The sequence below is a fragment of the Leptonychotes weddellii genome, chromosome 15 (genome assembly GCF_054177405.1).
Source record: "Leptonychotes weddellii isolate Sample4059 chromosome 15, ASM5417740v2, whole genome shotgun sequence".
NCBI classification, from domain to species: Eukaryota; Metazoa; Chordata; class Mammalia; order Carnivora; family Phocidae; genus Leptonychotes; species Leptonychotes weddellii.
Genome location: NC_138383.1, coordinates 32,848,148 through 32,918,001, shown reverse-complemented (window position 1 = coordinate 32,918,001; position 69,854 = coordinate 32,848,148). Strand labels below are relative to the sequence as shown.

General features: G+C 57.1%; 1 protein-coding gene across 1 annotated transcript; it reads left to right on the top strand.

Annotated features, from left to right (window-relative positions):
• The first annotated feature begins 24,409 nt into the window (after positions 1–24,409).
• TMEM132E (transmembrane protein 132E) lies at positions 24,410–63,532 on the top strand. Its single transcript, XM_081805983.1, has 9 exons — positions 24,410–24,512; positions 50,776–51,754; positions 53,158–53,304; positions 53,561–53,753; positions 54,623–54,766; positions 57,066–57,271; positions 59,121–59,409; positions 60,347–60,538; positions 61,399–63,532. The coding sequence occupies exons 1-9, from the start codon at positions 24,410–24,412 to the stop codon at positions 62,452–62,454; spliced, it is 3,309 nt and encodes a 1,102-aa protein (XP_081662109.1). The 3' UTR covers positions 62,455–63,532.
• The last annotated feature ends 6,322 nt before the right edge of the window (positions 63,533–69,854 follow it).

The window sequence follows — 69,854 nt, the reverse complement described above, 5'->3', positions numbered from 1 at the left end:
GGGAAAAGGTCTGAGGGACTTGGTTTAAGGGGGGTGGGGCCCCTGGTGGGGGAGCCCTTGCCTGATGGGGCAACTCCAGCCCTTCCCTGAGGCAGCCCTCAATCTGGGAGACCCCTGCCCCGAGGCCTCTTCCAGGCTGACAGGAGATAGTCTTGTTTGGGGGAAGTGCCAGGCTGAGTGGGGAGCCCTGCCCTTGGGAACCCTCTTCCTGGTAAGGGAGACATCGCCTTACCTTGTGGAAAGCCCTGTGTGAGAGACACAGGCCCTGCCAAGGGGATGCCCCAGGCCTAAAGGGGAACATAGCTCCTTCATGGTGGCAGAGACAAAGCACCTGCCTTGGGAAACTCCATCTGAATGGCAGACATGGTCTCTGCCACATCCTGAGTGCCCCCCTGTACCCCACCCCATGTGGGCCCTGGAGAGGAAGAGCTCCTCAATTCAGGGCTTCCTAAAGGAACGCTTCTCATCTTTGGCCTTAGGAAGACTTGCCTGTGTTCGAATTCCAACTCTGTGCTTTCCTTCTTGTGTGTCCTTGAACCAGTGACTCAGCCTCTCTGAGCCTCTTTTCTTTACCTGGAAAATGGGACCTGCTTTGAGGAGCAAGCGGTGAGGCTGTCTGGCACAGGGAGACCCTCAGTGGTGGGGAGGAGCCTCTGGGTCAGGCCAACTCACAGGATGGGGCAGAGAGGCAGCCCAGCCAGCTCAGGGATCCTGGCTCTCGAGGGAAAAGGGAGGCCAGGTCCCACAAGGCAGTAACCAAGTCAGCAGTGGGACCAGAAGCAGAGCCCCAACATGCCACAGCCTTCCTTAGGTCACTCAAAGATGGCAGGAGGCCAGAGGCCCAGGGGCCATCCCGAAGATGACCTAGGGGCCCGGACTATGTGGGGGCAGGGAGACAGGCCAACCTCCCAAAGCGATTCCAGATTTAAGAATTCTACTCTATTACCCCAGAAGCAATAGAAGAGTTCTTTGGACACCCCCCCCCACCTCCAAAGAACTGCTTCTGATCTCACACTGCTTCCTTTGGGGTTATTTCTAGCTTGTTTTCCCAGTAATGATTCTTTTGGGTGGATTTCAGGGTTGTAGCTGCGTGTTCTCTGGGAGACGGGAGCGGTATCCATACAAGAAAAAAAAAGAGCGTTGTTATTCATAGTAATTCGACTGGATTTGTAAAGTTATTATTAAGCATTTGTCACCACAAAAGTCACTTTGATTTGGCTTTTCCTTGGAGCTGTTCTCCCTGCCCAATTTTGCTTCCTTATCTCACATAGGAGGCCTAGAGAGTTTAGAGGGCCCATCAAGAACACGCAGGGAAAAATGGAGACCACTCTTCTCAGAAAGAGAAGAGAGAAGGCAAGCCCTTTGGGGCTTACATCCCAGAGGAGAAACATGGTGTGGAGAGTAATGATAGTAAATACACGATTTACCATGAGCCAGTCACTACTCCAAAGTGCTTTGTAACACTGCAAGGTAGGTACTATCAATAGCCTCATTTTAGATATGGGGAACTGGGCACAGAGAGGTTCAGTAAGTTGCCCAAGGTCACAGAGCTAGTAGACAGCAGAGCTAGGATTTGATCTCAAGCAGTCTGGCTCCAGGGATGAGGTTCCGAACCACCCACTAGACGGCCCCTGGTAGCTGCCCGTGAGGATCTGAAAGACCAGTGGTGAGCTGGAAACAAGGATGCCCTCACTTAGCCCAAGGGGGTGGTCTCCAAGGGAAGAAGACACTGCAGTCACCCTAGACTCTCTTCGAGTGTCCCCTGCTGATGGATTTTTTTTTTAAAGATTTTATTTATTTATTTGAGACAGACAGAATGAGAGAGATAGAGCACATGAGAGGGGGGAGGGTCAGAGGGAGAAGCAGGCTCCCTGTCGAGCAGGGAGCCCGATGCGGGACTCGATCCAGGGACTCCAGGATCATGACCTGAGCTGAAAGCAGTCGCTTAACCAACTGAGCCACCCAGGCGCCCTGCTGATGGATTTTGATGGTAAGCACGAGAAGTCCTGGGGAGATCAGCCTCAGAGGACATTTATCATCCATGTGCTCTGAGCAGGTGAAAAGAACACAAGTGTTAGAGGGAGACAGACTTTAATCGAATCCCAGCTCCTGCACTTTCTAAGCTGTGCAACTGTGAGCAAGTTACTTTGCCTCTCTGGGCTTCAGCTTCCTCATCACCCAACGGGGAGGATATTTATGCACCACTCAGCATCACAGTGAAGTTTCAAAGAGGTGATGGATATGAAGTACCTGAGCCATTGCCCCTCTGCCCTTCATGTATTCATTCATTCGTTTGTTCACGAAACATTTACCGAACATTTAATGCGTATATGGAACTGTGCTCGGTGTTGTGGGAGACTTAACAATGACTAAGATATCATCTTTGTCCTTAAGGATTTTATAAGTGAATAGGGGAAGCTAAGAGATCAGGGGAATCCTAACTACAAGGCAGACAGTGACTGAGTCCATCTGGAGTGAGGAATAAGGCTTTGCAGAAAAGGCTCCATGAGGCAACGGGGAAGGAGGAACAATCCAAGCAGAGAGAAGAGCAGGCCAAGGGCCCCAAGGCAGAGAAGTATACAGCTCACATTAGAGGGAGAGTGGCTAAAAGGTGAGGAGCAGGTGTGTGCCGAGCACTAAACGCAAACCTGGGAAATTCGGAATTAATCCTGCAGGCAGTGGGGCACGGGGAGCTGGCCTCCTGGCAAGAATGAGACCTAAGGAAGCTGAGAATCAGATTTGGGGGTGGGGTGGGAAACTAAACCAAGGGTTCCCCTCCCACGGGCACAGGAAGGAGAACCTCAGTTTGGATCCCAACTCTGAATGAGCTCCCTGTGCGAAGTCAGGCGCTTTGCCCACGGCGCTGGGTCTCCTGTCCCCACTTGTAACATGCACGGACCTCCCAGGTGACCCGGAATGGCCACACAGGCCTAAGGGGTCAGGGCTTCCTTGCCAGTCCTCAGCACACTTGGCTCCCCCTCTCAGCTTCCCCAGCAGCCCAGCCTGGCATTCTCCACCCAAAGCAGGAGTCCCGGGCATGGCCAAGCCTAGGAGCCTGGCAGAGCTGGCTCCATACTTCTCTGGCATCACGGCGGTCTGCGGAGGAGCTGGGCCCCTGGCTCTTCCTCTTCTACCTACACCTGGTAGCCAAGTTGGCTAACAAAAGAGAAGTTGAGTGAGTTATAGGAAAACCAAGAGTTTACTGCCATTTAGCTGCTGGGCCATGGCAAAGAGAGTGTGCTTGCTCACTCTGTGTTTCTCTCTCTCTCTCTCTCTCTCTGGTTCTGGCTCTCTGTTTCTCTGCTTCACATTTGATCAGAGCTTTGCCCTGGAATTAAGTGAAGCCGTGTAGGGGGTGGGGAGGAAAAGATGGTAGAGCAGAGCCCAGCCCACATGGCCGGAGTCCAAATCCTCCCTTGGCCAGGAGCCCAGGGGTGGTCCCAGCTTACTGTCAGTGTGTGCCCAGGGGAGGAAGGGAAGGGGGACAGCTAGAGGTAAGGCCGGCAGAGGGTGGGGGTTGCAAGAGTGTGCTGCCTGACGAGGAACCAATGGTGGAGTGCTCTCGGGAAATGAAACTAGAAAGACTGTAAACAGATGGTTCGGGGGGCAAACTCATTTTGAAGAGAATTGGGGGGGTGTGCATGCATGTGGGGCTGTGCACAGGCATGCACCGTTAAGATGCTTTATAAGCATCTCAGTGTCTTTGTTCGTGTATGTGTGAAGTTGTGTGTAACTGAATATAACGTGAGAGTGTGTGTCATCACAGGCGTATAGCTTTGTGTGCTGGCTTGCCCCTCCAGCCTTCCTCTCCTGCGCCACTCCAGCTCTCCATGCCCCAGCCCTGTTGTTTCCCGATCACACCCTATCCGCCCCCCCCTACTCCTCCAACTCCAGGCCCTTAGGAAAGCTGCACCCTCCTCCTGCAGCAGCCTCTTCTCCTGTTTCTCACCCCCCCACACACACTTTCTTGGCATAGCCTAGCTTGTCTTTCTTCAAAGCAGCTCAAAGCTCACCTCCTCCAGGAAGCCCTCCCTTTTCCTGCAATACTCAAGACCTAGGCTGAGCTAGATGCCCTTCGTTCCAGCCCCCACAGCACCTGTGCCTCCCTCTCTGGAAGCACCCCAGCTACCCTGCCTCATAATCCCTATGTCTGCCCACTTACCTCTTCCAACAATGGTGAGCTCTCTGAGGGCAGAGACCATTTTATTCAACTAGCTTAGCTCCAGACACATAGTAGGTGGTCAATAATTCCTTTATTCAATAGCCACTAACGGAACACCCAACAGATGCCACTCCAGGGGCATACAACAGGGACAACGGATATGTGGTGCCTGCCCTCCTGGGTCTCCCCCTTAGAGAGAACAGAAGACACATTGACACAATGCCATGCATGCTTAGATTTGGGAAACAAGGCCCTCTAAGGGGCACAGAATAAGGATGGGTATGGGCAGCGTCGGGGAAGGCTTCGGAGGGGAACAGGTGTCTCTGGTGAGATGGAATGAGTGAATGAGTATGTAAATGCAGTTACAAAACGAATCCAAGGTCTGAGCTGAACCGAATCAGGGCTGAACCCCCAAAATAGTGACCTGGGGAGCTTCATTCCCTCCATCAAAGAGAAGCTTGGTTCCCAAGGCCACAGCAGGACTGAGACAGGTGATTAAACTTTGGGGATGGCCACACTGGGGCAGGGAGCCGGGCCTATCCTTACACGAGGTTATCTTCCTATCTGTCAATAACTGGCTGTGTGACTTTGGGCCAGTCACTAGCCCTCTCTGGACCTTGGGTTTCTTATCTATAGAATAGGAAGGGAGTGGATTCTGATCATAATCCTCATGATGACAACATGACCCCATCGCTGGGGGGGATTAACTGTATAGTAAAGACTCGTTGCTCAGGACACAGAGAGAAACTGAGCAGAGGGTAATGCAGTCAGGATTTGGACCCTGGCTGATTCCTTACCTTTTTCTCATGAGGCCATGTATCCATATCACATTGAATCTGGGAAGACTTCATATTGGAGGCCCCTGAGCGGACACATTAAGATGGGCAGGATTTTGGGGCGCCTGGGTGGCTCAGTTGGTTGGGCGACTGCCTTCGGCTCAGGTCATGATCCTGGAGTCCCGGGATCGAGTCCCACATCGGGCTCCCTGCTCAGCGGGGGGTCTGCTTCTCCCTCTGACCCTCCTCCCTCTCATGCTCTCTGTCTCTCGTTCTCTCTCTCTCAAATAAATAAATAAAATCTTAAAAAAAAAAAAAAAAGATGGGCAGGATTTTAACTGGTGAAGAAGAGTGGTAAGGAGGTAGGGGGTTAGCCGGAGCCAGGGTGTGGGGAGAGGAATGAGCCTGCATGCGGAGGGACACGTCTGGGGAGGGTGCTGGCTGGCCTGGCCTGACTGGGGCAGAGGATTCACGCTGGGGAATTAGTCATAGCATGGTGCTGTGGAGAGAACACCACCAGGGTATCAGAGACTCCTGGGCCCCCAGAGTCCCTGAGCTGCCCTCCCAGCACTGAATGGCCTGTTTGTGTCTGGTGCCCCCATTGACCATGAGCTTCTCCAGCCAGAGGCAAAAGCTTTGACATATGGAAGCGTGAGAACTTAACATCTCACAGTAAAAGTGGTTACACGGGTTACTGAGTTGGGGCTCAGCTACTCTCTAGCTGTGTGAGCCTAGGCAAGACATTTACCTTCTCTGAGCCTCAGGTTCCTCCTCTGGAAAATAGCAATAAGAACAGTATCTACTGAACAGGGTTGTGGTGAGCATCCAGATAATGCGTGCAAAATGCCCAGCACGATGCCTGGCATATCAAAAACATTCAGTAAATGTTAGCTATTAATGTGACCAGGCACTCAATATGGGTTTGTAGAACTAAGCTCTTGAACTTCCCCATCTGGCTCTCATCTGTCTTATCCAACCTCTGTGTTCCCGGACCTAGCACAATGCTTCACACAGAATTAGAGCTCAACAAAAAAGGTCAAAGTATTTAATAAAATGACTGAATTAATGAATTAATTTAAGAAAATGAATGAATTGAATGACCTCTAGTTTTGCAGCTGGAAAACGAGAGGCCTAGCTTAGGACATCACCGAGCCCCTTGCCAGCAGGGCCAGACTAGGATTCTAGGGAATCCTGGTAACTCCCCACAAATGGTGAGCTCCCCTTGGTGAAGTCCCACACTGGCCTGTCCTATCCTCCCCTGTTGGCAGGCATCCTGAAACACAGGTCCATCATGGTGGCAGGTCCAGCAGTGGGGGAAGTGGGTGCCAGTTTCAGCCTGGGTCCTTCAGAGACACCCATGCAGGGCACAGGGACCTGACACAGAGCCCCCCCCCCCCCCGCTTGCTGTTTGGCTGCCTGGCCAGAGAGTGGGGTTGTTCCACGCACCACCCAGGAGCTGGGGATCTAGGAAACCCCCCATCATTGTCAGTCCTCTGGCTGGAAAGATACTTGGCCCCAAACAAAATGGGAATAGCAGAAAGGAGATGCCGCCACCAGGATGAGTAAGGTTTGGGGCAGAAGAGTTCACATACGCCAGGCCCTTCCTCCAGGCTGGGCTCCCCCTGGGTTTGCTCCTCTGACCTCCTACCCGGGTTCCAGTTGGGCTCCACGAGTAGACCTCACAGGGGAGGTCAGGGCAGTCTGTGGGGCTGGTAGAAAAGGACTGCAGGTAGGTACGAGCCCCCTTTCCAGGTAAATGACACATGGGATTGGAATAGTTGGCTGTGTCTACCTCATTGTCAACCGCTTTCTCCCTGAGTCCTAGAACTGGCATTACCAAGAGTAACAGGCCCATGGGGCATGGGGGTTGCAGTAATTTGGGCATTTTATGCCCCAGGTGGGCTGTCAGCAGCCCTCTGCTTCCCTAGGGCAAGGAGGATATATTGCCATTTGGAGCAACAGAGGGTAATCCGACCGGCTGCCCGGGCAGGAGGCTCCTGGTCCGTGAAGGGTAGATCCACCGAGGGGGTACCAGAAAAACCTGGGACTGAAATGACATAGCAGTCCACCCCCCCTTCCTGACCCTGGGCCTCAGTCTCCACCATAAGAGCAAAAATGCATGCTACCCTATAACTTATAACAGTGGTGAGCAATCGTAAGCTTAATGTCTGTCTTCCCCTCTAGAATATAAGTTCCATGAGGACCAGCTAGGTCTACCTTGCTCTCTGTCGTGAGCAGGGCCTGTGGTCCTGTGATGTTGGAGATACTCACCAAAGTGTGGTGAAAGGGTGTGTAGGGGGGCGGCAAACGGAGTGGGTGAAGGGAGGCTTATCTTCCCTTCACCTAAGAGCTGGAGGGGAGGGGGTAGAGAGAAGAACCAGAACACAGGGTTCAGTTTCCAGAGAAGTCCAGGAGAATGGGCTGAAACTGCTGACCCACGTCAGCCGCAAACACCTGTGGAAGACAGCTTGGACCACCTCACTGGGGGCAGTGTGTCCTCAGCTCAGAAAAGCAACTGTGTCCCTCCCCTAGACTTACTCTTTACAGGCCCTGTGCCCCTTCCAGCTGGGGAGGTGGGAAGGCGTGGAAGACCTTCCTGCTCCCTTCCTCCTCTTCCTGGAGCCCCCGCCCCCATCTCTGAAGGTGGCTTCTTTCCCCCTTTCTCCCGCACACGGAGCCTGATTGCTGGCTTGCCTCTCAGTGGGATGGTTAATAAGCCCTTGGGTGACATTAATTGCCATCAGGTATTAGGGGCCTAATGAGAATCATCTTCCTTGATGACTCCAGCACCTTCCATCCCAAGGGCCTCCCAGAGCCAGACCAGCCCTCCCTAGCGGCACCTCAGAGCTCCAGACAGATGTGGGCGTGGGGGAGGGGCACCAGCGGCTCTCCGCAGGCCCCAGTTCTAAGCTGAGGCACAACAGCCAGCAGCCAGGGAGCGGGGAGGCTTCCAGGATCGCTCCAAGCCTATTTTCCAAAAAGAAGATGTCACTTCCCTGGATGAAAAGGAAACTCACAGGGTCAAGAAGTCTGGGGCAGAGTCAGGTACATGGGGGGCAGAGACTGAGCACCCCAGCTGGCCTTGCTCCGACCTACCTCACCCCACACTCTCAGACTGGTTGAGAGCAGAAGTATGAGGGAGTGACTCTCAAGATCCATAGCCACCGCGCCGCCCCCCCCACCCCCGCCCATAAGAGCTATGTCCATAGGATTGAAGACCCTGTCCATCCCGAGTTGAGTGGGATTGTGATGCGGCCCCTGGGGGTTGGGGCACGATACCCAAGGATGCTATAAAATCATTGCCATTGATCGAACGCCAGGCTGACTGTTGACGGTTGACTTGTCGGGTCTGATCTGGGTTGCGCTCTAATGGAACGGGCCTGACGGTGGGAAAGACGCCACCCCAGCCTCCCCTCCCCCTCGTCAGCAGGTGCCTGGGTGAGTGTGCAGGAGGGGCAGTTCCCTACCCCCACCCCAGGTCCCTTTAAAGGCTTGCAAAACAACCTGTAGGAAAGCACGTCCCCTCCTCTCCGCCCCCCACCCCCAGCAGCGGACGGGTTTTTCCCCAGCTGCGCCCCGGATCCATCCCAAACGGAGCTGAGCCGGCGAGCTCCCGCGCGGCGGAGGGGCTGGGCGCGAGAGCTCGGTCGGTTCCCACCCAGTGGCCCCGAGAGCCCCGCACAGACTCTGGGGGTGGGGATAGGGTGCTCCCTCCCCGCGCCTCCGGCAGAACCGCTGTAAAGCACGGCGGGCACCTGACGAGGAGGGTGCTTCCTTTCAAAAGGGACATCGGTGGCTGCGGTGGCGTCTACCCCGGGGGAAATGCAGCCACCGCAGCCGGCGGGCCCCACTCGGGCCCCAGCGCCAGCCTACAGTGGGGAGGAAAAATAAAACATAAAAGAGAGGCGAACGGAATCGCGAGGTCTGCCGCGGCCAGAGTCTCATTAAGGAGCCGCGCGCGCCCCCAGGCTGGGAATGCGGAATGGACACGTGGACCCGGGTAGGGGGGGAGCGGTGTTGGGGGGGTCTCCGAGGCGCGCGAGTCGTGGGCCGCGCGCTCCGGGCCCACGTGACCACGGGGAATCTGGGAGGGGAGGGGAAGGGAGCGAACGCGCCAGGCTCGGCGCCCGCTCCTGCCGGGGTGGGCGCTGAATGCCGGACGGGGGAGGAGGGCGGGCGGGCGCGAGTGTGTGTGTCTCTCTCGAGTCATTTACGGCGGAGCAGCCGGCGCGAGCGCCGAGGAGGCAGCGGCGGCGGCGGCGGCGCCGGCTTCGTGCAACTGTGGCTCCCCCCCGCCACCTCCTCTCGCTTTTTGCTCCTTGATTCTTCTCCCCCAACACACGTCCATGGGGAGCCGGCCCCCCTGCCGGCACCTCCTCTCCGCTCGGCCCCCTAGGCACCAGCTGCCGTCTCCCTGACCGCGGGCTGCGCGGGCGCCCGGTGCCCCGGCCCCTGGCGTGGCGCCCGGGTCTCGCCGCCCGCAGCCCCCGCTGGCGCGGCGCTCCGCTCGCCCAAACTGACTCCGACAGAGAGGGAGCCGATGCCCAGCTGCACCAAGACAGCGGGCGAGCGGGCGTCCGGGGGCAGGCCGGGGGCGGCGGGGAGACGGAGACGTCGTAGACTCTGAACCCCGGAAAAGTTCAAGGTTTGTGCAGGTCCCCCCGGGGAAGGCGACGAGCGAGGCGGAGCTGCGCGCCCGTCTGCTGAGACAGCGAGACCTGGGAGGAGAGGGGGACGGCCCGGAGCCGCCGCGGGTTGGCCGAGCCCCTCTCCATCGTATTACGGCTGACGGCCGGGAGGCTGGAGTCGGCGCCCCGGGCAGGGAGGGCGCGGGTCCGGCGCCTTAGCCGGCTGTCCCGCTCCCCCGCTTCTCCAAGCCGGGTCTCCATGGGGCAGCCCGTTCCGGCCGCACCACCCTCGCCCCAGCCGCGGAGCCGCTGCCCGGGCAGGCGGCGCTGAGCCAGCCTGCGTGGAGCTGGGCCCTGGTCGAGACTGGAGAGCGCGCGCTGGAGCCGAGCAGCGAGCTCTGCGAGGGGACGAGCCGCTGGCCGCCAGCCTCGGGCATTTTGTCCCGGCGTCGCCTAGGGTGGTGGCGACCCACGTTGCCGGTCTCAGCACTGCACGGAAACTTTTCCTGCTCCAGATGGATTAAAGTTGCCTGGATTTTCTCTTTCTTTGCGAAAGAAATCATTCATTTGCACCTAACCTGGGATTTTTATGCTGGGGCTGCTGCAGGGCGCTTGGAGGAAGGAAGCCGCGCTATCTATGTGGGGTTACTACCGAAACCGAAGAAACTGGGGCTTGCGTCGGAAATCTGCACCCTCGAGCGAGTTCGGATTCGAGCTGGGCCTCGGGCCTGGGGGATCCAGCACTTGGCTCTAGGCAGTCCGCGAGACGCCGGTGGCCACTGGGCTCCGGGACCGCACGTGCGGCTCCCCTCGCCGCACAGATCCTGCAGGGGGCACCAGCCCGGGGAGGTGGAGGCTCCTCCCGCCCGGAGCTGCGCCCCTACCAGCTCCGACGGTGTAGCCGGACGGGGCGCCCCCTCCCCTCAAAGTGTCCCCGAATTGCATTCCCTGGCCCCCAGAGCTTCAGCAGAGACATTCGGGCGCCGCGGCCACCCTGAGTTGGATGTGACCGAGCCCATCCTGGGGCCAAGTCGTCGACGACTGTTGCCCCCTCGGCCCCTTCCCGCGCCAGCCTCGGCCATGGCCCCAAGGATGTCGGGCCGCGGCGGCGCCGCCCTGCTCTGCCTCTCGGCGCTGCTCGCCCACGGTAAGTGTCGCGGCGCGGACTCGGGAGTGAAGATGCGGCAGGCGCCGCTGGAGGGGGCACAGAGGAGACTGGAGAAAGGCGAGCCCCCACCCCCCGGACTCGCAGCCGCCGCTCCCAGCCGGGCATCTCGGGCTGCAGCTCGAGTTACCTCCAGCTCCCCCAGCCCTTTAGCGGGAGCGGAGGCTGCGAGCCCCGCCCTAGGGACCGAACCCGGCCCCAGAAAAGGGCGGGGGGGGCACTCCACAAGAAGGGTCCAAACCCGAGAGTCTGGGGGCGTGTCCGCCCACGGAAATCTGTGGGGATCCAAGGGATCCGCTAGATCGTGTCCGGGCCGCCCCTCCTTCCACTCGCACCCCCGCAGCCGGCGGGGCTGGCGGCCGGCTGGGTTCGCGGGGATCGTGTCTTCTCCGCCCCTGGTGCGCAGGCCGGTGCGGGGCCGCGCCGCCCGCCGCCTAGCTTCCTGCGGCGGTCCTCGGGAAGGGAAGTGGACTGACGGGGACCCGGGGAGCCGCGGCTGCTCGCCGCTCGCCGCCCACGGTCCTGTGAGCTGCATCTAAATGGCCGGCTTAGCCGAGCCCGGAGGGCGGGGGTCTGGGCCACGGGCACAGGCCGGGGCGGCGGGCGGCGCGCGGAGGGAGCGGGCTCCGCGCTCTCGCGTTCTGCAATCTGTTGCGTCTGCTCCCTAGGCTCGCCCGGGGCTCCGCGGTAAAGGGGGTGGGAGAGGGAGGGGCCGGGGCTGGCGCGCTCTGGCAGTGGGACAGCAGGGGTACGGGTAGGGGACAGAGGGTCTCTGAACAGCCCCCCAGAGTGGAAACTCCGATCCGACGGGAGGAGGCTGCAGCGGGCCTTCTGCAAGCTGGAGGCACTCCAGGAGGCGAGGGGCGCTGACCGAGTGGGGAGGGAGAGAGCTGGGGCGGAGGAGGAGAATGGAAAAGAGAGGCCCTCTGCCCCCTCCCAACGTGAAGCCGGAAGACCTGGGACACATTTCCCCAACGGGGGTGGGGGGGCTTTGTTGCCCCCTGCTGAGGGGTGCACCCAGCCTGGACAGGCTGGAGAGGGACTTAGATGGAGAGACCAGTAGGCTCTCCGGTTGATGCAAGACCCTCGGTATGTCGTGCTCAGCTTTTGCCCACATCTGCCCAGTCCTGAGGAGCCTGCCCAAGCTCCCCTTGAGCGCGCCCACAGCCTCTAACCAGCTGCCTCTCATCCTGACCAAGGCGCGTTCTCAAGGTTGGAAGAATAAGGAAAGGAATCGGCTCCGGGAATCTAGGGTCCTGGGGTTAGGAGGGGGTGGGGAACAGGCTGACCTCCCTCGAGGGTGGATTGGTTCTTCCCGGCTGGGGGTGACCCTGGGATGGGAGCTGTTTGGAGTTCAGTTCACCAGACACAGCCAAGCTCAGTTCTTTATCAGAAGAATGGGCAGGGCAGCGGGAGGGGGTGGGGGCAGGGGGAATGCAGCTGGGAACCAGAAATCTTGGCTCCGTGTGCAAGAGTGAGGGAGGGGAGGGGGTGGGGCGGTGGGCTCTGCGGGTCTGCGCACTGGAGCTGTAGGGGCTGCTGGGGACTTGGCCCTGGTGAGCAGGGGACCTGGGCGCCTAGCAGGAGGAAACTGAGCTCAGGCCTGGGTCTAGGCGTGGTTCTGCCCCACTCTGCGCCTTGTGTCTTGTCGCCTGAGTTCCCTTTCTAAAACCCAGCCGTGGCCCCACCTGGGGGAAGCTCAGACGCTCTTATTAGGTTCCCACTGCCCAGCTTCTCGAGCCCTCAAGCCTGGCGTTAAAGACCCTTTCTCTTTCCTCACGTGCCAGAATCCTGCCTGCTTCCTAAGATCCAGCCCCAGTAGGGCCTTGTCCTCCTGGCGCTGCTTCTCTGGAGCGTTAGCAATCTACTTCATTTTCTCCTTAGATGTCCCTGTCTTCCCTGTGCCCTGTTAGTCCTGGAGTGGTGGAGGCAGACCCGTGGGCTTATTCTCCACTGTCCCTCCGCACAACCAGTGCTTAGCCCGGTGCGGGTACACACAGGACCCAGGGCTGGCTGGTGAGCTGAAAGAAGCTGTTGACAGAGGTGGGGTGGGAGTCCCCCCCACTGAGCAGGCATTTTTCCCTTCCTGATTATCCCGCTCCCTTTCCGAGCTCCTTCCCTGAGTCCCCATCCTTTGCCTCAATCTCCCCTTCCTTGAGGAAGGGTGCCAGCAGATGCTCAAAGCTTAGGGAAACACCCCCCAAAAATGGATAAGGCCAGAATCACAGAAGATCCACCCCCCAAAAAAAACCCATCTTCCCTGGACCTTCTTCCTTTAAGGCTGCCTGACACCTACCCACCCAAACAGTTCCTCTATCAAGAAAAGGGTACATGGACTTCATCTCACTTCAAGCTTGCTCTTGGTTGGGATCTCTGGGCTCTTCAAAGATGCCGGGGTTCGGGAGGGGGAAGTTGCAGGTTTTGGTGCCTGGCAGGCTACTGAGCCCACAGACTTCTGACCACACAGCCAGACTGGGAGCCAAATAGCCTGGGTTGCTGTCTGACTCTGGCGCCATGGGGCAGGGTGACCTTGGGCTGTCTCCCTCATGTTCCCCATCTTCCACAAGCAGTGTGGCCTCCCGTCCCTCTCCTTTCTCACTTTCTGCCAGGACCGCTGGGCAGATACCATGTGTGAATGGAGCCCCACTATCTTTCAGGGCCCAGCTCAGCCTGTGGGGTGACAGCCCAGACTCCGCTCTTGGTCTCCAGGCTTCTGCCAGAGAACATCTGAGAAGGCCACTTTCCTGCATCTGACCTTTGGGGAGGCTTTCTGCTCCATTTTTAGTTTGAATGGGAGTTTAGGGGGGTAGGGTGCTGGTGAAGTCTGTGGTAGAGCTGATAATGTCAGCCTCCTACTCAGTAACCTTCACTGCTGCCTATAGGATCAAGGATCCCCTCTTTGGCCCCCGGAATCAAAGGCCTTATATGATCTTGTCTCGAGCCACATCCTCACCTCAGGGGCAGGCACTGCCTGCCCGGCATCCTCCATGCATCTTAGGAGGTATCACCCTACTCACCTCCCTGTCTCTCTGCTTTTGTGCCCAGCAGCTCCTCCCTCTGGAATACCAGCCTCCAGAAGTCCTTACCCAGACATCAAAACCCAATTCCAACCTCATCTCCTCCAGGGAGGCTGCGTCTCTTCCCCTTTGGCTTCCCACCAGTGGCCCCCACCCTGTAACAGAGGCGAGTGCTCTTTCCAGTGCAGCCTCAGCTCTTCGTGCCGCCTTCCCAGCACTCCTCCGGGGCCACAGTGTATGTGCGTGCATGCGTGCGCACACGTGTGTGTGTGTGAAGGGGGGGCGTGGGCATATCTATGTGTGCACCCGTCTTGGTCTCCACATCCTTGCATTTAGAGCAGGTGCTGCTCTAAAATTCTTCATTTTTGCCCCATTTTCCAGCGCTTGACACATAGTAGGTCCTCAGAAGAAATGAATGGGCTGGGAAGACAACTCTGTATGGAGAGTTGTTTCAATTGCCCAGTGACAATTGGAAAGGGAGCTCTGGAGCATGGGGCAGAAGCCGGGACAGGGAGGGGCTAGGCAGAGACACCAGGAAGAGAGCAAAGGAATGGGGCAGAGCCACACCACACCCTCTAGTGGGGGACATACAGGGTACACGTATCTGGAGTGACATGTTATAACATTGCTCCAGAGGTTATGAGTGTAGTGTCCCATGGCATTCTGACTACATGACCTCAAATACATGTGTCCTTATGTGCAACCGGCAATCGCGAGTTTCCCCGGTGGGTTCGGTCCACGCTCTCTCCACCCCACTGATGACCCAAGCTCTGGGCTCCTTTGGAGAGGCAGGAGGGACCACAGAACAGGGTCAGCACTGACCTTTGGGGTGCTCCGTCACTGCTGGGAGTGAGAAGAGATGCTCCCCCCTCCCCCTGCAAGCACACACACCCATCTTCATCCTGGCCACATGGAGCCCTACACCACAACGCAGCCTTGTTATGTTTAAGACCAGTAGGTGGGGATGTGTTATAAACTTGGTGGCAGAAAATGAGCTTTATTAGAATCCTGAGGATAACTCAGTGCTTGGCTGGAGGAGGTAAGGCCACGTTGGAACACGCGGGGAGGACGTGGGCATCTCCTAGACCCTTGCTGGGGGCCTGTCTGGAACTGATGGCCCCCAGACCTGAGATTGGCAGTGAGTGCTCGTGAGGCTGCAGAAATCAGAAATTGAGACCCTTAGAGGCACCAACTCCAACCACAAGGGTCTGCCTGCCCACCTGGGGCAGGGGGCGGCAGGGGGGCTTGCATGGTGGGGGTAGGGGAAGGGTTGGCTTTGCTGCCCTACCCATGGTGATGTCCATCCACAACCTGAAACTGAAAGAACCACACAGAGCCACCACCCCAACCTTCATGCAGATGAGGACTTGGGAGCTCAGAGAGGGAAGGGGCCTGGCCAAGGTCACCCTGCCAGTGTGTTCTGGAATCAGAACAAACACCAGAGCCTAAAGGGGGTTCCTGGATTGGTGGGCCACTCCGCAGAGATCCTGCCACCTCTGCTATCCCATCTCCCAAGGGCTTTTTGTCCAAAGATACACTTCTGGCCTCAAGCCCACCTGGAGTCCCAACCAGTCAGGATAGCCAATCACAATGGTGGTAATAGGCCTCGGGGAGCACTACAGGGGAGCATGGAGGAGTTCCGGACTTGATCTTCAGCTCTCTTTCATGAGCTTGAAGTCCAGTTGAGGAGACTAGAAAAAGGGCCAGATTCTGAAATTCAAGGCAGTTTGAAATCAGAGTCCCCAGGAGACAGGAAACAGGGGTTCAAAACCTGACTTTGTCATTCACTTGCCATGCAACCACAGTAAAGCCATCTCCCTCTCTGAGTTTTTTCCTCCTGTGCCAAGGAGGGGACAGTGCCCGGCACGCCCACTTCCACGTCTCTTCTTGTGATGGACAAGCCTGCTGTTTCGTCCCTTATGTTTCTCCGCCCCATGAGGGGCCTCCCTCCACTGATGGCCCCAGCAGATGCTAACTTCTTTCTCCCCATTCCCTCCTCAGGGTCCTCCTTACTTCTTCCTTGCCAGTACTCAGCACAGAATTTTAATAAGAGATTAATGAACCAGTTGTGGTGCGTTGTTTGTTTTTTTAAGAAACTGAATTTCTTTTTCTATTTTCCTTTTCTGTCTTTTGACATGAAAAGTGGGCCTCCTGACCATCAATTCGGCCAGCTCTGCCATACTCCAGCTGTGCCCAAGGATGGGGCAGTGTATCAGGGAGCACCAGCGCTGGGCTGGCTACTGCTGGACAAACAGCCCGCCCCGGGGAGGGAAACACCGAGCCAGGTGAGGCCAGTGCAGTAACAGAGAGGGGCTAGCCCCTCTGGGGACACAGGCGGGAGAGGCCAGAAGTCATTTTCTCCTTTCTTCTGTCGTGTTTGCCCCTTTCGGCCCCTCCTTCCCCAGCCCCCCCTGCCCACACATCCACCCCTGTGGGCTGGCACACACAGGATGAAGTGGATGATGGAAGCGATTGCCTGGTACTCAAGGCTTGTTGCAGGAGGGAATGAATGCGAGAACGAATAATTCAGTGCAGAAAAAGGTAAAAAAGGTAATTGAATAAAATCCCTTTTGCCTAAATTATCTAGAGGATTATCTGCCTTTGGAAAGTTCTGCTTTTTATCAACCTTGAATCCCTCCTGCATTCCCTTCCTGCATTCTTGCCCACACCTTTTTGGCCTGAAGGATGGACAACTGGTTGCTCTTTTCTCTTGAGGGACTCTTCCTTTTCTGTCCACACTGGATGCAGGCCAGGATACACGCGTGCTGGTGGATTCTGCAGCTTGTCTCCACGTCCTAGGCCTGTACCTCGGGGCCCTCAGAACTGGGAGAGTGATATGCCCAGGGTCACCTAGATAATCGGGATGACACTCATGATAGTCGAGGTTTTCAGAGGCATCTCCCCCCAAGAATCCAGGTCTGAACGGCGTCGGACCTTACAGGGCAGGCCCTCTGGCAGCCAGGACACCCTGAACCCTGAAGCCCTGCCCAGGGACACGGCCCCGGAGGTGGCCAACCCTCACACAGAATGAGCCACAGCTACACTGAGTGACAGCCTCTCTGTTTTTCTGAGGGAAAGACGGAGAGAAGGGAAAATGGTTTCTGCCCCCCAGGAGTGCCCAGTACGACAAGGGGGACACAGTCTCATGCCAAAGAGGCCCCAGTCTGATGGAGGAAGCACAGCCCCAGCCCTCAGAGGTAGCCTCTGTCCTCTTGCTTGGTGACAGCCTGATGGTGAGAGACAAGAGGGTCACCTCTGCCCAGAAGTGTAGGGCCCCACCTTGCAGGCCTCCTCCTCCACTCCCCACTGCCCCCGGGGGCTGTTGGAGAGCATGGCTCTGGGCCAGGAGCAAGTATATTTTTGGTGGCTTGGTACAGATGACACAGCAGACTTGTCACGGCAGGAGAACGGTGTCGCTGGGAGCTTGAGGCACAGGCGCCCGCTCGCATGCACGCCCACTCGGTCATGGGCACACCCAGATGCGCTTGAGAGCTCAGACGGCTCCTTGAAGTTCAGATGCACCCTCTCATTGGATCTCCACAGTAGATCCCAATTTTACAGAGAGCAAAACTGAGGCTCCACAGAGTCCCCGCCACACCAGCTCTTGAGGTCACACGTTCTGACCCTGAATACAGAAGTCTTCTTGCCGTACCTCCCCATCTCACACATACAGGGAAGAAGCACAGACATGGACAGACAGACATGTGGACCCATACACCCGAGTGGGTCCCCCTCATCTCGAGCCCCTCTTCCCCCTTGCTCTCTAGGCTTCTTTCAGTCCCTTGAATGAATGGTGCTCCTTTCCGTGTCAGAGCCTCTGTACGTGCTGTGGCCTCTGACCAAAACACCTTCCCATACCTGTCTCCTACTCGGCCTTCAGGTCAGAATGTAACCACACCTCCTCTTGGAAGCCCACCCTGATTCTCAGATGGACAAAGACCCACTGCCTTCTGCAACTCATTGCTGATTTGCCCTGTGTATAACCGTACTGCATGGCCTCCCTGCTGGCCATTGCCTGAGTGGACCTGGACGGTGTGTGGCTTCTTCCCTGCCGCTGTATTCCTGGGGTCTATTGGGATGTCTGGAATAAAATAGGCATTTAATGATTTGTCAGATGAGTCAATGAATGTACCCTTGTGCACATACTTGCACACATAGACATCTTCCCTGTCACTCAGTGAGTATTCAGTTGGTGCTTCCTGTGGGCCAGGCACTGTTCTAGGTACTTGCCGCGATCAGGGAGTATAGCACAAATCTCTGTATTCATGGAACTGTATTCTTGTGGAAGGCGGGGAGAAAGGCAGACAGCAAGTAATACATATGTTAAATAAGTGGACTGTATCATCTGTTAGAAGGCAAAAGGGGCTAAGGAAAGTAAAAAAGGTAGGGTAAGGGCATTGGGGATGCGTGTATGTGTTGGGAGAGGTTGTGCAGTACAGAATGAATGCTCGTCTCATAGAGTGGCATTAAGCACACCTGTGGGAGGTGAGGAAGCACACTGAGTATGCGAATATTGCAGATGGCAGCCATCGGGCAGGAGTGGGCTTGACCATTCAGATACAGCGAGGAGGCCCGAGGGGTGGAAGCCAGAGGGTCTGGACACTGCGAGATGAGGAGGATCGGGGGAAATGGGTGGGGGCGAGGGAGGCTCTTGTAAGAACATTGACTTATAGGCTCCGTGACAGGGGGAGCCATAGCAGAGTTTAGAGCAGGGGCGACCTGAGCTGACCCTCAGCTGCAGGCTTGCAGAGCTCCAGAAACTGCAGGGTCAGGGACTGCCCCCCGACACACACACACTCAGTGCCACAGGGAGGGGACCTCTGCTACTCCCTTTAGCCCCTTGATCCTCACAATCCTGGCTGTGGCCGCCTTCCCTGCTGCCCCCCCACCACCCCATGCTAGGGGAGCAGGAGCAGGGTATGCCGGGGGCCGGCTGCAGCAGAGACCATCCAAGGAGTGGCCAAGCTGATGTCCAGCCCTGCCCGGCCAAAGGAACCGTGTGGCTGTCCTGGCCTCTTCTGGCGGGCTTGGACCGCTTGTCTGTAAAATGGGGCTGCAGCACTGGGTGCTTCCTCAGCCTCTTCTTGCTCAAACCCCCACCGTCGCCTCCATGGCGGAAGCCAGACCCCAGCGCCTTCATCTCAGCTGAGACATTTGGGATGCTGAGCTAGCCTCGGTTTGTTTCACAGATTCTGATTTTTTAACTAATTGTCTCCTTTTGCAAAAAATTCACTCCAGAGGCAAGGGGGATTATAGGCACTTGTTTGGATGGCGATCTTACACCACTCTGATTTGGGAAGGATGACAGCCAGGATGTGTGCAGGCTCTGTGGGCAGGGAAAGCAAAACCCCATTTCCCTGGATCCCTGGGCGCCCTACAGGGACTCCGGATTACCTGTTGCTTTGACCTCTCTGCCTGTCCCTGCTTTATGTCTGCAAGTGCTCAGTTGGGGGCCCCTCCTTCCACCACCAGCCCCTGCCCCTGCAGGACCATGGCAGCCCACGCCTCTTAGGCTGGGAGGTGACCTGCCCTGGGGGTGGCGGTGGAGGAGGGGGTGAACCACACCCTCCCCGGCCCTATCCCTCCTGGGGAGAGCGAGGTGGTATGGGGCCTTTGTCCAATAGGAAGGAACTCTTGGATTGAAAATAGGAAAAAATTACCATTTTCTCAGCTGCCAACACAGCAGAGAAATGATCTCAATTTTCTGTGGCTGTTCTCGGCAGGAAAAAAACTGCCAGCCGCCTGCCCCATGCATGAGAGGTCTGAAATGCTGGAGAAGGGAGGCTGGAGCTGGGGGAGGTGGTGGGGTGAGCAGTGGGGGGGACTTGCATCGTGCAGGGGGCTGGGCTCCCCACTCAGGCCTTGCAGTCCTCCTCCAGCCCAGCCCCAATGACCACAAGCCTGTGTCAGAACACCTATTGAATTATCTGATTACCTCAGTCGTCACTTCTGTTAACTGAGCACTTACTATGTGCCCCACCCTGTGCTGGGCACCAGGCATCTTTCCCATGGGGCCAGGAGTAGACTTGGTTCCATTTTGTTTTAGTCCTGATGCTCATAGCTCTCCTCCTCTGCCCTCACTTTTTCCCTGCCCTGGACTCTAAAACCAACCTGCCTGGCTTTGTCACTTCCTATGTGACTCTGTGCCTCGGTTTACTCATCTGCAAATGATTATGAAAATACCCAGCTTCCGGGGTTGTTACGATTACATACATGTGTCTTTGTTTCATGTCAGACACTGAGGATAGTGCCCGGCACATACTAAGTGCCCCAAAATGATGGCTGTCAATGTTGTTGTTATTAACATGGCTAGTGCATGCTAGGCACTGTGTTAAATGTAAAAATGAAGAAAATATGGTGCCTGTCCCAGGAGGGGCTTCTAAGGGGGTGCTCCGGGCAGATGAGCTGTGTCTGCATAGACTGTGATACAAGGCAGTCATAGGTGTGTCGGGAGGGATAAAGAGGGTCATGGAGGGGGAAATCTCATAACTAGTCCAGAGATCAGGGGAGGCTTCCCAGAGGAGGTACCACTTCAGGAGGCCTTAACAAGGTTTGAGAGTTCTGCCTCTGAAGACTAATCAGTCAGCATCTACTGTGTGTCTGATACCCTGGGGAGGACAGAAACACAGGACAAAAAATGGCTCTTGGCCTACAAATTCAGTCCAATGAGGGAGAACTACGGCTGCCTAGGAAGGAGTAGCAGGACAGGGGGCTAAATGCAGGGTATATGGTTGGTAATTCTTTACCTGGATGCTCTTTTGAGACCCCTCATAACTTTGACCCTATGTTCTGTGGAGTGCTGGGGAGCTACTGAGTGTTCTGGAGTGAGGGAGTGACGTGATCAAAGCAGGGTTCTCTGTAATGACTTGGTTGGGGACAATTTGCAGATTGGAGCGATGCTGAAGGACACTGTTGAGTGAGGACTCTGGGGATGGGAAGTGACCACTAGCTGTCATAAGAGGTACCACCATATGGCAAAGAGCCCACCCTTAGAACCAGAGAGACAGATCTGAGTGCTGACTCAGCCACTTGCCCATGGCCTGACTTCTTTCTACTTCTTGGTTCCTGCCTCTGTTGAGATCTGATGGCAGATGTGAGGTCCAGAGCCTGCAGCCTAAGGCTCATTGTTTGGAGCTGTCTTGATTATCCCAGCAGCTAAGGCCCAGAGAGCCAAAGGGACTCACCTAAGGCCCACAGCCATTTCTGACCCCCTGGGGGTCCACGAGTGTCAGGAGTCCTGGGGAACGTGGCCTGGTAGGAGAAGTGAGAGAGACGAGAGCACCCTCAGTATTTTCAACAAATGCCCAGCCTCTCTCCCCGTTCCCCAGCCCAACTGGCAGCCAGAGGTCAAGGGGTCAGCTCCCCAGGGGTCACAGCCAGCGCTTGGACCCCAGGAAAGCCTCAGAAGAAGCCATGTCAGCTCAGAGAATGGTGTAGGTTTTTCGAGTCACACAAATGTAGGTTTGAATCTCAGCCCCGCTGCAGTGCAGCTGGGTGACCCAGAAGCATTTGCCTGCCTGTCTCCCTGAGCCTTGGCTTCCCCATCAGCAGAATGGGAGTAATGGCGTCACCTCTCTGGGGCGAGGCTGCTGCAAGGGTACAAGGATGGAAGTGCCCAGAACAAAAGCCGTGGGCCTGCTGGAGGGCTCAGTAAACATGGTAGGCTTGGTTTGTGTCTTTCTTTTCTTGCCTGGAGCCAGGCCTCGCTGCTGGGAAGCACAGTTAAGACGGTGCCAAAGACTTCCCGGAGATCGCTTTTCTGGTGGTTGGGTTTTTCTGTTTTGTTTTGTTTGGGGTCTTATTTTTCTTACCCTTGATGCCTCCTAGCAACATGCTGCCTGCTTTAAACACAGCAGCGGCCAGCAGCCAGACCCTCTCCCTCCCTCCATTTCTCTTCCTGTCCCCGGGCGGGAGAGGCATTCCTGGGTCCCACATCTGGCCCCACCGCAATGCCTGGGTCATACTGGGCTGGTGAGGCCATGGCTTGTGGATATTTGCATTGCTTGCACGGTAGTTCTGCGCCGTTGCCAAAAATAGGTCTGGGGTTATAGATGCAGAGTCCGGGGCGCTCCTGAAACACTTGGTCTGATGCATCCTGCAGCCCAAAGCACATGCAGATCCTGGTCTCAGGGCTGCCTCTTCTTCCTCTTGGGTCTCAGATTCTTCATCTGCAGACAGGAGGGAAAAAAGCAAACCCGTCCTGTAGGGCAGTTGGGGGCAGGGTAACTGAGGTCATTCACCCTGCTGGCGAGTCAGAATTTGGTACAGGTCACTGTAACCATTTCTTATTCATCATGAGCCCCTAGGAGTCACCTCAAATGATCCGACCCACCCACAGGGCCCCTGTCTCCCCAGCCTCCCACTGTGTCCTTTCTCTGCCTCTGGGCTCTCTCCGCCAGCCACCTGCCTCAGATAGAGCCTTCCTTCCGCTGGAGGTGGGTCTCTGGGTCTCTGAAATCCAATGGAGATAGACCCGGAGCCACCTCTGTAAGTTACATTTTCCTAGTTATCACAGAGAAGAAGTAAAAAGAAACAGGTGAAATGAATTTTAATATATTTTAACCAATATATACAAAAGGTTATCATTTCAACATGTAATCAGCATAAAAATTAGTAAGGAGGTATTTTACATTGTTTCTTTTTAATTCTGTATTAAATCTTCAGAGTCTCTTGTGGTTAACGCCTACAGAAGCACATGGCAATTCCAGCTAGCCCCATTTCAGTTGCTCAGTAGCAAAGCCAAGAGAGTAGCTGCTGTCCTGGACAGGACAGGGCCAGGTGCTCCCCAAGGACGCTACCAAATTCTCCCCTGGGAGCTTCCTTCAGGGGCCCTGGGATTGGTGGGCTGGGCCACTGGCCTTTCAAATGCAGTCCTTGGTGATTCCCTGCCCACGAGAGCCTACTCAGCTCCTTCCCAGCCCTGGCGTGACTCATGCTGGCCACGGTGACCTATCCATGCAGGGGCTCCCAGTCGCCTCCCGGAGGCCACCTTTCTTCTGTCTCTGCCCTGAGATCCTGTAAACCATGCGTCAGATCAAGTCACTCTCCTGCTCAGAACCCTCTACCTCACTAAGAGGGAAAGCCAGAGTCCTCACGGTGGGTGACAAGGCTGGCATGATCTGTCCCTTTTCCTGGCCGGATCTTCCTTCTCGGCTGCTTGGCGCCCCCAGCCCTGTCCTCCGCTGTCCTCACACACGCCAGGCACCGAGCCTTAGCGACTTGTCTCTTGTTGCCCCTCACCTGGCCTCTTCCCCCCAGTAAGCGTGACTCATGCCCCTACCCTCTTCAGGCCTCCCCTCAAATGCATGTCCCAGAGTAGCCCTCCCTGGCCAACCCCTATCCATGCTAGCCCTGCCCACACCTCACTCTGCCTCCCACTGTCTCCCTTCACCTGACATGGTGTGTAGTTATGTGTTTCCTGGATCAGGGACTGACACCCCCCTTGGGATGGAAGCTCCTGAGAGCTGAGACCCCGGCTGTCTTGTTCACTGCTATATTCATTCCCAGCGCCTGGATCCATGCCTGGCACACACGAGATGCTCAGTACACACGTGTGGAATGAAAGAATAAAAACGTTGCTCCTTCCCCTCCTCTCACCTTTCTCCCCAGAGAGCCACTGGGACAAGAGATCTGGACGTTAAATGGGTGACAGAGACCAGAGAGAACTAATTTCTTCCTTCCTTCCTTCCTTCCTTCCCACACTCATCTGCCATATCCTAACTTTGTGGTCTTGGGAAAATTACGTCACTGCTCTGTGGCTCAGTTTCCACATCTATAAAATGGGAGAACAAGAGTACCTGTTTCATAGGGTTGTTGTAATGAATCAATAAATGCGCATAATGTGCTTGGAGCAGCGCCTGGCTGGTAGTTAAATGCTCAGAAAATGGTAACGATACTTTTGTTCAGCACATGGTTTTGAAAACCTACTCCGCGCCAAGTGCTGTGACAAACAGTGGTCATGCAGCAGTGACAACGCGGTCACCAGCGGATGTGGGACAAGGATGCAAACACTTGTCGTGCAGTAGGATCCGTGCCAGGGTGGCAGAGGGGCAGGCGACCGGCCTCCCCTGGACTCTGGAAAGGGGCGGCTGCGGTGCCCTGTCATTTTGCAACAATCAGTGCCCAAGTCTCTGTGAACTGGTGAGCTGAGCCCCAGTGGCAGCAGGGGTGGCCATTCTGTCCCCAGCCGCGCCCAACCGGCTCCTGCCGAGTGCTGGAGAGAGTCCAGCTAGCGGCGAAGGAACCTCCTTGCAAACAGCACCTATACCTGAGGTCACGGGGCTTCCAGGAGCTGGTGCATGTGACAGCCCCGGCTCTGTCTGGATGCTGGGCAGATAGATTATTAGATAGATAGATTATTACCCTCGCTACTGAAGTTCTGGCCGGAGGGAAGGCGGACAGCGGGGATCCCCGTGCATAGCGCCCTCCCTGCGGCTGGCGCGCCATCCATGCTTGATGAGCGTACTGAAAGCTGGTGCCCTCTAAAATCCTTTCTGCACCGTGGCACACAGGGGCCGCTCAGTGCAGCAAGATACTTAAAGTCAGAGCGCCTTGGGTCAGGGGAGCTAGATGGGAGCTTCAGGCCCCCCTCTCATTCTTGAGCCATCCCTATTTTGAAAGATAAGAACACGAAGGTCCAGAAAGGGACAGATTACGCAGCGATGGGGCACGGCAAAGCCACACCTAAGACCCGGGGTCCTGATGCCCGGCCCAGTGGGCTTGTCATGTGTCTTCAGAGGTCTTGCATGAGGGTGTTGGAGGTGGGTGAGGGGGCAGCAAGGCCAACCATCGCTGGAGGAAGCCAGTTGGTCACAGATCTGGGTACCCCTGCCACATCCAGCTTCCACAGCGGCTGTATCTGGGGGATCTGTCTCAGCAGGCACGAGGTTTACACGGAGTAACCAGATTCCATCTCCAATAATCACATCACAAACAGCGTGAAATGTGAACTGTGGGGAAGGCTTTGCTAAATGTGTGACCCATTTTCTTATTTTCCCTCCACCCACCCTCCCTGCTTCTCTTGCTGCCGCATCACACACCCACACATGGATACACACGCAAGTGACCTGCATTCCCCAGGCATCGGGTTCAGGCCTTTGGTCCCAGCCCAGCGTAGGTCACTTAGGTCCCTGTTCAGCCCTCGAAGAGCAATTTCTCCTGTCTGGAGGGTGGGCAGGAGGAGGGGGTATTCAAAGGACAGGCTCTCACCCCTGATGTTTGCCACCATTCCCCGCCAAGACCAAGGAGCATGGTGCCCTGGGCAGCTCAAAAATGGCTAGCACACACTCTATCACCTTATCACAGGTAAGCCCAACCTGTGAAATGGGCGATCCTGATCCCCATTACACGGATGAGGAGGGGATCAGAAGGGAGAAGTGACGGGCCCAGGTCACAGATGGGGAAGTCTGCCTCTTCTCTGGACACTGTGCCTTCCACTCCCGCTGGGCCCTAGCTCCTGAGTCTGCAGCTCCAGGTCCAAGGGCCCCCTGTGATATCGCCCCAATATCATAGAGGAAGTGTCATCCCTGTTCAGCTTGGTCCCAGGGCCGTCAACTCACCCATGCAGATGCCCCAGTTACCAAAGGGGAAACCAAGGCACAAAGTGACTGGTTCATCCACTGGTGCTGGCTTCCATCCTCATGTGTCTCAGCCCTCTGCCCAACATATGCTCCACACCCATCCCTTTCCTCGGTCCCGGGCTGCTGCCTTGGGACCCCAGCGGGAGATTTGTCAGAGCAGAAACCCTGCAGGCCCCCTCCCCTTCTCCACACCCCTCAGAATCCAGATTCTCCTTGGCAGCCCTGCAAAGCTGATCTGCATAAAACCATCCCCGGGCCCTGCCTTTAAAAGTCTTCATCTTTTCTCTTCTCCCTAAATGGCCCCTAAATGATTTCTTTAAATTGCTCTAAGTAGCTCAAAAAAAAAAAAAAAAAAAAGAAATAATAATAACTCAGCGAGTGGCTGCCTGACCAGAATGTGGATGGCTCTCCTCCTGCCTGGTCCCCGCTCCCAGCTCCTTCCTGCCCGGCACCCAGACACAGAGCCCTCTCTCTGCCCCTTAACCCAGGAAGAGGTACCACAGCCTCATAGACCAGGCTTTGCCTCCTCCCTCAGGCAGGAGGCCGCCCAAGTCAGGTGCATCCCCCATCAGACAGGGAGCTCCCCAGGACAGGGACATTCTTCCTTCCCCCACCAGGCTGGGGACTCTCCCAGGGTGAAGTTGTGCCTCCCTCATCAGTCTGGGACTCCTCCAGAGAAGACAGTGCCTCTCTCATCAGATGAGAGGCTTTCCCAGGAGAGATTGTGCCTGCCCCATCAAGCAGGGGCTTCTCTCTGGGCAGGGCTAACTTCCTTTGTTCTGCAACCACTTCTTTGTAGAGCCTCATTTCCTTCACCCCACATTAGGAGCTTAGGCCCTGATTCCTAGACTGGGCTCCATTTCCATGACTCAATCAAGCATTCATTCATTCATTCATTGTATAAAGCTTTCCTAAATATCTCCTGTGCACCAGACACTGGCGAGGTAGGTGTCTTTCCGCATATTTGGCCCCTTTGAGGTCCTCCTGTGACCAGGGCCCCCAGGCACAAGCCTGGTTCTCCTGGGGGTAGGGTATCCAGCCAGAGGGGATGAGCTAGCACCCCCTGGGGACATGAGCCCAGCCTCAGCCCCTGGTCACCATCATGACCTCCTGGCCTCTTTGCAGTGTGGACCACAGAGGGGGCCCTCTTGGGGAGCAGAGGTCAGAGGCAGGAGGGAGGTGCTTCCACGAGACCCTGGCCTGGCCATCCTTCACTCCACAACCTCTCCACAAGTCCCCCCTCCCCCCTCCCCCCGCTGCCCTGACCATCTCTTGGCCACGGGGAACTGAGATCAGGACCAGAAGACCTTGATCCTAACAAACTAGGCCCTAAAATGGTGGCACGGACTTGAACAAGTCTCTTCCCCCTTCTGGGCCTCAGTTTCCCTTTCTAAGATGTGACAGAATTGGACTCAATCAGTAATTTTCTTTTCTGGCCAGGGAAATACATAATATATAATATATATTACATAAATTACATATAATACAGTTAATAGATGATGTAGGTCAAAGAGCTATGGGTTAAATGGAGAGTAGAGGTGTCTCCCTGAGGGCTCATCTGCCCCACCTTCCCCTGTCACCCTGGGATGGCCCTGGAGACACCCTAGTGAGCCCAGCTGGCAAGCCCAGGGTCTCCTTAATCCATCTCTGAGGCCCCATCCACTCTGCCTGGATAGTGCTGCTCAACTGGGGGCAGTCGCTCCACCTCCCTGCCCCTGATCCCCTGGGTCCACATTCAGCCCCCCTGGTGGGGGTGAAGCCCATGAGAAGACTTGGCTCCTGCCTGGGCACCCAGCCCCCCCAGGACCCTTGAATGAGTCCAGCTTCTGATGAGAAATGCAGGCATGAGAGCTGCTCAGAAGGCGGCAGGTGGGGCCCCAGGACAGCCCTGCCTGCCCCTGACAGGATGCGGATTGTTCCAGATGGAATAAAGCCCGTTTGTCACCCTCCCTGCCCTTTCTTTGATGTACAGAAGGAGAAAGGAGGAGAATAAACACAGACACAGCCCTGCGCTTCCTCTCCAATTTAATTGGAACCCAATTAAGTGAGTAATTGTTGCAAATGTGAAATCACCTTCCACCAATTTGGGTTTGTGAGCCTGCACTCGTCATGAGCTTGTGGGACCCAGGCTGGGGACCCCGGCCCTGGCCCAGCAGTGCAGGGTTTCCGGGGCTGAGGAAGTGGTAACCCACAGGACCCTGGACCCCCCAGCTGGGAGAGATGCAGGGCAATCCTGTCCAGGCCTAAACACAGCCTTTGGCCTCCAGCCTCCGGGATCCCATTCAGCCAAACTTGATTGCCGCAAGATGTGGACTCCTCATCCCAGGTCCCGCAGACACTTGCTTGGTCTGACTCCGGGTGTATGGAATTAAGTGTCACCATCGAGGCAGGGACGTGGGTCCCCAGAAGACACGGGAGTGAGAAGGGGGAGGGGGCAGGTGTGAGTTATGGTGTCTGGGGGTTCAGGTGTAGGGAAAGGGGAGACAGAGAAATAGAACAACTCCGACAGCACTTCTGAATCTTGGCCACACATTCAGGAGTTTTTTAAAAATCTGCTTGTGCCTTGGGTCCCAGCCCTAGTGATTCTGAAGCCACTGGTCTGGGGTACGGCATGGGCTCCCAGGTGATCCTTGAGACGCAGTACTAGAACAAGACAGGAGGGCTGGTAGTAGGCAGGTGTCCCCTTCTAGGACCCGCCCAGACCTGCTGACCTGTGTGGCTGGGGAGGGGCCTGGGAACCTGCATCTTATAAAGCTTCTAGAACCGGGATGAGCCCAGGGGGGCTGCCGCCATGCTGGGGTCCTATGCAGAGGGGACTTGGAGGCCCTGGGGTCCAGAGGCTGGAGGCCCTCGGAAGGAGGAAGGGGATAGAGAAGGTGATAGGAAGGACAGGCCTGTCCTATTTTTAAGTGATTTTTAAGAGAGACTTGGTTTTGTTTTTTTTGTCTTCTCATTCTCTCACATAGTCCTCTGTTTCAGGGTGCAGAACTCAAGGGGACACTGTTAGAACCGCTGTTCAGTTTCATGAGACACCTAGTAGGTGCCCAATAAATATCTTTTGGACACATTATAGGCAACCTCCGTTTGGTGGGCTAGCCTGGGGGAACAGAACTGCTGTTGGTAACACTTGCTCTGTGGAGGAAGGCGTTGGAATGTACTTCCAGGTCCTAATACCGAATTTCCGGGGCACTTTGATAAGCAGCCCGTCTATCAGTTGGAGTGTGTGTGTGTGTGTGTGTGTGTGAGAGAGAGAGAGAGAGAGGGAGGGAGGGAGAGGGAGAGAATGTTCCACTCCCAGTGAGCCAAACATGGTCCCAACCCTTGGGGCCTGTGCTGAGTTGGGACCTGAATACCCGGATTGAACTCTGTGGGGCATCTGTGGAGATGGCAGAGAGGAATCAGAGGGGGGGGGCTGAGTGGCAGTTGAGGAGAGAAGCCAGAGAAGGGCTGAGGTGTCCGGGGCAGGCAGAGGGCCAGGGGTTAGAGTGGCCAGGGCAGAGCTGGGGCCTGGGACGCAGCTGTGAAGGACACAGACGTCAGGGTCCTTTGCACACACGGCCTCCACAGGGCATGCAAGGACAGCTCTGGCAGATCAGAGATTCCAAGCAGAAAAAAAGGTGCAGCTGGAGATGGGGAGCTGGGAGAGGGAGGCCATGAGGTCACGGGACCCCCCCTGACCTGGAGGTCCAGCCCAGGCCCAGCTCACAGTGGGTGTCTAACAGTATTTGCTGTGGGAAGAGAGAGTGGACGGTCCCCACCAGGGAGCAGGCAGAAACCTGAAGGGGGCTGGGGTGGGGAGGAGTGTCCTTACTGCCTTCTCAGGACACAGGATTTGGGCAGTAACAGCTGACCAGAGTCCTGGGAAGGGTGTCACCAGACACCAAGGAGGGCTCTGGCTCAACCTTCTGGAGGTTTGCAGGAGACCCCGACTTGACCATCATCCCAGGGTCATTAAGGAATGCGGGGGACAACTGACAGAGAAGAGGCTGGTCCAGAGGTCTGGCCAGCGCCCTCCCTCCGCTGAGGCTCTAGAGTGCAGGAGTGGGGCAGCATCTCAGGGGAGGGATGATGGTCCGTCTGTGGGCCAGTCAGCCGCAAAGGGCAGCCACAGAACTCAGACTGAGGGCCTTGAGACGGCCCCCCAGCTCCTGAGGCGGCCCCATCCCAGACCAGGGTGTCTCTCCTGAGTGCCGGGCTCAGCTCTGCAGGGTGTTCCGACCTCTGGCCGAAAGCTGTCTTTGTCCCCAAAGTCCCAGCCCTACTTCCTGCTGCCAGAGGACTCCAGAGAGGCGGCCATTCAGAGGGGAGGTGACCCTGATGGCCTTGGGGGAGGGGGCCCATCCCTGACCACACAGGGTGACAGTGATTAAATGTACCAGCAGCTGGGCCATCAAGGCCCTCCCTGCTGCTAATTTGGGTCAATTAAGCCAATTTGTCTTTGTCGACTTGAAGTCCCTTCTCTGTAATGGCTGTGGTCCCTCTGGGGCTTCCAAGGGAGGAAGCAGTGCGGAGGGAAGGAGGACGCAGTGCCCTGGCCTCTTTCTCCCACCCCCATCCCAAAGCCCCAGGCTCAGGGACAGTCCTGAACCTTGTGACCCCTCCCAGTGCGCTTCCTGAGGGCCTCCACAGCTGTCACCCCTGCAATTGCCCCATAAGGTAGGTCAGGCAGGGTTAATCCCTGCTCCAGAGATGAGCAATTAGGGGTCCTCCAGGGAGGAGATGGCTCCAAGTTAGCGGAATAGAAGGATCTGCGCCTGGCATTCGGAGCCTGGTCCCGCGCCCCTCTCCCCACACCATTTGGACCTTACAGTTTCCCAAAGGCGCTCGGTCGTGCCCCCAAGAGGTGCCAAGGAACACGGTTTGGAAACCACTTCCCCACTCTATCAGGCTCCACCGTCCACCAGAAAAGGGAGGTGGGGACAAAAATCCATGTCTCCAGAGAAAAGCCAGCTGCCTCTGCTTGGCCGCCCAGCCACGGAGAGAACAGCCATCTTCTGGAAGGGACAACAGTGCTGCTCGGAAGCTGGGCCCTGTGAGTACGTGGGCCTGGCCTCACCCACAAGAGGAGTGGGGGTAGCAGCACTTGAGGCGAGGGTCCCCAGACCAACACGTAGCTCCATCTATCCTGAGTTGTGGGAGCTGAGACAGGCCCCTTCACTCCTCTGGGCCTCAGTTTACCCAACTCCGGACCTGGAGAGGAAGTTGGGCTAGGGCCCTACAGCTCTCACATTTGACAAGTCATCCGAGAAGGGGTGGGGGGTGGAGGGGAAGGAGCCCTTCTCTCTTCCATGCCTTCACACGTCTCCTGAAAGCCACTATGGCTCAGATTTCCTCCCCATGGACTCAATCTGGGCTTAACACTCAGGGCAGGGAGGGCATCGCCCAGGGCACTGGTTTCTGGGGGAGGTGGGCAGGAGAAGAGAATCTCGAAGCAGGCCACACACAGGGTCAGCGTCCACCATGGAATGAGTTGAGCTTCCCTTGGAGACCCTACCACATGGCTTTCTTCATCCGCCTCGTGACCAGACTCGCTTACGCCAAGGGCAGAAGATGGGGAAGCAGGTCCAAGTGGGCCGAAGTAAGTGAACCGTCTGCAGAGAGAAGAGAGTCACCTCTCGGGAGACGCCCCAGAAGTGCTGGTGCAGAACACCAGAGGCAGCTGTGCAGGGCCACGTGGGGACATGGCCTCCCGAGGAGCTCTTCCTGTGAGACCTGTCCCCTAGCCTAGGCCTGGCTTACCAGGGATGGAGGTAGACCAGCTGGCCTGTGTGGGGCCCAGAGGTAGTTTCTTGGTGCTAAGCTCTTCTGGGAAGTGCTCTTTGGGGCTGCATCTTGGCTGACAGGAAGTAGGGTGGGTGAGGGTCAGGGTGCAGGACAGTGACGAATGCAGGAGACCCTCACCTCCCAGGTGTCCTCTCCTGGGACACTCCCTCTGAGGATAAGCCAGGGTGGCCTCTCGGATGTGAGGGACCTCAGATTGCCCAGTCTGTGGGTGTCGGGGGCCCCCAGGGCAGGAGGCTGGAGTGACAGACCCACAGACCACCTGTGGCCTTGGGGCAGAGGTTGTCAGGGCTGGAAGGGGCCCAGGGAGGGGCCACTTAGCTCCTTGCTATCATTCCTGGGAGAGAGACCGAGGCCCAGAGAGGTCACAAGGGAAGATACAGCTCAGCGGCCAGCACGCATGCAGATGTGCTCCATGGAAGCCAGCTGAGGACTCCCAGGCTTAGCCAAGTGGTGCCTTCCTGGTCATATTAACTAAACCGCCACACTGTGGGAGGTGCCGTGGACAGGGAGGGTGTGTGCCGTGCCTGCTCCTACATAGGCATCCGTTGGACAGGGGACACAGGGCGACGTGGGTGGTGATGCTGAGTGGACTTTGGCCCCGACCTTGGAGGGAGCCCGCAGGGGCCATTCCTTCCCTGGGTGTGATCTGTGGCGCTGTCCTCTTCTGGCCAGCTCTCTCCCCTGGGCGTCCCCATGCACCGCCCCCCTCCCAACCCCTCCTTCTCAGCCTCCTTGCAGCTCCTCTCCTTCCCCCCACCCCCGGCCCTCTCAGCCATGTGCCCTGGGGGCAGTCCTCCCCCTCAGCCGTCTCAGCCACGCTCAGAGCCCTGGGCGCCAGACCCAGCCACCCAGCCACGTCTGCTCGGGATATGGCACGGCTTCCTCACTTCTGTCACCCACCGGGCCCGGTCACCCCGCTGAGCCTTGCCTCCCTCAGTGGAGCTGCCCTCCTTCCACCCGGAGGCCAAAGTGGGCAAAGTGCCCATCTAGACCTCTCCCTCTCCCACCTCCTTCCTCCCTCACCTGGCCTGGGTCTGGTTGGCAATGCTGCTATAAAGTGACAGAGAGAGACAGAGCACCTGCTGGTGCTTACTCATGACCTGGCATTTTTTCTAAGGGGTTTGCACATATTAACTCATTGAATCCTCCCAACAACCCTGGTGGGTACCAGTACTGTCTCCACTTTGCAGACAAGGAAGCAGGTCCAGAGAGGGTGGTAATTTGCCCAAGGCCACACAGCAGCTGGGCTGTGGAGCTGGGACCAGGCTCAGACAGATGGGCCCTTGAGTCTGGGCTTCACAGTGGCTTCTCAGGAAGGGTCCTCTGCTTCCTCACCGTCACCACCCCACTTGGGCCCCGTGTCTCTCCCCCGGACCACCGCAACTGCATCCTGTGTCCAGGGGGTCTGTTTTCAACATGAAAATCTGACCATGTCACCACCGCGCTCCTGCCTTTACCAGCCTCCCTCTCCCACTGCCCAGGTATAGGATGGAATCCTCCAAGCTCCTCACGGTGGCATCCAGAGCCCTGATCTGGCCTCGCCCATTCTCCTGTGCCTTCACCCACCTCTCTGCCCTCTCCCGCTAAACACATGCTCTCGGGGTACTCCCCCCACCCAGATGGCCATTGGTGCCTGAACTCACCACATCCCAAGTGTCCCATGTCACCGTGCTCACCCACCCAGCCCTGGCTCTTCCTGGCAAAATCCTACTCACGTGCCCCAGTGGAGGGGCCTGCTGAGCCTCCCAGGCGGACCCCATGATTCCCTGCCCTATACACCCTTAGCAGCCAAGTTAGCTACCTGTGGGTCTGTCCCCCTCAGAGTCCAATGGTGACCTCTCTCTCCCCTACCTGGCACGCAGAAAGCCTTTGAAGGACTGAATAAAGGAACAAATGCATTTTCAGGAAGATAAAGTCCTAAGTCTAATGAGAGTGATTTATTATTAATAGCAATTGCTAGCATTTATTACTGAGCACATATCTGCTGGGCGCCATGCACAGAGCCTGCATCATACCCTCCTATCTTCACAGCAGGCCCGTGAAGCATCCATTACTGCTGTCAGCCCTTTAACGGACAGGTGGCTGAGGCTCAGCAAGGTTGAGCAGCTTGCTCAAGGTCACACAGCTGGAGAAAAGCGGGGCTGGGATTCAAAGCCAGGTTTCTTCCAAACTTGAGCTGCAGACCCCCACTGCTGGCAACCCCGTTGCCCAGAACTACCCAGAAAAGTGGGGCAAGCCTGGAGGGGTCATGCGTGCGTGGGCAGCACTGAGAGGGATGTGCCTGTCCTCGCTGCCTGACGAGCTGCTTGCACTTCCGTATGTAATCGGCCACGAAGTCCTAAGTGAGCAGACTCAGGTCCCTTGTTCCTGACTGTCACACGGGCAATTGGGGCCCTCTGAGCATGAACCATATGATGAGTGAGGTTCAGCCCAGTGCCGGAACTATGTGGCTCTTCACCGCTGGGCCCTGCGAAGGTATTTCTTTTTAGAATAAGGGGGTCAGGTGAGCTCGGCACCCCCATCTCAATGGCTACCTGGGACAGGAAGGGTTGCCCCTTCCAGGCAAGCTCCTATGGAGGCCCTTCCCTTGTCATCCAGAGCCAGCCTGGATGAGGCGCCAGCCTCCCCCAAATACACCCCTAGCCTCAGGGCAGCCTGACCGTGTCCTGCTGTCCCACCTAGGCTGCAGACAGATGGGAGACTGCCCTGTGCCTCCAGTAAGCTGTGGGCTTGTCAACTGGCAGAAGAAGGGCTGAGACAACCTTTCAAAGCCCCTTGTCAGCATCAGGATTCCATGCAGCTAGGAACAATTAGCAGTCAGCTCCTGCCACGATCAGGCCGCATAACAGACTACTCCCCTCTATATCGAGGGGTGCCTCTTTCTCGTGAGTTTGGTATCTGGGGTTTGGCTATTCTGCACTGGGCTTGGCCGGCTGGACTCCCAAGCTGCTGTTCGGGCGCTGGTCCCTCCATGTTTCTCGCATCCTCTTTGGACCAGGTGCTACTTAAGGCATATTCTTCTCATGGTGAAAAGACCCAACGGTGCAAGCATGTTTCAAGTCTCTGTGTGTGTTTCATTTGCTGGAATCTCATTAGCTAAAGCAAGTGCCATGGCCAAACTCCAAATCAGGAGGTGGGGAAGTCGACCCCACCTACACAAGGCTATGGCTGGGTACAGGGCAGTGAAGAACCGAGACCAACCATTCCGTCTGCCACCCAGGGAGAAAGTGAGCCGGGCTCAGAGCTGGAAAGGGTCCCAGAGATCACAGGCATAGAAACTGAGGCCCAGGGACGAGAGAGGATGTGCCCAGGGAGACATGGGACCCAGGCTCATACCCTGCATTTGTGCTTGTGTTCCCTGGAGAGAGGGAGGGACTGGACTACCTGGGGTTGGGGGCAGTGTGCCATCCCAATCCCATGACCTCCCCTAAAGAGCAGAGACATGACTGCTTGAATTTCTCCAGCTGCCCTCCCTGGCTACACCTGCCCTGCCCGAAGGACCCCTCCCCACTCTGCCTCTCCCATTCAGCCCTTCCCTCTCTCCTCCTTTCCCTTACTCCTTCCTCTCTTCCTCCAGCTTTACACAGTAGACGCAGTTCCTAAGAACGGTAGCCTCACAAAATCTCATGGTTGGGAGGTCCTCCAGGCCAACCCTCTGCCTGCGCAGAAGCCCCTGTGGGAGATCGTCAGCCTCAGGTGGCTGGGTTCCTTCCAGGGATGGGGAGTTCACTACCCCCACAAGGCCGTCCCTTCTGTTGCTAGGCAGCTCGGACCCCAAGAAATTACCAACTCATTTTTAGTTCCAAGTCTGCCTGCCCCAAAATTCCACTCATTAATCTTAGTCCAATATTTAGGAAAACGTACATGTCTGCTGGGGCCTGGGGATACAGAGATGAGATGAGAGTCTGTCCTCATGCCCAAGGGACCGCAGACCACAGGGGAGGCAGACAAGGGTACGAGGTGACAGGTTTTCGGGTCAGGGAATCATGGTTGTCCTTGGGAGGTGTCCTAACCTTCCCGCCTCCTGGGGCAACAGACAGATCTCTTCCCCAGGACATCTTGAGATGCTCTGGTGCTAGTCAGACCTGGGTTTGAATTCCGGACTCATCATCTATTAGCCATGACCTTGGGCATGGTTAGGCCTAGTGTCCTCCTGTATAACCCTGGGATAATGGACACGTGCCCCCGTGGGAGGATGGAAGGAAGGGTGCCTAAAGCTCTTGGCACACAGAAGGGCTCCGTGAATGGCACTGTTGCCATCATCGTTGTTTATCCCGCGCCCTGAGATGGAGTCAGCGGTTAGCACATCTGCACTCAGCAAGTTCAAACTTTGACCTTCAGAGCGGGACTTCACAGTCGCCCCCAAGTTGGAGTGAGCAAAGGACTTTTGAGAATGGGAGTCTGTTGTCTGCCTTCTTGTCGCTTCCTCTCAGAAAGGAGGACCAGAGTCACTGCGCCCGGAGAACCACTGGCGGCATTAGGACCCCAGACGCCTTAGGGCGCATCTCTTCCACAGACATCGGGGAGCAGGTGGCCTTCGCATGGAAAAGATGTCATCTGCTCTTGTGTGGCCTCTTCTGGAATCTGAGGGCTGTAAGGAAGCTCAAAATGTCTCGTTGAATACCCCATCTCAGGGCTTGGAGTCAGGAGGGTCAGGACACTAAAGACGGATGCAGGGGCCACTGTATCCCCATCCAGCCCTCACAGCAGACATAGTTCAGCATTTACGGCTCTCTTCTTCCACCGAGTGTGGACTCAGTCTCTCAGTCACCCTCAACTCAGGCTCCTCCACATGAGCAATAGGAGTTCCTCAACCAGTCTTGCTTTACAGCAGCCCACGCAGGCTTCCTGAAGGAGTCGAGGGGAGAGCACATTCCAGGTGTGGATGGGAAAGGCCCTGTGCTCAGTCCTCCTGCCCTCCCATCAGGGGCACAAGAGACAGAGCAGGCGGGGCTGGTGTCGAGTAGACTGGGGACAGGGACCGGGCGGGAAAGGAGGAAGAAAAAGGCCGTTAGGAGCAGAGGGGGCTGTTGGGTGAGCTGGGGGCCAGGGCAGGTGCCTGCCGGGGGTCTGGCCCCTTCGCCTGAGGATGCCTGGAGCTCAGGCTCACTTGACATGTTGTTGCAGTAACATAAGCTCGGGAAATTCTTTACATTGTAGCGCTTGCTTCTTATGCCATGTATCAGCCCCTCAGAGCGGCAGCTTCATCCAGGTCCCCTGCTTTTGCCCTGCTGTCCTGAGCCTATGTTGGGGGCAGGGTGTATGGGAGGGGGCTGGGAAATAAGGCCAGGCACCACCTCATGGCATCACTGCCCTGCTCCAGAACCCTAGTGGCTCCCCATCACCCTCGGCATGATGGATGAACTTTTAAAAGCTATTACGCATGTGAAAGCCTCTGTGAAAATCCCTGACTACAAAAGCTGCTGAGGACCCCTATAGCACCCCCCTCCTTGGGCCACCCTGGGCCTTGTAGGGCCTCAGACCATCTGCAGTGCCCCAGGGCTCCAGGGAATACAGCTAGAAAACCCCTGGGATAAAATCCCCAGATTCCTCCATCTGGCGCCCAAGGCCTTTCCCCACCACTGTCACCGTGCCATCCTCCCCAGCTCCCTGTTTCATGCCACCCAGCCCAGAGCTACCTTGATCCCTGGCCCCATTTGCCACCCTGCTCGCTCTGCCTGGAAGCCCCCCGACCCCGCTGGATCCCATCACACTCCTTAGTTGATCCATTTCTCCCATTCTTCTAGGAAGCCCTGCCACTCTGTCCCTCCTCCTCCCCCCAGGGCATCTGGCTCCCCCTGAGCCTCGCAGCACTTCCTACCTTTTAGCATGGTTATTTATATACCTGTCTGGCCTCCCTGTTAGCTGGTAAATTCCTTACAGGCAGAAACTATCTTCTTTATCTCTGTCTCCCTGGCAGTTCCCAGCAGGGTCTTGAGCAGAATAGGGGCTGAGTAAATACTTGTTGAATATCTTTATTGAGTGCTTTATTGAGTATTGGGCAGTCAGGCTTCAAGGTGAAAGGCACTGCCCTCAGCAAGGCTTCAGTCTGAGAGAAAGCAAAACCTGGAAAATGACAGTCGCCATACAGAGAAAAACGCAGAATGTGGGAGGCAAGCAGCTCAGAAGTGCCTAACCCAGCCTTGGGGGTGGTCAAGGAGGGCATCATAGAGGAGGTGACACTCGGGAGAAGTCAAAGGACAAGCGACACCTACCAAGCAGAGTGCGTGGGGAACAGCATCGCAGGCAGGGGGAACAGAATTGCAAAGGCACAGAGGCAGAGAGCATGGCTCTCATGCCCAGACTGGCTTGGAATGTGCTCTGCCGCTCGGTGGCCCAGACCCAAGTGTATGAAGTGGGGAGTGGGAGATGACTCAAGAGCAGGTAGGGACGCACAACGCAGGGCACTGTAGGAATGAAACACTCCTGAGAATGTTGGTCCGGGGAGCAGGATAGAAAGCATCCCACAAGGAGGAGGAATGGGCTGCAATGAGGCTGCGTGGTCCATGGGGGAGGCGGGAGCTCTGAGACCTGGGCAGGGTTTTTGTCTTCTCTGAACCTCAGTCTCCTCACCTGTAAAGTGAGTGGTTCCAATCAGAGAATCTTGAAGACCCCTGACCTGCTCTGGATTAGAAATGCCCATGGAGCCTCAACTAGACGACTGCCCATCAGTCAGTCAGTGTGGCACCAAGAGAAACCAGGTACAAGAGGGCCTAGGCTTTGAGGGGCAGTTAGGGTGGGGCAGAGCAGATCAGGAGGGTTCCACGGGGGCGATGGGGGGCACCCCAGAGCTGGGGTCCGTGAGAACATTCAGTATGGATTCCCATATCTATTCTTCACCACACCCATATATAGGTGGGTTTTGTTGGCCCCATTTTGTGGGTGAGGGATTTGAGGCCCAAAGATTAAGTGGCTTGATCTCCCCCCAACTGGTAGGCAGATACCATCACCCAAGGCTCCCACCCTCCACCCCACCCACCCGTGGGAAACTGGCCCAGGCCCTGCAGTCGCCCTGCACACTTTGTCGTTCTTCTGTCTCGGCCCTGTCACTACCCTATGGGGCAGAGCAGGAAGGGATGGTTAGATGTTTAGAAGGTTAGAGGGTTAGAAGGAGTTCTTAAGGTGACCGGCTCTGTCAGTTTGCCCAGGACTGAGGGGCTGTTGGTATGAAACCCATGACACCAAACAAACCAAGACAGATGGGTCAGACTACTCATCTGCAAGTGGTAAACTGAGGCCCAAGTCACTCCTTGCAGGGAGTGCAAGGTGTGCAGGTGGCAAATGCCCTGGTCCCCAAATTTGCCCCACATCCAGTACACACATATATTCCAGCCCAGGGGCTAGCTCAAGAAGGGGCCTCCCTCCCCAACCTCCCAGTTCCCAAGGCCCCAAGCTGGGGGCCACCAAAGACTCCCTAGGGAAGGCCCTAGATAGTTTGTAACTGAGTCAGGGAAACCCAGCCAAGGCTCAGCCTTAGGACCATCTTGGGCTCCTCCTCCAGGTCCGGATGCCCAGACTGGCTTGGAATGTGCTCTGCCCCTCGGTGGGTGGCTCTCTCCTCCCCAACTAGAAACTCTGGACTTTGGCTCCCTGGGCCCAGCCATGCTGCCCCAGCAGATGCCCCACCCCGGAGTCTGACTTCCGAACCCTGTTCTGCCATGAAATCTCTGGGACTGTGAACAGATTACCTTCCTGTCACTAGGCCTCCCTGAAAACGGGATCGGAGGAAAATCCACCTCTCGGGACTGTTGTCAGAACATCAGAGATGGTTCGCGTACACATGCACTGCGGATGAGCCTCAAGTCCTGCGTTCATAATAGTACCCTCCACCAGAGCGGCTCTGGAAACACAGCTCAGTCAGTCCATACACCGGGTCCTCAACTTCCAGGTCCCAGTACTCCCAGGAAGTGAGGCCGGGGCCAGGGAAATCAGGAGGCCTGATTGGGGCCTGGGGCAAGCCTCTTAGCCTCTCTGAGCTGTGTTTCCTTCATTGGCAGAAAGAGAGATGTTATTTCCTGGATTTATTGTGGGGACAGGAGTGACACACTTAGCCCAGTGCTTGCACTCCATAAGCAGCCTCTAAGGATGAGCCGGGCCCCCCAGGAGCTTGCCCTGCCCTTCGTGGCCCTTCTGTGCTCTGCAGCCCTGACCCCCAGACTGGGATGGAGTGGGCTGCAGGGGTGATGGAGTTCTCTGCTGTCCCCAAGCCTGCCCCCTCCCAAGGCCCAGCTCCAAACCCACCCCCACCCAGGGCAGGGAGACACATCCTGGAGACACACACACGCACACGCACATGTACACATGCACATGCGCATACACTCTTTCTTTTTCTGTTGTTTGCGGCTAATTGTTTATTAGGAGATGCAGGCGGCTGCGCCAGTGGGAAGGCTCAGCTTGCTCCGCTATAATTAGGATAATGCACATTAGTCATTTAGTGTAACTCGGAGAGCAGCCCCTCCCCCGCAGCTCCTGCTGCAGCTCCCAGGCTGGGTGGCCCGTGTACCCCACTGCTGCCCTCTGCCCACCTCCCTGCCCCATCCTTCCATTCTCCCCCACCCGGCACCTGCCAGGCTGAGGTGTTCCTCCCTCCCCCCCTTCTCCTTCTCCTGGTTTCTTTCTCTACCTCCCCTCTTCTCTCCTGACTCTAGCTCTCTCTCTCCTTTTCCCAACCACCGCCTCCCGCCCCACCCACCCCGGGCTTCCTCACCCTTGCCTCATTTCCACTGTGCCCCCTCCGCAGCCCTCCTGGGAGCCAGAAGCAGAGGTCTGGGCAGGTCGGCCAGCCGAGGAGGTCAAGCCTGGGTTTCCAGGCCCTGGGCAGGGGCAGTTCTAGTGTAGGGTGTGACCTTGTGGGGGCCCGCCTCCCTCAGGCCTGCTTCCCTGGAGGGCGCCCTGCTTCTAGCTGCCCTCCCCTCCCTCCTCCCTGCTCGAGGCCTGAGGACCCGACTGGCAGAGCAGGGGTCTGTCTGCAAAAGCCCCCTCCCATGAGCACAGCAGTGGGACTCCTTTGCCCTATTCCCCCATGCACCTGTGGTCTTCCTGAAATCCCAGAAACAGTGGTGTTTGGAGCGAGTTGGGGTTCTGGGGGGTGTAGGTGGGGAGTTCCTCCATCTCACACGGCCCGAGGTGGACAGGGCAGCCGAGTACCAGGGGCTACTCCAGTAGTTTCCTTTTGTTCTGAGCCTCACGGCCACTAGGAGTCTCCAGACCTGACCACATATGATCCCCCCACCCCTCTTCCTCCACCCCGGAGCCCCCCTCCCAGCCCTTTCTACCACAAAGGGGACCTCTCATCAGGCCCATTACAGCTGGTCAGACTGAGGTTTGCCCTCGCCCTGAGAGTTGTGGCAGGGGGCAGAGGTGAGGATGGGGTCCCCTCTGGATTTTCAGAAATCAGTAAAAGAGCTGTTCCCCAGGGGTGAGGGATGCTTGCCTGGAAACACAAAGCCTCCTTGTCTTCACCAGCCTGTTTGAGCCTCTGGTCCCCATCCTGAGTTCACAGATGCAGACAGACTGACAGACACACACTCACAGCTCCGAAGGGCAGGCCCCCAGAGCAGGCACTTGGACGGGGGCCAGGGCCACTGCGCATTCTGGAAGGGACAGAGCTTCTGTCCCTGAAGCTGATAACCCCTCCTCTCCTGGACTTGCCCAGCCCAGGAACCCTGCCTCTGTGCTCAGGTTCCTCCAGCCCAGGGTCACCATCCTGACTCCCCCAGGAGGTCTGTCTCACCCCCTCCTGGGCTTTCCTTTCTCCCCCTCCCTCTCTTCATGGGCCCACAGACTCTGTACCCTCTGGCCTCACTGGTGTAGCTTACAGCATCCCACAGAGAGAGAGCAGAGGCTGAAGGGGGAGGGAGGGAGTGGGCCCAGCCAGGCTCTCAGGACCAGGAAACCATTCCTGGAGTCGCTTCCCTCTGGCTCCGAGGCTCCGGGGCTGGCAGGAAGGTGGCCCTGGGGCCAGCAGGGAGCCAGGACACAAGAGCCCTGGCTCCAGTAGGTCTCCGATCTGCTGTGCTGCGTACTGAGCAGCTCTTTCCTTCCTGGTTTCAGGTGCCCTGGAGAAGGACCAGGTGGTCAGGGCCAGCAAGCAGGGCCCTCCCAGTGGCAGCACCTTGGGGGTTGTGGCTGCCTGAACCCCTGGGGCCCTGGCCCTCCTTTGGGCCCTTGGGAAGCCCCCGACTTAGCTCCTAGCCCCTGACTTAGCTGAGCTTGGTTCTTTCTCTCCTTCACCAGTGGGTCCTCCTCCCCTCCATTCTTCCACCTGCGTCTCTCTGATTTCCTTCCTGATTCTTGAAGATGATGGGTCACATCTGGTGGAGGGAAGGATTTGAGGCTGAGGGAGCAAAAGGAGTGGCCCAGTTGGGTTAGCTGTCCCAGGACAGGGGTAGGGCAGGTGCCTGCAAGGGGAAGATGCGTACAGATCCTGTGTACGTGTGCGTGTGTGTGTGTGTGCGCGCGCACACGTGCATCAGCAGACACGACCTCCCAGGGCCCCCGGTACAGACCCAGTGTGTGTGCATGTGTGCATGCGTGTGCAGCAGCAGGCACGACCTGCCCAGGACCCCCTGGTACAGACCCAGTGTGTTTGCATGTGTGCATGCGTGTGCAGCAGCAGGCACGACCTCTCAGCACCCCTGGTCATTAATTTGTTCATGGCTCTGTGCTGGGGGCCAGGGATAAAGGAAGCAACCTCGCAGCAGGCTGGTCACCCCCAGTCAAAGCAGCAGAAGGCTCAGACACAGCAAGGAGGGGAGCCGGTCGCTGGGTTTCGGGGGATCCCTGGGCCATGACTCAGGAGGCTGTATGGGTTCCGTTCCGTGACGAGGACAGTAACTCCCAAACAAAAGCTGACATTTAAAAAGGCTGACTGTGTGCCAGGCCTGGCTGAAGGGCTTATGGGTCATCTTACAACACGTGCATTTCCTTTTCACCCCCTGGGACAGTTTAGGAAACTGAGGAAGAGGCATGCTCAGCTGCTGCTCGCCCAAGCTCACACAGCTGATGAGTGGCAGAGCCCATCTGAGGGGAGCCTTCCTGACCCTCCGTTTTGGGGTAGGGACCCTGCCGTCCCTGCAGCTAAGAGGGAGTTCCCCGGTAGATGCAGGAGGTGACCTGGTGGCCCATCACTGGTGCTCCTGCGGTGAGCAGGCCTTGGGGAATTGAGGCAGAGAGGGGGACAGGTGCCCCTCCCACTGGCCCCTCCCCAAGCTTGTTCCAGCCAGGTGTCGCAGGGGGTGTGACAGTACAGGGAAGCCACCTCCCCAGGATTTACAGCCTCCAAGGAGGAGAGCAAGAGCCACCTGGGGGCTATGGGCTTCTGGAAGCTTCGATTGCTTCCAGCCCACCCTCCATGACCCACGACGGGAGTGGTTAGTTCTCATCCACACTGGCTGCTCCCAGACCAGCCAAGGCTCCAGGCACACGGAGCCTCAGTGTGAGGGTTGAGAGGGGGACAGCCCCACCCTGACAAAGCTGCCTTGGGAAGGGGTATAGCAAAGTGGGGGAGGGAGGAACAGTGGGGCTCAGGGGGAGGGTGGACAGCCCAGGCCCCAGACCTCAGGGAGGCCCCCATTCCTATGCTGGGCTCCTCCTCAAAGAGGTGGTTTAGGGCAGCCCCAGCCTTGGGTGGGGACATACCTCTATGGACCAGCCTATATGGCATCTTTGTCAACTCGGAGAAAGACAAGCATTTCTGCACTAGGCGCTGGGCTTGATGAACAGAGCCTGGGGCTGGGTTTAATCCCCTGCTGGCTCCCTGGGCCCAGCATCTTTGTGCAAGACCCAAACTATTTCCCAGGATGTGGAAGCCCTGTCCTAGCAGATAGGGGAGGGCAGTGTTCGGGGCCCACTGGGCCCAGCTGTCACCTCCCCTTTATCCCGCTGACCCCGGCTTGGTCCAGAACCCACCAGACTCCTGCACACATGGCACCTGTCCACGCCTAGGTCACCCATGCAGCAGGCAGGGCAGGGACTATCCGCTTCTCCTTGATGAGGCCCAGAGAAGGGAGGACACCGCCTGAGGTCACACAGCAGATTTGCCGGAGGTGTATTTCAGGGCCCCCCCAAAACTAGTACTCCTTCCAGCCTTGTGCCACTTTTGAGCTCCCTGGGACGCTCTGCTCCACACACCTATCATCTCTGTACTTGACCTTTTTAACTTAAGAGACACTGACAGACGACCTGCTGTGAGCTAAACAATGCATCAAGTGCTAGAGAAAAGCAGGTCAGCACTTCTCTCCTCAGAATGAAATAACCAATAAGTGTTGAATGAATAAACAAATGAACACTGAGCACTGACTCTGTACCAGCAATTTGCTTATTTAATACTGACAACGTTATGAAATACGTTCTAGGATCCTCATTTTACAGGTGTGGAAATTGAGGCCCAGAGAGGTTAAGTAACTTACCTAAGTTCACACAGCGAGGAAGTGTCAAAGCTGGGATCTGAGAGGGGGTTTGTGTGGCCCCCCAACCACACAGGTTCTTTCTTTCTTTTCTTTCTTTTTTTCCCCAATTTCCTTTACAAAAAATCTTGGAATAGCTTCAAACACTTTCCTTCATTTTTAATGACATTTATTGTTTCCTTTCTAATTTTACAAGCAATACATGTTCATTGCAGACAACTGGAAAATACATCAAAGTCTAAAGTAAAAAATAACAATCACCCATAATCCCCACCCCCCAGATATAACCACCATTAGCATTTTGATGTCTTTCCTCCCAATGTCTACATCTTTTTATGTAAAATTGGTATCACACCGTATAGCCAGTTTTACACCCTTCTTTGTTTAGTTCAAACTATTTTGTGAGTATGTTCCCATTGGAGTCAATATTTTTTTTGAAAACTAGATCTGTAATGGCTGCGCACATCCATTCTTAAGCATTTGCTTTTATTTAACCATACCCTGCTTTTGGCCATTTAGGTGTTTCTAATTTTTTACTAATAAATGTAACATCACAGTGAATATCTTTTTACATAAATCTTTGAGCTGATGTCTACGTACGGGATTCCCAAAGGGGAGTCCCTGGGACAAGGAGCATGAACAGTGTCAAGGCCTTTAAAGCATATTTTGAAAGTGCTGTCTAGAAAATTGTCTAGTGTACCCTCTGACAGTAAGTAGGGTGTGCGGATGTCCCATTCCTTAAAACCCTTGCTAATACTGATATCACTAATTTAAAACACAAAAACAAAAAACTTCACTCAGCCTCACTTTGGCACCCGGCTCCATGGTACCTGGTATATTGGTTGATGATTCCCCGTTTTGCTGATGGGGAAATGGGGCCTCAGAAATGGCATGCTTGCCCTGGTGAGATCTAACCCATTAGCCAAGGAAGAGCAGGACTGGAACCCAGGCACCCCTCCTCCTGGCCAGAGCCCTCTTCCAGGCACCCTCAGAGGGAAGCTTCCTTCCCTGAAGCTCTCCTGGGCCAGAGATATTTTCCCCGAAGTCCCACCCCTGCTGTGGGCCTAGAGGTTTGAGCTGGGGGTGGGGGGGCTGTCACTGCACAAAGGCCATCCCTGACCTCTTGACAGTGGACACATGGACCCTAGGATCCTTGCCACCTGCAGCAACCGTATCTCTTGCGGCCTCTCATTCATTCCTTCATCCATTCATAGATTTGGCGCTTGTATATGCCAGACACTGTTCTAGACTCTGGGTCCTTCATCATCCACTGTCAGCAACACCAAATTATGTCATACAAGTCACAACCTTCAGTGTCTCCCAACCCTTCCTGCTTAGCACTGTTGTTTTCCAAAGCCTGTGATAACAAGGCCTGGGATGCTTGATAAAGATGCAGATGGTCAGGTCTCTCCCCTGGCGATTCGGATTGTGTTAAGCCTGGGTCCAGCCCTAGAGTCGGTTTGCTCTTGTTTTGTTTGCTCCTACTGAATCTTACATTCAGGCAAGTTCAGCCGAAGGATCCCCCGACACTGACATCTGGTGTGGCCCTTGCAGGCGCACATGCACACACACACACACACACACACACACACACGTGAGTAACCAAGCCCGCTCCCAGCACAGCCCAGCACCCTCAGGCCCTACTAGCACACCCTGCCGTGTCCCTCAGCCTCAAACTCACCAAAGCTAATGACAATCTTTTTTTTTCTGATTTGCCAGCGATTAGTTTTAATTTTGGGACAATTAGAGGTAGAAGCAGGAGGTATGTGATCTTGATTAGAAGCAGGGAGATGGCCAGAGGCACCCCCATTCCCAGGCTGCCTGGCTCTAGCCTCCATGTAGATTATATTTTCAATCGGTTTGGGGGGCGGGGACGGGGGCTAGCCTGTGTGCCTGGAGAGAAATTGGGAAGGTTTTGTGGGGGTGGCCAGAGGCCCCTGCTGTGCTCCTAGAACCAACAGCCAGCCTGAGATGAGAAAGGAGGGCCTCTGGCCTGCGCAGGTGCCCCAGGCCTTATAAGAGGGTAGAAGGGAGATTCGTGAACCCAGTGTCTGCCCATATCCCAGTCCAGCTGGAGAAGCAAAAGCATAAATAAGTAGGTGCCTTCTGGTGTTGGGGTTGGCCTGAGAGGTCTCTGCACAGGTGAAGGAGCACGTGGGCCGGCGTCCTGCCTGCAGGGGGCATTCACAGAAGTGACGGAGGAAACAGTTCGATGGTCATTTGCAGCTCACACTCACACCAGGGCCACGCTCCAGGTCAGTCGGGGCCGGGGCTGGACAGAGCCAAGGAGTAGCAAAGTACCATCCAGGTAGCTGTGGGGAGAGGCAGTGCCAGGACCAGGCATGGAAGGATGAGGGGACCCCACACCCCGTCTCCTGTCTTCTTCTCTTGGGTGCTAGTGGGTCCAGTCCAATGCCCTTGTACACAGGGCCAGTGAAGCCTCTATTCACGCCATCATCTCTTTCTGGAACAAGAAAGAATGAAGGCTGCTGCCTTTCAGCTGAGCATAACCCCGAAGCAGCCCTGGGTTGGTGCTCCCCAAGGGGCTGGGCAGATTCAGGCCCAGGGAGGTTGTGGGGGAGGATTCCAGGAGGATGGGAGTGCGGGCTGTGGCATCCACAGGCACCCCATTCTTAGTTACCACGCTGTAAAGAGCTGGGTGTGCCTTCCGGGGTTGTGGGAAGGAACTTGCTCGGATCAGCTGGGAAGGGTCACATGCGAGGTATGGTGTCAGGAAGGGGCTGGGAGTGCCTCGGCCACCATCATTATCCCTGTGTGCAAGACCCGTGCGACCCCAGCCCATCTTTTTCCCCTGATACGGTGTCTCCTCTCATTGGGGAAACTGAGGCTGTGAGGGGCACACATAGCCAACTCCCTGTGTGAGTCTGCTTGGGCGGCCCTCCCAAAGCGCCACAGGCTGGAGGGCTAAAACAACAGACACTTGCTTCTCAGTGCTGGAGGCTAGAAGTCCGAGGCGAGAGGGTCAGCAGGGCAGGTTGCTCTGGGGCCTCTCTCCTTGCCCTGCAGATGGCCGCCTTCTCCCTGCATCTTCCCGTGGCCTTCCCTCTGCTCGTCCGTGTCTTGATCCCCTCTGCTTGTAAGGACACCAGTCATATTGGATTGGGCCCCACCCTAGGGACCTCGTTTTACTCTAATCCCCTCTTTGCAGGCCCTGTCTCCAAACACAGCCGCACTCTGAGGTCCTGGGGGTCAGGCCTTGCATGAATGAGTCGGCGTGGGGGTCACAATTCAACTCATAACACCCCTCATGCGCCCGAGAGAATGCGGAGAAGCCATTTCTAGAAGGAGAGGATCCCAGGGCTGGGCTCAAATGCCTCAGGAGGCCCAAGGCTGTGTACACAGAGGGGAGCCCGGCTGCTCCTCTGTGGGGAGCCGCTCCAGGGGGGAGCCGAGGCCGGGCAAGCCTGGTGTGCAGGGCGAGCGGGGCCCAGGACACGAGAGTGGGAGGTGGGGGCCTGGAGGGCAAGCGCGCTGGGGAACAAGTGGAGCGGGGTGAGGGGCCAAGTGTGGCCGGGGTTTAGAACCAAGCCTGAAGACCCGCTGTGTGTGGGCTGCCTGGTGTGGGGCCTGAGGGGCAAGTGTGCTTCAGCCCGGGTTAGCAGCTCTCCCTCTGTTGGGGATCCGGGCCGCCAAGTCCCCTTGTCACGCCCCTACAGCACCTCAGAGCCGTGTAGATCTTCCCCTCCCCCATCTGTGGTCCTTCCTTCCCCGGCCGGGCCCTGCTCCACGCTGAGATGCAGGCCAGTGTGCACACTTGCACACACACCCAAGCGTGCACACACCTTCCCACAGAGCGTCCCTGAAAACCTGACCTGTCTGCCGACAGCTCCACAGGTCTCACCTTCCTCCCTTCCAGCCCCCGCCACCCCAGAACTCTTCCAGGGCCTCTCCCACGTCCCTGGGGAAACCGAGGCCCAGAGAGATCAAGCAACTCCTTACTCAGGCTCCAGAGTAAGTGAGCACAGGAGAACAGGGGTTAGTGCTGCAATCTCAGAAACACTCGCCTCCCCCACAGCGGAGGCCTCAGGGCCCGGGAGGAGAGAATGACTCACGGTGGTGACTGGAGGGGGTGTCGTGTGTCACGACAACATAAATACAAAAGCCGTAGCACCCTAATACTGTCTCTTCCGGCTCCCCTTTCTGAAAGCAAGCTGTTTTCTTAACACAAGTCGCTCCCCCTTTCAGAAACTCAGATTCCTTATCTGCGAGGCTACCGGCCCTGTGCCAGGACCCCTCCCCCTGAGCGGCCACCCAGTCACCTCTGCTGCAGGAGGAGGCACTCCTACCCCACACGGCACCCCTGTCAGTGTGGGCAGCTCATTCCGAGAGCCCCACTCATTCCACAAAAATCTACTGAGGGCAGAGGGGTGGTGTCCAGTCCCTTCCTCCGTGCCCCCATCTGCTGCCCACCTGGTGGTTCCTGCCCCCACTAGGCCTCCCAGGGGTCCAGATGGCCCACCGTGGGGTTGGGACAGTGAGAGAGTCCGAGGGAACTAAGCGCCACTCAGCAGCCTCTGGGATGTCCTGGGGACGGTAGGCAAGGCAGGGCCGGTGGTTATGATTTCGGCAGCCCCATCCTGTGCACCCCGGCTTGGGGGCGGTGAGTGCTTCCAGCTGCAGCAGCTGCCCTTCTCCAAGCCCAGCGGGACAAGCACGGTGGCCCTCCCCATCTCGGCCCTGGCCATCCTGCCACACAGAGCAGTGCCCCCCCTCCTCCCCCTTGGCCTCTTAGCCAACATCCCTGTGAAGGAGCCAGTGTCACTCAGTTTCTGATGTGGGAACCAAGGCCCAACGTGGGAAGTAACTTGCCAGCGAGTGTCACAGGGAGAACCTTGAGTCTTGAAATCTTTGCCTGCTTCGTGCTGCTTCCAAAGCAGTTGGCTGGCTCCTTGTGCCCTGGCTCAGATTGTTACCCTGGACCCCAACATGTGTGACTTGGGCCAGCCTCCCCCCCAACCCCGATGGCAGGGGTACCTCGGAGACTCCTGGGGTAACTGTGGGGTGGGGATTCCAGCCAGGAAGGCTCTCCCCATCTCTCCAGACATCTTCCTGTCCTCCCCTTGAACTTGGCTGCCCTCCTGTACCCCACCACTGGCAGCCAGTGTACCTTGCAGGGTGCAGAGCATCCAGGGGGGAAAGTGGCCCAGGAACAGAGTTCTCCTGGGAATGGAAGAAGCAGTCCGGTGGTCAGAGCGTGGGCTGCACCCCCATGGGTGGTCTCCCCAGCTGGTCCTAAGGGCCGCTCAGAGAGAGCCCTAAGTAGGTACATGAGAGCAGGTGCCACTCCTCTTAGATCACCTGACCCAAAGGACCAATGCCCTGCCCCAAGCCAAATACCTCTTTTTTTGAATGAGGAAATTAAACCACAGATTTAAAAAAAAAATAAAAAGGACATAGACCCAGAGCCACAAGAGTCTCCAGAGCTGGGAATTTTTAGTTCATTGCCTTTATGAGGAATTGGCTGTGAAGGTTTGTAGAACTGTCAAGGTTTCATTGATGGTGATAAAATGATAAGTGTGCATCAACTGCAAGTAACCACTATAGCGTTGATTAGGAGTCTCCTCCTTGGGACACAGGTCCACACAAATCACTCAGCATAAATCAGCCATGATTTGTTGAAGGCTTGCTCAGTGAACGGCCTCACAGATAACTAGCTTCCATACAAGACAGAATGAGAGGTTCCCTCTGAGAAGGAAAATCCCAGGAATTGAGGTCATATCCTGGAGGGCTTCATGGAGGAGGTGGCATTGGAGCTGGCCCGCGGAGGAAGATTCCTACCTGGACGTGTACAGTTAGGAAAGAAGAGGATTTGAGTCAGAGGGCACAGCATGAGCAAAGGAGGGGAGATAAGGTGGCATCAGCGAGTGCTAACGCCAGAAGTTGTCCAGTTATGCTGGCAGCGGGGACTTGGAGGGAGCAGTCCTGGGGAAAGGGGAGCCTGAAACCCCATTGTAGAGGACCCTGAGGGCCACACTCAGGCTCAAGGTGAATTTGGATTTTGTTTTGTAAGCAGAAGGGAGAGATTCTTTCATAATACTTGCAGACGTGGGCATTGTGTTGCACAATTGAGAGTTTTCTTACTTGATTCTCGAAAACAGAACAATGACAGCACCACATCCTTCAAGATCAGCATTATTATTATTACCCTGATTTTTAAAGGTGAGGAAAGTGACTCGGGGGTCCATGGAAAGATCCAGAACTGCTTCTCAAACCTCAAACCCCCACATCTTGTTCCTTCCTATTCCTTGACAGTGTCCAACAGGAGTTGAGCCGGCAGCGAGGGGCCAGCCAGGTCCCATTTGTGTCCAGGGCAAACACATCACTCTGCTGCTGTGGAGGGGAGGATATGCCAGGGAGGCGGTTAGGGGGAGAAGGGAGACCCAGTCATGCCATGTTACGTTGTCATAGCAACAGAATCCAGGCCAGAACTGGGGCAGGGTTCTGGGGATGGAGGACAGGGGTAGCTCGGGACACACTACAGAGTCAACAAGTGGAATTGCTAGAATTTGGCAGGGTCCTGCATGGATGTGGGGAGGGGACCAGAGACATCAGATCCAAGGCCCATGTTGGGTTTGGGAGACTGGGGTCAAATTCCCTGCATGTATAGTGACATGGGGGCAGGGAGTAGGGGGAAATAAGGGATATCTGAGGGCCCTGCCCCATCTGAGGCAGCTGGAACAGGAACGGGCTTGGCTTTGAGGGTCAGGTGGCCCTGGGTTCGAATCTTAGTTCTGGCCCCTGTCCCTCATGTGACTTGGGTAAGTTACTTAAGCACTCTTCACCTTGACTTGTAAGATATAAGAATAGGCTCTCAAAAAAGAGAAATTATTGATAGAAAACGGACTGAATCCAGGGAGATGGTAGAATACCTAGCTGGGAGGATCCATCTGAGGATCAAGCAAACTAATGCCTGCAGAGCGCTGAGCAGGTTGTAACGGCAAGAGTCCAAACTTTCCCGACGCCACACTCTGCCCTCAGCCCTTTCTACACACTACTTGGTAAATTTTCACAACTGCACTTAGAGGCAGAAACCCATTTTATCCTCATTTTTCAGATGAGGATGCCCGGGAATAAAACCTCTCTAAAGCCTCACAGTGCTTTGCGGTGGTATTAGGTCCACCCCCACGCTGGGGCAAAAGAGGCAATGGCGAGGGGACAGTTGTCATGCCAGCACAGGGCGGGCTCGGAGCTGATGCCCTCTGCGGGGTGGGAGGCTGGGGTGCCCTGCGGTCCCAGCACAGCCTCTGCTGACCCCTCCGGGCTCTTGCCTCTGTCTGTCCCCAGCCTCCGGCCGCTCCCACCTGACCAGCCCCAGCCCCCCGGGGCCGCAGGCCAGCCCAGTGCTGCCGGTCAGCTACCACCTGTCGCGGACGCGACTGGCCTTCTTCCTGCGGGAGGCGCGGCCCCCGCCGCCTGCGGTCGCCAACGGCTCCCTGCAGCGCTCCGAGCCCTTCGTCGTGTTCCAGACCAAGGAGCTGCCCGTCCTCAACGTCTCCCTAGGGCCCTTCAGCACCAGCCAGGTGGTGGCCCGGGAGCTGCTGCAGCCGTCCAGCACCCTGGACATCCCCGAGCGCCTGACCGTCAACTGGAAGGTGCGGGCCTTCATTGTCCGCGCCCGCGTGCCCGCCTCGCAGCCCGTGGCCCAGGTGCTGTTCTACGTGGCCGGCCGCGACTGGGACGACTTCGGCGTCACCGAGCGGCTGCCCTGTGTCCGCCTGCACGCCTTCCGGGACGCCCGGGAGGTCAAGAGCTCCTGCCGCCTCAGCGGGGGCCTGGCCACCTGCCTAGTGCGGGCCGAGCTGCCCTTGGCCTGGTTCGGGCCCCCGGCCCCCGCCGCGCCGCCCGCCGCCCGCCGCAAGTCTCCGGATGGGCTGGACCCCGAGGCCGCGGGGGAGAGTCAGCAGGCCGAGCTCTATTACACCCTCCACCCCCCGGACGCGTCGGGGGGCTGCGGGGGCGCCCGTCGGGGGGCGGGGCCGAGGCCGGTTGCCCGCGCCGAGAGCCCCACCCAGCACCCCCTGCTGCGCATCGGGAGCATCAGCCTGTTCCGCCCGCCCCCCAGGAGGACCCTGCAGGAGCACCGGCTGGACAGCAACCTGATGATCCGCCTGCCGGATCGGCCCCTCAAGCCTGGGGAGGTGCTCAGCATCCTCCTCTACCTGGCCCCCAACTCCTCCTCTCCCTCCAGCGCCAGTGTGGAGCATTTCACACTCAGGTAGGGGACTTGTGGGTAGAGGGGTCTGCCTTCCCTTCCGAGGTCAAATGCATAGCTCGCTCCCTTTAGGGGTGCGCCCACACCTGCCTGGCCAGCACCCTCATCCTACCTCTTCCGTTTATCGCTTGAGAAACCTCAGGAAGACATCTTATTTATTTAAGCCTGTGTTCTCATCGGCTTGATGGCAACAAAAATTTCTGCCCGACCTCTGTAGCTCACAGAAATGTTAGTTCCCACAAGCATAGGTGTCAAAATGATAGAACGGAGTTGGAAGGGCCCGTAGATGTTAGCTGGCGCAACTCTCCCATTTTACAGATGAGGAGACGGAGGCCAAAGAGAAGAAATGGAGATCAGAGAGCAGCCCATTAGCTGGGAGCCAAAGATGAGCAGGAGTCTCGTCCATGTGTCAAGACATTTGCCCAATCCTGGAGATGGGAGAAAACATTTCAGGAGTCCCAGCCTTTTCTACACCCTGAACGGGATACAGTTTAAAAATTCAGAAATACCTTAAGTCATATCAAGGCCCCACCAAAATATTCCCCCCACCCCAGATATTATGCATAGGACTCAAAACATCACCATTAACCTCCAACTTTTTTGAGTTAAGTATTGCCCTCTTTCCTGAGTGTACCACCTTAAAGTTCAGATATTCCTGGAAGGGATAGACCTGATCCAATGATTAATACCTGAATGTGAATATGACTTAAATCACTCATCACAGATTTGGGGCTGCATTAATAGGAGTAGAACATGTAGAATTAAGGAGGTCACAGTTCTGCTTTAGTCAGTATTAATCAGTATTTAGTAGAGGCCACAACGCCTGTGTGTTCAGTGTCCAGAGGAGGATTGCAAGGGTTGAACCCTAGTTGCAAAGATTGACTTGAAACTATGGCAGAAAGTAATAATTGGAGGAACTAGAGATTTTAGGCCTGGAGAAAAGAAGACTCAGGGAACACGTGCTTCCCTCCTGCTGTCCAAGGAACTGATACAATTGAGGCGAAGGAGAGTTGTTCTCTCTTGCCCCAGCAGAACCCATGACTGTTAGACTTCAGCTAAATATAGGAAAGGCATTTCTAGTCCTTAGGGGCTTTCTGAGAATGGAATTGGATGTGTGCGGTAGTGAGTCCCCTGTCACTGAGGTATGCAAGTAGAGATTTGATAAGAACTTGGCAGAGAGATATGGTAGAAGCAATTGTAGCCTCCACAGAGGGTCGGAGGTTTCAGCTACATGATACCAGATTCCCCAGGTTCATCTCCAGCATTGAGTCCAAGATAATTTACTGAGGTCATTTACTCACCTACTCCCCCTACTCCCAGCCCCAGCCTAGGGGGGAGTGGCCAGCTGGGCAGCCACTGGGACCTAGGCTGACCATCTCCCTCTCTTTCTTCCCACTTTGTCCCAGGGTGAAGGCCAAGAAGGGTGTGACCCTTCTGGGCACCAAGTCACGGAGTGGTCAGTGGCATGTGACCTCGGAGCTGCTGACTGGGGCAAAGCACTCAACAGCCACCGTGGATGTGGCCTGGGCCCAGGGCACCCCACTGCCCCCCTGGTAAGCACCTCTGTCCTCTCTGAGGACAGCACCTGAAGGGGTGGGGGCATTCTTGATGGAGGAAGCCAGGCTGGCAGAAGGACAGGCGCTCAGGTGGTGGGGACTCTGAGGTCCAGGCTGGGGCACCTCAGGTGGCTCAGAAGGCCCCAGCAGGCAGGCTGCCGAGGAGGGCTGGGGGCCCCACCAGGGATTTCAGAGCTCCTGGGCTGCTCCCAGCCCTTCCTCCTGGGCTCTGCTTCCTGCCCCAACCCTGCAGGGAAGGCCAGGGGCCCCTGGAGATCCTGCAGCTGGACTTTGAGATGGAGAACTTCACCAGCCAGTCGGTCAAGCGGAGGATCATGTGGCACATCGACTACCGCAGCCCCAGCGCCCAGCCTGACCTGGAGCGGGCGGTCACTGAGTTGACAGTCATCCAGCGGGATGTCCAAGCAATCCTGCCCCTAGCCATGGTGAGCGGGGCGGTGACTGGCCAGTGGATGCGTGCGTCTGTCGCGGGTGTGTGCGCATGACCGGCATGTGCCCCGCTGAGCGTGCATATGGATTGATGTGTGTGTACATGTGGGCCCGCGCCCGAGAGTGTGAGTGCCTCCTGCACCCAGGTGTGCCTGTGAGTGTAGGGGTGTGTGTGTGTGTGTATGTGCACACGCACTCACTGGAGGCAGGTGGTGCTCTGTGCCTCGTGCTGGAGTAGGACAGCAGATGCTCAGGGGGACAGAGGTGGAAGAAGTCACCGATGGAGAAGCCACTCAGGGGAGGCTTCCTGGAGGAGGTGGCTGTGCAGTTGAGCTTTGAAGGACATGTGGAAGGAAGGGCTCATACAACCAGAGACGGTGAGGAGGGTGCTCTAGACAGGGGATCACGCGGACAAAGGTGTGGTGATGGGAATGTGAGTAGTTTGTTCTAAGGCACGGTGGATGGGGGAAGGGTGCCATGGGGTGGTAAGGCGGGAGGGATCGTCGGCAAACAGCCCAAGGGTGCCTGGAATGGCCGGGCAGATGTGTTGGATGCAACTCCGTGAGTGCGGAGGAGCATGTAAGGTGTCAAAAGAAGATGATGGGGCACTGGGGAAGGACTGTTTCCTGGCGGTGGGCTGAGGTAGACCAGAAGGCTACTGCAGGAGGCCAAGTGAGCAGAGTGTCTGAGAAGACTCTTGAGACTGAGCGGCTGCACCTCTCCGCACATGTGTGCAGGTGTCCCCAGGGGAAGGCTGAGCATCTGAGGAGTAGGACAGCCAGGTGCCTGGGCCTTGGCTGGCGTGTCCTGGGAGAGCAGAGGACCACAAGTGTCCCCACTCAGCAGAGCCCCACCCTTCCTGCAGGACACCGAGATCATCAACACGGCTATTCTGACTGGCAGGACAGTGGCCATCCCGGTCAAGGTCATCGCCATCGAGGTGACTGGCCTCGTCCTAGATGTCTCTGCCTTGGTGGAATGCGAATCTGACAATGAGGACATCATCAAGGTGGGCTTCCTGGAGGTGGGGACCCTGGGAAGAAGGCCTCAGACCTTCAGGGGGAGTGGAACTCCAAGCCAGAGGGGAATTGGCATCCCAGGCAGCTTCCTGTTGCAGGCAAAAGGAGGAGAAATGTGGTGGGTGGGGAGGTGCCAGTGGGAATAGCTTCAGGCATCCGTGGCTGGTGGGGGTGAGGAAAAGCCCCGGGTACTACTGGTCCTGGAGGGCTTCCTGCAGGAATATGAAAGAGACCATTTGGCAGGCAGAGGGGAGAAGGCAGTGTTGACAGCCTGAGCTCAATCCAGTGCAGCAAGTGATGATTGAGCCCCTGCCTGGACAGACACTGGGCAAGGCAACTGGGCGGGGGGGGGGGGGAACTCAAGGACACACCCTGACGCCCTGAACCCAGGTGCTGGTGCCCAAATGGAGGAGATCCAGCTCAGAGCGGAAGCCCCAGAAGCATGGAGTGAAGGTTGTGTAAGAAGTTAGGCCAGGAGTGAAGGTTGTGTAAGGAAGGACCCGCTCAAGGCACACCCCCCCCAAATCCTCCAACTCCTGTGGGCCCCTCCCACAGCTCCCTCGCCAGAGACCCACTCTGGGCCCCAGGTCCTCACAGCCCAACAAACAGGACAGCCATCTGACTCAAATGACCCAGGAGGGCCTTCAGACTTGCCCCTTCGGACAGCCATCTCAGGCAGTGGGACAGACAGTGACGCAGGGGAGTGGCAATCCTGGTGTCAGTGTGGTGGGTGAGCTGTTTATCAGGCCAGCCTCCAGCAGGTGCCCAAATCAGATGATCAGACAAGGGAGTCTGTTCCCTGAGCCTGTAAATAGCTCAGCCTGAAGGAGAGCAGGAGGAGTGGGCCGTGGGTGTCCTTCTCCTTCAGGCTAACTGGGGCTAGCCTGGGGTGTGTGCACTCTTTCTCTCCACACTCTGCCCCAGATCCCTCAGGTCTGGGGAGCTGGAGCCTCACCTCATCCCCCTCCAGGAAGAATGCCCCCCAGGTGAGCCAGAGCAGATGGCTTGGTGCCACACCCCCATCCCCTGCAGAGTAGAAGCCTTGCCCAGGCCTGTGGGGCTTTCCAGGGCTGGCAGGCTGGGACAGGAAAAAAAAATGGACCTGCTTTCAAAGGCCCTCATCCAGCATCTGCCTCTGCCCCCCAGACTCCCCCACTCCCCGCCTCCGGCCTCAAAGTGGACCAGAACAAAGTCTTGACTGCTTAGATACCAAAGGGAATTCACAAAGATTCTAAATGGAATTTGTTTCCACTCTCAATGAAATACGCTCAGGTTCTTTATGGAGTTTGCAAACACTCCGAATGGAATTTACCAGCCTTCAGATGGAATTCTCTGCCTTCTGAAGTGGGAAATGAGCATTTCTGGCGGGGCTGCTCTCCCACGTCCTACCACCCCCATCCGAGATGGTTAAGGGAGCTGGCAGGAGTTTAGGAATAGCCAGGGGCTCATCAGAGCTGAGCCACCGTGCCGGCACCCTCCCTGCCCCCACCAGAGCCTTCGGAATGTCATGAGCCCACCAGCCGCATGATTAGACCCTCCCCAAATGCAAGGGTGTGCACCCATGGGCGTGTACTAGCAGGAACACCTCAATGCATTGCACATGAGATTCACTCCAGAGTGTGCCAGGTACATACTGGTCACACTTGACGTATGCACACCCACCTACATCTGTCCTGAGTACTGCCACAGGTGTTCCCCGAGATGTGTTCGGCAGGTGCGTGGTCATCCAAGGAACCTCTAGGAATATGAGTTGGGGTCCTGGTGGGCATGCATTTGTAAAAGCTGCACCCACTGGTAGCAGCCATCCACCTGTCTGTCCTAATTTTTCCTCTCCCCATCCCTACCTCCACCCCTGGCTAGAACCATCCCTGCACCTGAAATGAACCAGCTGCTTATTTTCCTGCGGCCGCAGGGCCAGATGGGCCGTGGAGGAATCATGGGTTCAGACATGCCCCTCTGTACTGTGGAGGATGCCACCAAAGACACCTCTGCCAGAGCACCAGCCCAGGGGCCCCTCAGCCTGAAGGCTCCTCTGAGGTGTGGTCTGCCTCATCAGAAACAGTCTCCTGTAGTCAGGTGCATGGTGGCTCCTTGCCAGGGAGCAAACACCTCCCATAGAAGCGCTGAGAGATGATCTGTGAAGAAATAATGGGAACAGGGACACCCAAAGCTGACACCTCCCAAGGGAAATAAATCTGGTGCCTCCCGCCCGCCCCCGCTCCTCTCTTTCAGCCCACAGGAGGCCCTGTAGGGCAAGCCATGCCAACCAACCTCCTTCCCCCTCCCCAGGTATCCAGCAGCTGCGACTACGTGTTTGTGAGCGGAAAGGAGTCGCGCGGGTCCATGAATGCCAGGGTCACCTTCCGCTATGACATCCTCAGTGCCCCCCTGGAAATGACAGTCTGGGTCCCCAAGCTGCCCCTGCACATCGAACTCTCGGACGCACGCCTCAGCCAAGTGAAGGGCTGGAGGGTACCCATCCTCCCTGACCGGAGGTACAGCCTTCCACACACAGTGGATACTCGGCATACTCACAGGTGGACACAGCCCTGGCCCGTGGTCTGATCCACATATGTGTGTAAGGCCCTAGGTGTACACAGGCTGCAGGTCGGTTGGGCAATCAACAAACTTTTATTGAGCAGCTACTGTGTGCCAGACACTGATGGGTGCTTGAGACATGGGGTGAGTGTGGCCAGTGCCTGACCCAGCCAAGCTCTGGGTCTATCAGGGAGGCCGTCCTATACGTGCCACAGGACACAGTAGACACAGGAAGCCCTCTGTGCGGGGAATCAAGTGACGCAAAGGAGAGAACCGCCTCTTCCTCTAGGACAAGTCAAGGCAGGCTTCCTGGAATAGGTGACTCTTGGCTAAGTCTTAAAGAATGAGTGGAAAGGAGTTGGCTGGGAAGACAGGGTGAGAGAGTAGCCAGACCACAGACAAAATGGAGCAGACACACAACACAGAAGCACATACACCTATATACGTGTACCTCAGCCTGTGCACACCAGGGGCACACTCGTGAGTGCATCAGCCCAGGCATACAGTGACTCACACCAGACTCCCTTGCTGAGGGGGACCTCACGCACCTGAGTGTGCATCTCTGGGGCATGCACTCCACTCGCCCCTCACTCTGCTGATGGAGAGGGGAGCCGGCAGGGCAGAGGGAGGAAGAGGGGCGGGCAACTAACAGGGGAGGGGCTGGGCTGGGGGAGAAGCCGGTGGCCAAGGGAGAGCTGGGCTCGGTTCAATTCTACAGAGATGAGGAAAAGCCAGACCGTGTGGATCAGAGCCTCTCAAATTTGAACGTGCACATGAGCTCCTGAGGAGCCTATTAAAGTGCACATTCTGATCCCGTGGGTCTGGGAGGGGGCCTGTGATTCTGCCCTGGGCCCAGCTCCTAGGCCAGCTTTGAGTCACGAGGGCGTAGTGAACTCTGAAGGGAGACAGGCTGGGTTTAAATCCTGACTGCTGTTTCCTAGCTGGGCAACCTTGGACTACTTACACAATGTCTCTGTGCGCCCCGTTTCTTCATCTGCAAATGGGCACGTTGACACTTACCTCAGCATGGTTGTGAGGATGGGTTAACCCAGGTAAAAGAGCCCCCTATGAATGGATATTGTAGTTGTTTGATCCATCCACAGCAGTAGCAAAGCACGAGCCGTGTCCTTGGCTCGCTCTTTCCAGAGCATGCTCTCCTGACCGCGGATCTCCTGGTTTTAGCATCTTCGGCAACCTGGATAGGCTGAATTTCCCGAATCATCCAGTCCTGGCTCCCTTTTGCTTATTGGTGCTTCCCTCAGTTTACCTCTCTCCTCTTGGGTTTTCCTATAAGCAGCAAGAGGAACCAGGCCACACATTCCCCGCGGTGCCTGGAAATCTCCTCAGCCAAATATCCAAGCGCATCACTTCCAAGTTCTGCTCGCCCCCAGCTGCAAGGGCACCCCCCAGCCAAGCGGTCTGGCCCTCTGGACAAGGAATGCCTTCACTCCAGTTTAGAGCGGAGAACAGGGCCAGGCGCCGGCTTGGCGCTGAAAAAGAGACCGCGCTTGTCAGGATCGGACCCCGGCTATTGTCAGGCATCGGTGAAGCCCCGCAGAGGCCGAGAGGGCCAAGGGGTGCGGGTGGGGGGGCAAGAAGGCCCCTTTCTAGGAGCGAAAAGGCTGGGGACTCCTGGCTCTAAGCTGGTCGGAGACAGAAGGAATGGGGCTGGCGGGGAGGCTGCCGTGTGCCCAGTGCCCACCCATGGGAGGCGGGGAGGAGCCTGCAGCCCACACGGGTGAGGGAGGTGACTTGTGCAGGTTGGGGGCAGGCGGGGAGCCCTGAGCCCCGGCCTCCCCACCCCAGGTCGGCCCGGGAGAGCGAGGACGAGGACGAGGAGGAGGAGGAGCGGCGGCAGAGCGCCAGTCGAGGCTGCACCCTGCAGTACCAGCACGCCACCCTGCAGGTCTTCACCCAGTTCCACACGACGTCGTCCGAGGGCGCTGACCAGGTGGTCCCCATGCTGGGCCCGGACTGGCTGGTGGAGGTCACCGACCTGGTCAGCGACTTCATGCGGGTGGGGGACCCCCGAGTGGCACGCATGGTGGACAGCAGCACGCTGGCGGGCCTGGAGCCGGGCACTACCCCCTTCAAGGTAGGCACAGGGGCACTGCGTGGGCAGAGAGCACAGACGTCCCTGGGACAGGGTTTCTAGGGCCTCGGCCTCTGGGATCAACCCCGGCAGTCCCCCAAAACACACTTTCTGCCCCTCAGCCCACCCCCACCCCCCCGCCTGAAACCCCACCGTCAGAGGTAAGCTCCTTTCACTTCCGCTTGGCAAAGGATCTCCCTGCAAGCCCTGTCGACTTTTACCAACCCTGTATGGTTCGGTGTGGTCCCAGAGAGCAGGTGTGGGTGAGAGGAGGGGGCTCAGGAAAGGGAATTCAGGGACCTAGGAACTCAAAGCTGACCCTCCTCCTCTACATCTGGGTGCCTGGGTAGAAATCATCCCTCTAAGAGATGGTGAATAGTGTGACCCATTGGCTAGAACCTGTCTGCAGATGTATTTATCTGTAAAGCAACTGATCCAACATTGAAACAATTGGCAGCTCTCTCATTTTTAAAAATCTAGACTTCTGGTTTTACAAAATATGAATCTGGCAACCCTGGGCCTACATTCCCACCTGGCAGTAACTGGCTAGAGTCAACACTGGTGCCCTGCCCCCCCCCATGAGCACAAGTTCTCCTATTTGTCACAGTCCCCACCACTCCCTTTTGTCTCTCATTGAGGCCAAACATCAATTGCTATTCATCACTGTGTGGGGCTATTGTTTACCTTAAATTCTGCCCACCTCTTCTCATCTGTGTTCCTGCTTGGCTCCTGTGAGCCCCTGGACCCTGATTTCCAGCTGCAGCCCTAAGGCAGAGCCTAAGAGTCCAGCCTCCCAGCCTGCCACCCCCACCCCCACCCCTCCACCCGGCCCTGCACTCCGGGCCTCTCTTCCAGCAGCACTGGGACTCCTCCGTGGCTGGGAATCCTGGGGGGTGCTGCTTTCCTGGCCTTCGCTCACCCTTGCCCCACTCTGCCTCAGGTGGTGTCCCCACTGACGGAGTCTGTGCTTGGGGAGACGCTGCTAACAGTGACGGAGGAGAAGGTCAGCATCACACAACTACAGGCCCAGGTGGTGGCCAGCCTTGCCCTCTCCCTGCGGCCCAGCCCAGGGAGCAGCCACACCATCCTGGCCACCACGGCCGCCCAGCAGACCCTCAGCTTCCTCAAGCAGGTAACCGGATGCCCAGCCTACCAAACTGGGGGCTTGGGGGTGTGGAAGGAAGAAGGAAACTCCAGTCTGTCCTTGTGCCATCAGTCCCCCCAATTCAGACTTTAATGGAAGATCTGTCTACCCTTGGTGCCCAACACACCTGGCTCACCCCATTCTCCTGCCATCTGCACAGGGAGTCTGGCCGCCTCCACCCCTAGGAATTACCCCCACCCATCTCTGGAGCCCCAGCTGCAGCCCCACACACCGGGGCACAAGACAGAGGTGGAAAGGTGACAGGCAGGAGCACAGGGAGCAAGAAGGCAGGTGTTGAGCACTGAGCCAGGAGTCCCCCTGCCCCTAACTTGCTCCATGACCGCAGGCCAATCCCTTCTCTTAGGGCCCTGCTTCCTCATCTGTAGGGAAGGCAATTCTCAGAATGTTTTAACAGAGAAGGCTGGGGTGGGGTATGTGTTCTCAATCTCCACATGTCTAATGGGGATGATCCCAAGTCAGGCATGGAGATACGAGGTTACTCCTGCAGCAAAAGGGACTTGAGGTAGACCCAAGGCAGAACATACGTTCAGCTCATCAAGGGGAGAAGGATGAGTGGACAAGGAAATTCTTAGGGCAGTATGAGGCCATAATATATCCCTTACCTGCCCACAACCTCCAGAGGAGGACTTCCTGCTCCCACAATTGTTCCTAAGCACCTGCCACTTGCCAGGCACGGTTGCAGTGCCGGGAATACATCTGGGAGCCAGAGTACCGCAGTCCCTGTCCTCATAGAGCTTGGCATCTGCTCAGCACCTAGCGGTGAAGCCAGCCAGGACTAGCTCTCTGACTCCTGTCCCCTTCTCCTCCTCCTCCTCCTCTTCCTCCAGGAAGCCCTCCTGAGCCTCTGGCTCTCCTACAGCGATGGCACCACCGCCCCCCTCTCCCTCTACAGCCCCCGGGACTACGGGCTGCTGGTGAGCAGCCTGGACGAGCGGGTGGCCACAGTGACCCAGGACCAGGCCTTCCCGCTGGTGGTGGCGGAGGCTGAGGGGGCAGGGGAACTGCTGCGTGCCGAGCTCACCATCGCCGAGAGCTGCCAGAAAACCAAGCGCAAGAGTGTGCTGGCCACGACCCCTGTGGGTCTGCGGGTGCACTTTGGGCGGGACGAGGAGGACCCCACTTACGACTACCCAGGGCCCAGCCAGCCGGGCCCCGGTGGGGGCGAGGACGAGGCCCGGGGAGCCGGCCCACCGGGCACGGCAGTGCCGGCAGCCGAGGCCCCGGGCCCGGGCACCGCCAGCCCCACCGTGCCGCCCACGGAAGACTTCCTGCCGCTGCCCACCGGCTTCCTGCAGATGCCGCGTGGGCTGACGGACCTGGAGATCGGCATGTACGCGCTGCTGGGCGTCTTCTGCCTCGCCATCCTCGTCTTCCTCATCAACTGCATCGTCTTCGTGCTGCGCTACCAACACAAGCGCATCCCACCCGAGGGCCAGACCAGCATGGACCACTCTCACCACTGGGTGTTCCTGGGCAACGGGCAGCCGCTGCGGGTGCAGGGGGAGCTGTCCCCGCCCGCAGGCAACCCGCTGGAGACCGTGCCCGCCTGCTGCCACGGCGACCACCCCAGCAGCGGCAGCTCGCAGACCAGCGTGCAGAGCCAGGTGCACGGGCGGGGTGACGGCTCCTCGGGGGGCTCGGCCCGGGACCAGGCCGAGGACGCTGCCAGCTCGCCCACCTCCAAGCGCAAGCGGGTCAAGTTTACTACCTTCACCACGCTGCCCACGGAGGAGCTTGGCTATGACTCGGTGCCCGCCGGCGAGGAGGAGGAGGAGGACGAAGAGGACCTGGGTTGGGGCTGCCCGGACGTGGCGGGCACCACGCGGCCCACTGCGCCCCCAGACCTGCACAATTACATGCGCAGAATCAAAGAGATGGCATAGAGGCGCAGTCCGCCCAGGGGTTGGGCTCTGTGTGGGCCACGGCTGGGAGCCCTGCTCACACCGATGCAGGGCGGCTGAAGTGGATTTTGTACTCCCTGCCCCTGCAGCTTTGCTCTGTGCTGGGCGGCCGCCTACCCCACATGGTCCTTCCCGCCACTTCACCCCATACCCGATTCTGCCACCGAAGGTGGAGGGCTCCTTCCTCAGGAGCTTGCTAGGAGGAAAGCAATCCCAGCCTTTGTTCTACCCTTTCCAGACCTCCTCCCATCTTAGACAACCCCCTGCCCCAAAAGTGAGGCATGGAGGCCAAGCTTGGGGTGAGGCGGGCCCACACTGTGCCCCTGCCCCCCATGTCCCCTGTCTTCCCCCTGTGTGGGGGGGCTTTGGGGGGTCTTGTGTCACAAGCTGCACAAAGACTTTTCTCAAACCACTATTCAGGGATTTCTGTCCTGCAGGGTGGGGAGGCGGCGGCTGCCTGCCCTGCCAAGGATCTTGCTGTGGACAAAATATCGGGAGGATGGGGGGACACTTGTAGCATCTGCTGGCTTCCAGGTGCTCCCCAGCCCCTTCCCAGGACCTGGGAGCTGACCCTACAGAGGGGTCTTGGGACAAGCCGGGCACCTTCCTGAGATCTCAGGACTCCCTCCTCTGTCCCCACCAGCTATGGGCAGGGGCCTAAATGGGGAGGAGCCCTGGGCCCGCCCCTAGTAAGCCACACCCCAGCACTGTGGTCTGGGCGGCCCAGGGAGGCCGGGTCTCCCTGCTGAGCCCAGAGCGAGGTCAACACTGCGCCTTAGCCCTGCCCCTCCCGCTCTGCTGACCACTCCTTCCTCTTTGCAGGGGCAGCCACCCATCCCCCCAGGAAGTGGAATCTGGTGGGAGGGGGAGAGGGTACCAGGGGATGCTGTGGAGGACCTTGGGGACGGGCAAAGGCAGCAGGGAGCCGGGCGTCTCCCCTACCCCTCTCAGCCCACCGCCACTTCTCTCTTGGGTTCTACCCACCACTGTGTCGGATTTTCTTAAATAAATGGGGGTGACCAGACTGGACCGGAGCAACGGCTCCTGGAGAACAGAAAGTGCATAGTGCCCGGCTCTGTGTCTCGTCCTTGTGCATGCGTGCACACGCACATGCACCCGCACACGGTGGACACGCTAAATGACATGAGATTCAAAACGCGGCTGAACCGGGCCACAGTCCTTCTGCTCCTCCAACATCCACATCCCTTCAGACCCTCTAGGGCGGAGGGGCTGCCCTCCTCAGGAGATGAAGGATTCGCTGACCCAGAAAGTGCCCTTACAAAGAGGCATCTCCTCTAGGAGTTGCCCTGATTGACTTGGGAGGGTGGGGCAAACCTCAGGGCCTCCAGAGAAAAGGTTGGGGGGGTGCACAGAAGAGTAAGGAGAGGGGTGGGAAAGGATTGGTGTGCACACCTGAGCTCACTCTGGACTCTTTCTCCACCTTCAGCCCATCCCCCAGAGCAGGTCCCTCCCGCTCACTGTCACTGTCACCGCTCAGGGAGGCTGCCCGTCTCCATGGAGGAAAGCCTGGGGGTCTCTATGGTAGAGAGCCAGGCAGGAGAAAGCAAAGGCTGTTGGGTAGGCCTCTCCCTCTCATCAGGCCAAGGGCTAGCCCACAGCCCGTCAGGGTACATCTGGCCTGTGTGTATGCACAGGGCCTCCCATGGCCCTGGGTCACCACTCCCCAGAACGGGCAGTAGCCCGAGGAGCGGAGGTGAGACGGGGGGCCTGGCCAGAGGCAAGAGCCCAGCCAAGGCTGCCTGGCCAGCCTCCAGGGCCCCAGCCAGGGAGCTACAGCCATCAACATCTGTCCCACAAGGGACCAGGGACAGGCCTAGGGCTGCACTGGCACCCACCCCAACATGCTGTTGCCCACCACGGAAGGAAGCCTGCCTTCCATAGTCATCTGCTCAACGGATCACGGCAGCCCTCGGGGTGCTGTGAGGACCAAAGCTCCTAGCACAGACCCTGCTCGGAGAGGCTCTCAGCAAATGGAGTTTCTCAGGCCTTAACATTCAGGATCCATTGGTTTACTCAGCACACTAAGCTCCTACTGTGCATCGGGCCCTCCCGGGGAGCATGGAGGCAAACCCAGGGGCCTGTCCCCTAGGAGCCCCAGCCCTGCGGGGAAGATGGACGTGTCAGCTGGCCACGGTTATCTGGAATGATTGATGCCATGTGTCAAAGCTTCACCATGGGTTGGTGGGAGACAAAGGAGGAGGGAGGAGACATTCTCAAACTGAGTTTGCTGAGGACGGAGCCAAGGGCATTCCAGGAGGGAAAGCCAGTGGGCATAAAGGCCCGGAGGCCGCATACCCCATACCCCGTGCTTTTTTTTGCTGCCATATCTCTGCGCATGTTTTCTTTGTTTCTCTATGCACGTATTTCTGGAATATGAGTCCCCAGTGGTGGGAGAAACACGAAACACACATGCAAAGTTGCGGAGGCCAGAGGCAGTGTGGTGGGTTCAGCATGGACTGGGGGGTCAGGCCCAGACTTGCGGTTCAGACTGTTTCCCTCTGACCTGGTGATGGAAGGAAGATTTGGGGGGGCAGGGGAACCAGTTCAGAGGATGCTGCAGCAGAAGGGACAAGAACCAGGGCAGCAGGAACAGAGCTGGGTGGACACTGTGGCATTCGGCTATGGAATTGCCAACCGCCTTGTCCCGCGTGGGGATGAGGGGGAGGGGACATGAGCCACTGCTGGACACCGAGACTTCCTGCCCAAATGAACCTCGGAGACCAGGCCACTCCAGGAGACAAAGTGGATGCTACCATAATGGTGTCTTGTCAGCACCCACGTTTTCACACACAGGGAACCCCGCAGAAGGGGATTGTTGGCCCAGAGTCACCTGGCAAACTTCATAATGGAGCCAGAGCCCTGCCTGCCGCCCTGTCCTGTAATCCGTGCCCCTTCCTCTCCATTCCTCACCCCTTGTCCAAATGCGAGAACTCAGAAGCAATTGCTAGAAATGGCAAGTCTTGACCCTCGTGTAGTTCAAAAGAGAGCAGGCATGGAGGAAACAAGGCAGGACATTAAGTTAACAGCCCCTCTGGAATGACCTTGGCACTGAACTTCCCTTTAAAAATTTGTCTTCAACCCCGAAAACGAATCGAGGGACCTTGTAAAGAATAGCTACTGACAGAGAGCTGCTCAGGGAACACCAGGACCCCAGGCCCATGAATCAGCTTGCTAGCAAAATGAGATTTCTCAAACAGCCAGGCCTGGCAAAGGCAGAGCCGGAGGGACAGCGAAATGGCCTCAAGCCTGTGCCCACCCTGGTGCTCAGCTCCCTGCCCACCCCCCACCCCCCACCCCCCTGCCAGCTCCCTGCCCACCCCAGCCTTGCATGTGCCTCCATGTCTGTCTTCAACAAATCTTCACAGGCACCTACTAAGTGCCAGGCACGATGCTCCCCTTAAGAGAAGGCTTCGGGAGGAGAGGGAGAGGTCTTGGAGCCAAACTGAGAACGCTGAAAATGCAATAAATGGGCCAGAGAAAGGAAACCCTCACTTGAAGGGAGGATACTTCCTACGACAAGTCGGCAAGGACTCCTGGAATCTGACAGCACATTTGCTGTGTGACCTTCAGCCAGTCTATCACCAGCTCTGAGCCCTCGTTTCCCCAATTGGACAAACATGGAAATCACCACTGCTAGGCAGTGTCCACTGACCTCCCTCACGAGGCCCCACTGTTTCAACACCTATATCGCCAACAAGAGTCTAGATAGATAGGAATTATAACTGCCATGTTAAAGAGATAGGAACACAGAGGGGGCGAATGACTTTCCGATGGCCTCCAGCTTGGAAGTGACCTGGCGGGCACCCACAAATCTACCCTCTTTCTGCTACATCTTTAGGCCACATTGGCAGTTGGAGGGGAATGAGGTTGCAGAGATTTGGAGGTTGAGAGGAGGATTAAGGAGGGGTCTCTAAAGATTTGATGTGCTCAGGGATGGGGGCAGCCCGTGGGGCCACCACTGAAGGCATAGATCATGGGTGGTGTGGGGGGACAGATGGAACACTGTGAGCACCATGGCCTCGCTGCAGCTGTTAGCGGGACAATACCCCCTCCCTTACTGAGAGCATCATACGACGTGTCTCATGGCACCGAACAAATAAATAGCAGACAGCGCCAGGCAGGATTCAAACCCAGATTACATGGCTCCAAGTTCCAGATCTTCCCACTGCCCCACACTGCCCACCTCTCGGGGACCTGGAGTTCGGAGGATCGTTCTGATGCAGAGGTAAGAACACCGGGCTGGAAGCCCAGCAGTTTGGTGCGGGTTCTCACTCAGCCACAGACTGAGCCCCATGTGTGGAATAAGCCAGGACCCTCAGCTAGAATCCAGGGCCCAGATGGTCCCTCGAGTGCCTTCAATCTTGATGGTTTGTGTGTCTTTAGGTGTGAAGTCCTGGGCACCACCCAGCCCTGCCATGTCACACCTCCCCCACCATAGAGATATAGCTACTGTGGGGGAGGAGGGAGGGTCACAGGCTCCAGTGGTCTTCGGCTATCCTCAAAGCTTTGTCAGCTCTGCCATCCTCTACCTGATGCCACCATGGGTTTGCATTTGCCATGTTGGGGTGGGAAGAGCATAGTGGAGGAGCAAAGGGGGGTGGGAATGGTGACTATCCTGTGCATGCCAGAGGGGCAGTGAGTCTCGGGGCTAAGACAGAGCTTGAAAGGTCCCCTGCCCTCAGGGAGCTCCCAGTCTGAGGGGAGAGACCAGATTCTGTTCCATGGGAGCTCCCAGTCTTAGAGAAGAGGAATAGGCCCTGTCCTACAGCAGCTCCCAATCTGAGGGGGAAAACAAGCCACCTGCCCTTGACAAACACAACGTCCGATGAGCGAGACTGGTCACACCCTGAAGAAAGGACATCGTGTATTCAGACAGACATACAAACTGGTGCAAGTAAGCCCAAAGTACTTGATGCACACAGCCCACAGAGCAGAGGGAATGAAGTAAACGTGGAAGGCAGGCACGAATCCAGAAAGGCAGCCTGGAGCAGGGTTGTCTGCGGTGCTGAGGGGAGGCATGAGGTAGTTTCTACCAGACGGCTGAGAAGTCGGGACCCGGCACTCAGGGGCTTGGGAGGTGGGATTACGGAGGGAGCTCTACGGGAACCCAACCAAGAGGAGTGGGTGTGAGGAGGGGAGGAAGTGACCCTCCCTCGGGTGACCCTGGAGAAGCCCCAGGCTGTCCAGGCATGGGAGAGGCCGGGGAGAGGCCCCAACCCTTTCTGCCCCTCAGGGAGGAAAAGGAGGCTGGTGCACAGCGGGGACGCCTGGATCGGGGCCACGAGGCTTGGCTTCCAGTCCCCTGGGCAACCCCCCTCAGTGTGACCTGGCAGGAGTCTCTGGCCCTCCTCTGAGAGACAAGGGGTGTGGATTGGATGTCGTCAGAGGGCCCTCCCGGGACTGTGCCTTTGTGCCCTCCCATCAGAAGCCCAGAGGTGACCCATATGCAGACCTATATACATAAATTCAAGCACAGACATCACGGTGCCTGGCAACCCCGCCCTGGGTGCTAAGCATGGACCTCAAGCAGGGGCACTGGGGGTGCTCCCTGTAGCTCCTCCCTCCAGGAGGGGTCCTGCCAGCTAGGAGAACTGACAGCAAGCCGAGGGAAGGAGGGAAAGTGAGCAGGGCCCTGGCGTGGATCTCTGGGCCCCATGGTTAACACCTAGCCCTGCAGCCCAGCACTGGCCCTGAAAGTGGACTCCACCTACAGCCCTGCACCCCGGACCTATGAGGGAGGGGGCGGGAGAAAGCTACAGAGTGAAGGGTCCCCCCAGCCTCCCCCCTCCCTGCCTCTCCTTAATTATTTACGCCCCCACCCCCACCTCCACACATACTCCGCCCTCCCCTGGAGCTAGGACACTGGTCCCAGGCCTCCTCCCTCACACACACTTGCCCACCCTAGGGGGTCTTCCTGCCTCTGCCCCCCTCCTCCTCGTTGCTCTGGTCCAGATTCCAGTCCCCTGGTGAGATGGCTTTCTAACCAGGTATCCAAGGAAGGGGTGGGCCCAGGGGAGGGGAGCTAGTGGTTAGCCCTCTGGGCAGGGACTACCTCTCCCAGGGAGGGGAGAAGGGAGGAGAAGCATCCATCAGCAGTTGGGCTCCTCCAGGAAATCTGCAGAGATGCCAGAGCCACGAGGTGACCCTCCACCCCAGCAAGCCCTGCTCCATGAACAGACACCACAAAGCACCAGAAACATCAGATGATTAAATTGCTGCCTTTGTCAAAAGATGAGGAACCAGGCTCTGGTGAGTGGCTGGGCGCGCGGGCAGAGCACTCAGAAATGCACATTCTCTGAGCGCCACTGCACACTCACATGCCCGCCAAGCTCGCTGCCCCCAACACGCATGCATGCACACACAATGCGCACACACACACACGCGTGCGCACACACACGAGAACACACAGGCCTGCAAATGCACGCGCGCACACGGCACATGCTCACTACAGCCCCAGCGCGGGAATGAGCAGGGGTGGCTAATGCTTGAGCGCATCATGGGGCAGAGCCCTCCCAGCCCCACCGCGCCAGTGGACAGGAAGGCCCAGAGTTGCAGAGGGAAGGACGGTGGGCCTAATGAAGAGGGGCTGGAATGAAGACAGGCAGCACTCTGGGCTCTCGTGTACCCAGGGGGTCTCTGCAAAGAGGCGTTGCTGCCCATCCACAGAAATAAACTTGGCGGGGCCGGTGGGGGGGTTGGCTGACTGCATAGGACCTTGTTGGAGGGAGGGCTGGTCAGGAGCATATTTTGCCCTGCCATATTTACCCCATACTTAAAACAATAAGTAAATAGTCTCCTGGCACTCAGAAGCATTCCCATTTACATGCAAGCCATCACTGAGTTAATTACAAAGATTCTTATCTGTTCATTAAAGCAGACTGGAGGACCCTCTATTTGGAAACACTTTGCAGTTAAAGGGACTATGTTATTAACTCTAATGAAATGATTTATTTTGGACTGGTGCCTAGTGAGGTAGAACCTAGGACCAGAAGCCTTATGGGGGGTGGGGTGCGCCCTGGTTCTCTGGGTTGATATTCTTTGCGCAGAAGTCATGAAGACTCCTGCGGGAAAAGGGGACAGAGATCTGGAGAGATTAACACCTCTCCTGTGGATGGAAGGAGCCCCCCTGAGGCTGGCTGGACAGGAAGGGCACCCCAAGTGACTTGGGGGTCACCCCAGCCAATATGGCTTTGCCATGGAAAGCAGCAAAATCGATTCCTCCCTGAGCTCAGTTCCCTGTCTGTGAAATGGGAACAAGATAGCACTCACCTTACAGGGTTCTGGAGAAGATGAAATGAGTTCTTGCATGTGAAGAACAGAAAATGTCCAGCCCACAGCTCACCTTAGTAAATGCTAGCTAT

What these genes read in the sequence shown, in the direction of transcription:
- TMEM132E (XM_081805983.1), top strand. Translation starts at nt 24,410, where the DNA reads ATGGGGCACGGCAAAGCCACACCTAAGACCCGGGGTCCTGATGCCCGG. An exon ending in CATGAGGGTGTTGGAGGTGG is followed by an intron (nt 24,513 to 50,775) that starts GTGAGGGGGCAG and finishes CTGCGGTCCCAG; the next exon opens with CACAGCCTCTGCTGACCCCT. An exon ending in GGCACCCCACTGCCCCCCTG is followed by an intron (nt 53,305 to 53,560) that starts GTAAGCACCTCT and finishes CCAACCCTGCAG; the next exon opens with GGAAGGCCAGGGGCCCCTGG.